At 42.5% G+C, this 72,089-nt stretch overlaps 1 protein-coding gene and 1 pseudogene across 12 annotated transcripts; both read right to left on the bottom strand.

The window, feature by feature from the left end:
- Window positions 1–18,336: 18,336 nt before the first annotated feature.
- On the bottom strand, window positions 18,337–69,569 carry CRYGS (crystallin gamma S). 11 transcript variants are annotated; one of them, XM_084802202.1, is made up of 9 exons: window positions 69,492–69,569; window positions 68,604–68,777; window positions 58,380–58,582; window positions 55,952–56,185; window positions 49,204–49,452; window positions 42,438–42,683; window positions 40,127–40,375; window positions 19,282–19,524; window positions 18,337–18,670 (listed from the first exon to the last, which is right to left on the bottom strand). In XM_084802202.1, exons 4-9 carry the CDS (start codon window positions 56,099–56,101, stop codon window positions 18,398–18,400), a joined length of 1,410 nt encoding a protein of 469 aa, XP_084658328.1. In that variant the 5' UTR covers window positions 56,102–56,185; window positions 58,380–58,582; window positions 68,604–68,777; window positions 69,492–69,569; the 3' UTR covers window positions 18,337–18,397. The 11 variants fall into 11 exon arrangements, with proteins under 11 accessions (XP_084658328.1, XP_084658329.1, XP_084658327.1 ...); XM_084802203.1 differs by lacking the exons at window positions 68,604–68,777; window positions 69,492–69,569 and adding an exon at window positions 67,355–67,486; XM_084802201.1 differs by lacking the exons at window positions 68,604–68,777; window positions 69,492–69,569 and adding an exon at window positions 59,967–60,626.
- Window positions 30,915–32,092, bottom strand: LOC311609238 (vasodilator-stimulated phosphoprotein-like; annotated as a pseudogene). Its single transcript has one exon. The product of its transcript is annotated as a vasodilator-stimulated phosphoprotein-like (transcript).
- Window positions 69,570–72,089: the final 2,520 nt, after the last annotated feature.

Here is a 72,089-nt window from a genome sequence, read left to right as displayed (position 1 = left end):
GTGGTGCAATAGTGGTACAACGGTGGTGGGAATAACCAACCATTTTCTGCTTGGGGTTGAGCCCACTTCACAGAAGAGCTTCATACCCAGCACTGTAAACCTAGTCAAAAGCCCCTGGCTGAGGAGATCATGGACCCTAACAGGGAACCTACTGGTATTGGTTTGGTAGCAGGAAATAATGTAAAACTACCTCCTGAATAGTTATGTATGTCCCCATAGACTGGTGTTGCTCTCGGTTTGATTAAAGAAGCTCCTCTTTGCAACGGCCAATGGTTAGTGCAGAGACTCACAACTGGTCAAAGTGCTGAGAATAAGTGACTGTTGAGTACTTAGCCCTAGACAGGATATCTGTCTTACCCTCCTCCATGGTCCAAGGAACACTGTGAGGACAGAGCAGAACGCAAGAGCAGAAGGATGGGGCAGAATGCTATCAAACAGCCATCTAGGCAGGACACGGCTGTCATACCCAAGAACTAACAGTAGTGATGATTACCTGAACAAGACCGGGCCTCTCAACCATCCCTCATAAATGGTGGAGGTTGGCTAAGAAGGTCTGATGAGGTTAGACAGTTAGTGATACTTGGGAGGTAGAGTCAAATTCCTTATTGGTACAGCCACTGACACGTTGATGGTGCTCAAAATAAATGCCCTCCACCAAACAAAACATGAGGGGTGGGGGTGGGGCGGGAACAATATACTACAACAACAACAAATATGTGAAAATAGAAGGAAGGCTTATTTGGTAGGAATTCAGTATGGGGGGATGGATAAGACAGGATAATGGGATATCAAAATACATTGTGTGTGTGTGTGTGTGTGTGTGTGTGTGTGTGTGTGTGCTTAGAATCCTGCACACAGCCCACCCCCCCACCTCTTGTCTGTGGATTTCGCAGGGGATGGGTTGGGGGGGGAGGATGTCTAACTTGTCTAACTCAACAGCACCTGCCAATTAGTGCTGTGCAGAACAGAACCTGAGATAACACCAGTAACGGCAGGATGGTTCTGATCTGGAGAAAAGATACATACTTTTTCTGTGCCCTGCCCCCATCAACTACCTCCATGCCCAGAAGTCCCAGGCTTTGAACCAAGACAGACAGACACACACACACACACACACACACACACACACACACACACACACACACGGAAAGCACTCTATCCCTCACTTTCCGCCGGCCCTCAGATCTACACTGATTGTACAGTTCTTTCCCAGGACCATGTGCTCTGGTCTTGCCAGGGTAGGGCTGCTCCAAGAGTGCAGCCCCCAGCCAGTAGTGATGTGTCAGGTTCCCCGGAGCCCTGGGAAACCCTCTGAGTCTTGAGCCTCCTCAAGACTCCTCAAGAGCCTGGAGGGAGGACCCTTGGATAGTGTGCCTGTTGCTGGCGGCTGCGGGCGGCGGTTGGGTAGACAGGTGGAGGCTCTTGTTGGAATGTTCCAGAGAACAGATGGGCTTTCTGTGCTGTTGCATGGTGGCAGCTTGATGTATAGTAACTGACAAACTACTCATGGTGAGGGGCGGTCCGGAAGGAGGCCTGAAGTTGAGTGGGCGACGGGGGTCACACGGAGGGAAGTTGGCAAGCTGGAAGATGCCCTGTGGGTGGAGGCAGAGGTGGATCTGCGGGGACAGTGAGGTGAGCAGTAAGGGCTGAGCCTGTCCCCCCCATCTCCCGCCCTTTTTCAGGAGAGGCACACTGGGAAACATTTGCTCACTGTCTCACAGAAACAGCTTCTCAGGAGCACAGAACGGCGTAGTGCTTTCTTTTCTTCTTCCTTTTAAAAAACGAAATTAAAGGCAGGGAAAACAAAACAAAACAAAACAAAAACTCAGACAGCAGGAAGCAACAGATAGCAAACTATTAAAATGGAGAAGCGCTGGGGTCCGGGTGAGGCAGTGCAAAGGAGGGGGCAACAGACACACTGAGAAAGAGATTTTCCACAAAGTAGAGAGGGGATTCTGAAACACCTACGAACTCAGCTGGGAGGGCCTGAGTCTTCCGAGTGTTTCTGACCTGCGGATAAGGTGGACCCCTTCCCTCATTTTGGCTTAGTTAACTTAAAGAAAGTGGCGCTGATGCGCCCATAGCTTCACAAAAGCTGAAATATGTTTAGCACGGACCTTGCACACATCTGACCGGTCTGGACTAGTCAGACCTCCCGAAGGGGAGGGCTTTTCTGCTGGTGAGAGAAAAGCCCAAAAGGCCTTTGTCTTGGGTCAGGAGGAAGAAGCAGAAGTTGGCAGCCTCCATTATTTATCTGGCTGTCCCAGGTTCTATAACCACCGGAAGCATTTCGAATTCTGGGAGGAGCATATAGCTTTGCTGAGCCCCGTTGTATGCAGTTGTCTAGAGAGGGCCAGGAAGAGAGAATTTGCAACTGCAGACAAACGGGGAGATCTGATATCCTTCTTGGACAGACCCCAGAGGTGCACTGGCCCATTGTATCCTTTTCCAGGCAGTGGCTGGGGATCCAGAGGCAGGAGAAGTTGATTTACTTGTCACTGTTGTGCCCCTACTTTGATGTCACTTGTGGGACAGGACTGTGACTACACAGGTCACTCCTACATGCTGTGGAGGATCACTATGGGAAACAAGACGCACGTGTGTGTGTGTGTGTGTGTGTGTGTGTGTGTGTGTGTGTGTGTGTGTGTGTAGCCTTGGCTGTCCTGGACTTGCTTTGTAGACCAGGCTGTCCTTGAACTCACAGCAATCTGCCTGCCTCTGCCTCCAGAGTGCTGGGATTAAAGGTGTGCACCACCACACCCTGCCTGGCTGGCAATAATATCTTGATGCAACAGAAAGGGCCGGGGCTAAGAGAGTGAGCCGAGCCTTGGCAGAGCCTGGCTCTCATTGCCGCTGGCCGGAAGCCGTGCACGGCTAATCTGCTCCGCTCCTGGCTGTAATGTTGGCAAACCTGGAGTTTCCTTTCCATCAGTAAACAAGGCCCCATAAATAGCACAGCCCATTTGCTTTGATCACTGGAGCAACTGGGTTTTAACTCTTGACAGCTCTTGACATTCTGTCTACCATGTGGGAAGTCATTCCTGCCTGCCCATGGTGCTAAGGTGTGTGCGGTTGCTGACAACCCTTGAAAATGATAGGCAGCCTTTGAAAAAGAAAGGCCTTTGACATTTAATCTGAACCAATTCCTGTTATTAGAAAACATTTTATTTTCAACGTTCAATTTTAAAGCTCCCTTGAAAAGTTTCAGGGGAAGGAGACAAAGAGCTAGAAATGTAGCTCATAGGTCAAGTACTTGAATCCTGCATGCAAGGCTCTGGCTTTTAGCACTGCAACACTGGAGGTTAAGGTAGCAGAATCTAGAATTGAGGCCGACTGGGCAGAAAGGTGACAGAAGAAACTGGTGCTCAGCTAAGCAAAATGCAAGGGAAGGGTCCCTCCGGATTTGTTTTTATAGAGCAATGGTTCTCGGCCTGCAGGTTGCGACCCCTCGGGGGGCGGGGATAGAATGATCCTTTCACAGGGGTCAGCTAAGACCATCAGAAAATATAGGTATTTGCATTACTTATAACAGCAGAAAAATTAGTTATAGAGTAGCAGTGAAAGTAATTTTATGATTGGGGGTCACCACAACATGAGGAACTGTGTTACAGGATTGCAGCCTCAGGAAGGGAGAGGCTTTAGAAGCTGTGGGGCCCTCTCCAGTCTATTGTCTTAGATGCGCACATCTGCAGTGGACAACACTTCCACACGTGATATCATCTAGTCCTCAGACCCTTGACATCCATCAATTCCACTAAGTTGCCATTTTACAGAAGTGAAAGCTCAGGCTCAGAGACGGGACACAGAGCCACCGTGGTCTAGGAAAGAAACACTTGTCCGGGAGCCGAGAGACCTGGATCTTACTCCCGCTTCTAGCCTCCCTGACCAGGCTTTGCGTCCTCTCTTCTCAGGTTTCCTTATCTGCAGGAGGAGCCGAGCAGATAGATTTATGCGCCCAGCAGCTCAAGGACCATATGATCCTAGCAAGTGGGCTGTGGTCCTCCTGGGGAGGCCAGGAGGCTAGTTACAAGTAGTTGCCAGGGGAAGGTAATACAGCAGGCCTGCTGGGACATCTGTTCATGTGATGCCCTTCACACCCCTGTCTCTACAGTCGCACAGTTACAGTTTCCTAATCACACTGGCAAGATTCCCATTAACGGTCCCATTGGACAGGACATGCCAAATTGCTAATAGCACCCTGGGGGGTCTACACCTCACACTGTCATCTGCCTTTCATGAGATTTTTTAAAAAGTTTATTGAAATATTAACTATCTGTTTAAAATCAGAGAACTCTAGGCCATGCCTATGCAAAGGTAGAAAAGGCCACTGGTCACCATTTACTGCTCTGAGCTTCCCGGGGCTAACAGGAACCACTGGGGGGGGGGGACTAGGGGCTGCCAATGAAAGCAGCAGCTGCAGACAGATGTAAGTAGACACTCACACATCTGGAGAAGGAAGCCCCAAGGGCTTGTAAGGCAAGGTGCATAGGCTGAGATTGGATACGGGCTTTGTTGAAGAGGCAGTGTGATCTGATCCGGCCTCTCTGTCTCGCTGTCTCTCTCTGTGTCTCTCTGCCTCTGGAAGCACATTCAAAGACAAGGGCTTTGAATGTAAGGAATTCCTGGGAGATGATCCTAGGGAGTCTTGGTAGGAGAGTAGGACAGGAGAAAGCTGTCACTCAGAAGGCCACCACGTCATGCTGTGGGGGCTCAGTCCTGTTGCTGTGAAGAAAGTCATGTGTCTGCTAACTTGCATCATTACTGGTCCAGGATTGCTTAGCATTCTTGGCCATCGGGTTTTTGAAAATAAGTTGTTTTCCCATTACCGCTTCAAGGCCCAGAAAGAGTAACTCGCTTAAGTTAGGCAGCCTACGGTAAGCGGTAAAAGCAGGCTTTGTATCCAGGTTGTCTGGCTGTGGATAACCACTACACTAGAATGGTTTTCTGAATAAAAATAAAAGAGAAAGAAGGAGGAGGAGAGGAAGAGGAAGAGGAAGAAGAAGAAGAAGAAGGAAGAAGAAGAAGAAGGAAGAAGAAGAAGAAAAGAAGAAGAAGAAGAAGAAGAAGAAGAAAAGAAGAAGAAGAGAAGAAGAAGAAGAAGAAGAAGAAGAAGAAGAAGAAGAAGAAGAAGAAGCAGCAGCGGCGATGGCAGCGATGGCGGCGATGGCGGCGATGGCGGCAATGGCGGTGATGGCGGTGGCAGCTCCTCTCATCTGTGGCTGATTTCCCAAAGCCTGTCTTTCCTTGTTTCGGTGACTCTGTCTTAGTCTCGGGAAGTCCAAAATCATTAAATCTGCCTAGAAACATGGACTTAGGAGGCACAGTTCCTAAGTCTCAAGCATCACCGCTGGGAGCTCCACCCCAGCCACAGGAGGCTAATGACATCTGGAGACTCTGGGGCCAGCTTTTGCTCATAGTCTCTCCTCACTCAAAATTTGGGCCTGGGACTCAGCTTTCCTCAGACCTATGGCTAGGCAAGCTGCTTCTGCTCGATGCTGTTTTTTTTTTTTTCAGAAGTAGTGCTCTGCTTTCAGCAAGGATGCAGAGATACTGGAAGGGTGAAGGGTCTTTCTGTCTCCCAACAATGACCCGGGACTAGACTGCAAGCCTTGAGGAAATTTAGGTCACCTGGAAGCTTGGTCCATCGAGACTGGCCACTTACAGCGATGACACATCACAGGTTCGAGATCAGTGTCTGTCACACTGGCATCGGCCCTGTGATGGAAGTGACACAGCCCTTGACTTCTGCCAGCTCATATTCTGAGGGGAAGAGAGAGCTGTAGCTGGGTAACTGTGCTTCTAGAAACGAAACACAGGTGTGTAAAGGTGAAATGACTAGGGGTATGGAAGAAAGTTGGGTAGTGGGCTCCTGAGGGAACATTAAAGTGGTTGCAAACAAGAAGATGCATAGCAATAAGTTAGAGGGTATTCACCACAGGCAGCAGTGTGACTCTGCTGTGGATCCTTGAGAGAAGTGAGAGCTTTCTCACCTCAGACATATATGTGACCCAGGCACTTAGGACGCTGGATTCTCAATGGCCATCAGAGATCAGCCTAAGACCACCTGTGCTGGCTAGCTTTATGTCAATTTGACACAAGCTAGTCATTTTTGGAAGACATAACCTCAATTGAGAAAATGTCCCTACCATATTGGCCTGTGGGCAAGCTGGTGATGCATTTTTTTTTCTGGACTGGTGATTATGTGGGAGAGCCCTGGCTCCCTGAGAGAGGTGCTACCCCTAGGTTGGTGATCCTAAGTGCTGAGCAAGCTATGGGGAGCAAGGTGGTAAGCGATGTTCCTCTGTGGCCTCTGTGTCAGTTCTTGCCTCTAGATTTCTGCTTTAGTTTTTGCCTTGGCTTCCATCTGTGGTGAAGTGTACACTGAAAGCTGTAAGGTGAAATAAACCCTTTCCCATTAGTTCCAATATTTTATCACAGCAATAGGAACCCCAACTAAGACATGGTGTCTCACCGATGATGATTAAAAGATGTGGACACATGGGAGTAAGCTAAGTAAAGTAGGCTTTATGCAGGAAATGAAGAAAAGGCACAATACCAGCGTCAGTGGGGTGGGCTCCCAAGAGGGTTGTCACAAGGGGGTCTTGTACAGTGCTTTTAAAAAAAACTTTTAGAATTATATTTGTTTGTGAATGCACACATGGCGGTCAGGAAGCAACTTGCAGGAGCTGGTTATCTTTTTCTACTCCGTGAGTTCTGGAGGTCAAACTCATGGTATCAGACCTCCTGGCAACTGCCTATACTCACTAAGCCATCTTGCTGCCTCTGTGGAGAATGTTTACATGGACTTTGCTTGGGATTGGGCAAAGACTGAGGTAACTCCTAGGAGATTCGTCAGGTTTCGAAACACATCATTGGTAGACTCAATCAGATGGTCCTTGACTCTGCATGCTCCTCTGGCCTGACCAGAGAGATGGTTGCAGGCCACTCACCAGGGTGGTTGAAGTGCCTCTCTGTCCACCTCTAATTCCTGCTTTGATAACTGCTGGCCTTGGCTCCCTGCTGTCCACTAACTAGCTAGTGGATGACCCTTCAGGTATTCTGGGCTCCGACTCTGGGTAGTGCCTTGCTATCTGCTCAACTGTTTTCATTGCTTTTCGTATTTGTGTGGCGAGGTAGTGGTTTTTACCGAGGCACTTTTCCCTTACCACCTAAAGAAAGCAAGAGTTAGCTCCTACCACAATTCCCTTGAAAAATGACTCACAATTCCCCGAGTGCAGGATATTGGAAGAGGGGGTGGCAGTGGTCCGTGAGATGAGTCCCTGGGCCAATTAGAGTGAAGGTGTGCCATTTGGAGCTGGGCTTCCTGAAGCCTTCTTCTTTAGTAGTGTTCCCTTTGGATGGATTATTCTGTGTACATGCTGTGAACTGTGGTGCTGGTATAATCTCTTACACTGTGGTGGCTAAAGGCACTCCATTTTGTACTGGGCATCCACTTTGGTAGCTAATAGTCATTTAAATGTCTCTGATCCAAGTTCCTGGAAGACAAGTCCCAGAAACCCTGACTCTTTGGCCCCATGCAGAAATGGACAGTCGTGACCATCCGTTTGTTATGATAGGACTAACTACTGATTCTGGCTTCTGTAACTTGCTTGTGCAGATAGTCAAGGACTATTTTGAAGTCATCTTGACCATCCAATCTTGGCAAAGCATAACAGTACTTGTGGCTTTTTTACTTTAAAAGCCCTTTCTTCACTCACCTCTGGGCACATATCTTTGATTTGGGTTGGAGACTGTGGCCCTGCTAGCAGCTTTAATAGACTTGCTTAATTATCGTCTGAACTGAGCCTAGGGGTCTTCTCCTGGTGGTCTTGAACTCCACAACAACATCATGAAGGATGTGTGCTATGGCTCTGAGAGTTGCAATTCTTTTCTGCACACACATGAACCCAAAAGATTGGAAGGGTTTACTGATGAGATGACACACCACATGTTTTAGAATGAGTGCTTGAGCCTGGCAGATTAGTGAAAGCAAAAGAGCAGGCTGAGGTGCCACATCCAAGTCTGCAGCAGATGCAAAAGTCAGGGAAATGGGGACAAAGGACAGTTTTGTGATATCCTTGCGGGCTGGAATGGACAGAGTTTTGTAACCAGTAGAGTTACAAAAAGGAGGAAAAAAAGACAAAGGCTGCATGTTAATGGTAAGAGTAGAGAGCGGGGGGGGGGGTGAGGTGAGAGAAAGATGCGGGAAGAAGGAAAGAAGGGGAGGATGGAGGAGGAAGGGGGAGGGGAACTGAGCCCTGTCACTTATATCCCTTCAAGTGCTTAGATCATCCAGAAGGGGAGGCAGAGGGGAGGTAGAAAGGAGAAGGGAGGGAAAGAGAGAAGAGGACAGGGGAGGAGAAAAGGGAGGAAAGAGAAGAGAGAGAAGAGAAAGGAAAGGAGAGGGGAAGGAAAAAGAGGAAAGGATAAGAGAGGAGAGGAGGGGGAAGGGAAGAGAGGAGGGGAGGGGAGGGGAGGGGAGGGGGATGGAAGGAAGGGAAGGGGAAGAAGGGGAGGGGAGGGGAGAGGAGAGGAGAGGAGAGGAGCTGGAATTTTCTGGAGCTATAGAATTTAGTCCAGGAAGAATGCAATATGAAGAGAACCAAGAACAAAATGGGCGAACCCTGATGCCTTAGGGAGAGGAATGGGGGGAAGCTGAACAGACAGACACTACCCTCTGTCTTTTCTGTTCAGTAGGAGGTGGCGATAGCTGTAGAGACCAGGTCATGTGATAGATAGGGTTTTAAGGAGGACATAGTTGTTTTTGGGGAGTGCATGAAGGAGTTGACTGGGGGACACAGAGAAGGACTGCCAAGCACAGATTGTTTTCTCCTGCCCTGACAGCTGTCATCAGTGAGGGGACCAGATGGAAAGATGAGGTAAGACTCCCAGAGCAGAGAATACACCCCATTAGTGACTCAGGTACCTCGAGATACAGAATAGTTCTTTGGAGCCAGCAGAGGGCCATTGGTGCTGATGGAGTGATTTGCTCATGGAAGCATGAAAAGAAACTAAGATGCCTTCCCCAGCGGCAGCCAGGGCAAGTCTCCTCTCTGTAACTATGGACCTGGGGCAGCCAGGGCAAGCCTCTTCTCTATAACTGGACCTGGGGCAGCCAGGACAAGTCTCCTCTCTATAACTATGGACCTGGGGCAGCCAGAGCAAGTCTCCTCTCTATAACTATGGACCTGGGGCAGCCAGGGCAAGTCTCCTCTCTATAACTGTGGACCTGGGGCAGCCAGGGCAAGTCTCCTTTCTATAACTGTGGACCTGGGGCAGCCAGGGCAAGTCTCCTCTCTATAACTGTGGACCTGGGGCAGCCAGGGCAAGTCTCCTTTCTATAACTGTGGACCTGGGGCAGCCAGAGCAAGTCTCCTCTCTATAACTGTGGACCTGGGGCAGCCAGGGCAAGTCTCCTCTCTATAACTATGGACCTGGGGCAGCCAGGGCAAGTCTCCTTTCTATAACTGTGGACCTGGGGCAGCCAGGGCAAGTCTCCTCTCTATAACTGTGGACTTGGGGCAGCCAGAGCAAGTCTCCTCTCTATAACTATGGACCTGGGGCAGCCAGGGCAAGTCTCCTCTCTATAACTGTGGACTTGGGGCAGCCAGAGCAAGTCTCCTTTCTATAACTGTGGACCTGGGGCAGCCAGAGCAAGTCTCCTTTCTATAACTGTGGACCTGGGGCAGCCAGGGCAAGTCTCCTCTCTATAACTATGGACCTGGGGCAGCCAGGGCAAGTCTCCTCTCTATAACTGTGGATCTGGGGCAGCCAGGGCAAGTCCTCTCTTTATAACTGTGGATCTGGGGCAGCCAGGGCAAGTCCTCTCTTTATAACTGTGGATCTGGGGCAGCCAGGGCAAGCCTCCTCTCTATTACTGTGGACCTGGGGCAGCCAGGGCAAGTCTCCTTTCTATAACTGTGGACCTGGGGCAGCCAGGGCAAGTCCTCTCTTTATAACTGTGGATGTGGGGCAGGAATAAAATTGGAGGCCCATGTAATCAGATGACTGAGCATATTTGCACACTGTGAATTAAGCCACTTTCACTGGCAGCCTATATTCCCAGCTCCTGTCTTACTGGCCACTTCCAGGATCACCTCACACCCAGGGCTCAAGGACCTGATCCCTCCTCCCCCTTTTCTCTCCTCTCTCTCAGCCTCTCTCTCTCCGCTCCCTCTCTCCCAGTCAGCTTCTCTCCCTCTCTCTGTCTCTCTGTCGGTCTCTGTCTCTGTTTCTCCCCCCTCCCTGCATCTCCCTCTCTCTCTCTCTCTCTCTCTCTCTCTCTCTCTCTCTCTCTCTCTCTCTCTCTCTCTCTCTCTCGCCTGGCCACCTGCTGGGACAAGATAGGGTGAGAGGATGGATCTTGGTGAGGACTCCCCGCTGCTGCCCTCAAGGTCTTCATAAAATATGGCAGGCCAGGCGGGTATGTGTCAGCTTGCAACTCAGGATTTCCAGGCAGGTCTAAGCATAGCACCCTAAAAGGGGGAAGGGAAACACAGTTATTTTGTGGCCTTCAGACTGGCTAGACACTGGAGACTTTAAAGACACTATAAAGAAAATCAGAGTGTCTGAAAGCAACCCCATTTCCTTAACTCTTGAATTATTAAAAATAAAAAGGGTCTATAGCAGAGATTGTTACTCAATAATAGAAAGGATCTACTGATATGTGCGACCACACAGATGTGTCCCTAAGCATTGTCTGTGAGGAAGAAGCCAGGCACAAACTGCTACACTGTCCGATCCCACTCAGGACATTGGGAGACAGTGACCCAAGGGAAAGACAGTGGCTCCAGCCCAGGAGGGGTATGTCAGGACAGACTGCAGGCAGAGTCATCTGAGGGACCAAGAGGAATTTATCTGGGAGGGGAAGGGGGAGAGTGACAGTGTTCAATCTTGATTTTGTTGATGTTTACCCAACAGCATGTTTGTAATAAGCCATCGTACTTATTGAAGGATGTCTCAGTGAACTTACCCTCCCAAGCAACTGGCCAGAACATCCTTGACTCCTAGGCAAAGCCGGCAGCTTTCTCCCTGACCCCACCCTCCCACAGTCGCTAGCTCCAGGCTGTTCCTGCACAAGCTGCCAGTGTGGGAGAGTAGAACAGCCCACCCCAGATGTTTCCCTGGCAATTTTGAGTTAGCTAGTCTGCAACTCTGTAGACCTGAGAATGACTCTGAAAGCTCTTTTTTTTTTTTCAACAAGAAAACCAATACCTTTCTTTCTTTGTTAGTAAATGACCAGGGTGTTTCTGATTCCTCCCTCTCTGCCTGAGAGAAACTTTGAACAGGAAGACGAGGTGGGCCTTGGGGTGGGGGTAAGCAGAGATTACAGCATGTGCCTGTTGCCTGGGGGACCTCATGTGACTGAGGCAACACTTACTAGGCACATCCTGCCTAACTTCCGGTCCCTATCCCTTTAAGCCAAATATTCCTATGCCTTAGGCATGCTTTGAAATGTCTGTCCTTTTCCTGGTACTTGCCTATTGTAAATTTCCTCCATAGACTATCAAATAAATCTTCAGAGGGGAAAGGCATAATCGGCTCTAATTCCTTATTTTATTTTACTCAGTTGAGTTGGGGGGTGGGGAGTGGGGCACAGTGTGGGGTGAGGGTGGGGCTGTTTTCCTGTCCTGGCTCATGATGGTACAGGACTCCTTGCGAGCAAAGGGTCCTTCTTTCCAGGACCTAAAGGACAGAGACAGACATCTGATATGACAAGCCTGAGGGGACACCAAGCTCTGGCACTCTGGAACTGTCCTCTTGATTACCATCCCCCCCTTGACCCCCCCCCCCACCCCACAACGAGGGGTTTCTCTGCGAGGCCTTGGCTGTCCTGGACTCACTTTGTAGACCAGGCTGGCCTTGAACTCACAGAGACCTGCCTGAGTGCTGGGATTACAGCCGTGTGCTATGGCACCCGGGCTCTGTTCTCTTGCTTTTATAGCTCCTTGATACAATGAGAGTTTTAGGAGTGTTGAATTTTTTGTTCAAATTTTAAGTGTTACCTTTTAAAGGGTCCCATAGGCAGTCATTTCAAAGTGAGTATTTTCTCCTACTTTTCTTGTTTTCCAATTATAAGATTTTTCATAGATTAGATTTTTTTTTTGAAAAGAGGATACACCCCAAAAGCCAGGCCATCAAGGACCGTCTTTGTTGGACATATCTGATGTGTTTCTTTATTAGAGAAGCATGCGACTAGAAACCAGAGAAGTGGAGGTCAGTGGGCAGGAGAAGCCATAACACTAGTGGGAATGGTTTGAGCTAATCAGTTTGTCTGTCCAGTACATGCTATCTCTCCTACGTCCCTCCACGCCAGCGCCCTACTTCCCACGCGCATTCACTTACGTCACAAGGGTCATGACACGGAAGCATGACTGTGCATGTAAGAAAGATGAGGCTAAACAGTTCTCTTCTTAAGAGTCTCACACACACAGAAACGTTCAGTGCCGACACTGGGAACGTCAAAGGGCTCTTCTTAACTCTAGGGCCTAAGGGGTCTGAAGAGTTGCTCCTATAGGCACACGGACTTTCTGTGACTCTGTCTATTCACACATCACATGGGGAACGTAGCTCTCTTTCTCTTCACAAAGTCACTGTGAGAGTCAAAACCCTGCCTGTCGAGAGCGTTGCTGAGACCGTGTAGATGAAGCTGTTGCCAAGGAGCCGCAAGACACTGAGTGGGCAGGAACGTGTGGCACCTTCAGTACCACAAGGGTGCCTGGCCTGTAGAGGAACCTTCCGGGGCTCATCAATGATGCTGGCAGTTCCCCTCCTGGCTCTTTTTTTGGCCAACTCCTGCTCATTGGAACGTAGTTTGAAGCTCTGTCTTTCTGTATGGGGTGGCGGGGGTGAGGGGGGGGGGGACTGCAGTACCAGCTCAGCTAGGGCCAGCAGGCTTACTGTGAGCTTGGGCAGGCCAGCCAGTGTGTATTGGGAAACCATCCTGGTCAGCACTGCCACCAGGTCCCACCATTGTTCCGGTCCCATGGTTCAGTGTGCAAGCTGATGTGGCTGTTCCCGTGAACAATGGGGACAAATCCCTGCCCGCTGCAGACTTTACTCTCAAGAGGCAAATGTTGGCAGGATTTCACCAGAAAGCTAATCATTCCACAATCATCCGACTGTGTTACGGCTGCTGGGGCACAAAGGGGCGGGGGGGGGGGGCGGGCGCAGGTACTGGGAAAACTGGTCAAAATTAGAAAGAACTGACATGGGGTCAAGGGGGTGGCTTCCGATCCTGGCAGGATAAAAATGAGGGAGATTAACTTGCCCTTTCTGTACAGGTGGCCCAAATACTCCCAACTGTCCTCTACTTCTCTGGCCCCTCCTCCTCACCAGCGCCCCCTCCTTTCCGTTCTTGACTCCTCCCCTCTCACCTACACTCCGGAAAGGATCTCATAGCATCACCACAGCATCACCAGCACGGTAGATGGTAGACGCTGAAGACCGACCTTGGGTTCTGAGTCCTTTCACTACTAAAGGGCCGCTCCTGTGACTGTCCTTCGGGGATCTCGGGTTCGGAAGGTTTCAGGTTTTAGGACAGCCCTCTTTATTCAGTCCACGCCCCTTTGAGTTATAGGCAAGGCTAAGGCTTTTTCTTTATTGTCTCCCCTAATAGCAACACAGCTGCCTGTGTTGTGTTGAGCATGAGAGTAACGTGCAGGTCTGAAAACCTCCGACCTGTGTGAATCCTAGAGACAACCTTGTTGACTTTGGACACTGTTGGGAGCTAGAACCAGGGAAGAGACTGATGGGATAGGCAGGGGAAGGCCAGACCCCGGTGACAGTTAAATGTGGCATTTTTCGAGGCTTTGGAATAAGTTAGATGATTCTGACGTTTCCTCCCAATTATGAAGCTTCTGCTAAAATTACAAACATGGACTGTGGATGTAGCTTGGTAGGTAAAGTGCTTGCCGTGCAAGTCTGAGGACCTGAGTTTGGGTCCCCAGAACCCATGTAAAAAGTCAGGTGGTTTGGCAGCCTACTTGTAATCTCAGCATAGACCATGTTCATATATAATATATGAATATGCCAGAGGCTCATGGGAACCTGATCTTTCATATCTATATCTATATCATCTATATCTATATTTATATACACATACTATACACACACACACATATATAATGTTGAAAGATAATGAAAGAGGATACTGGAACACAGTCTAGAACCCCATAAGCATGCACATACATGTATATATGCACCCCTATATATGAATACACATCTATATGTGCACCCACATCTAGTACATGTCATATGCACATTTCTGAAAAAACATTATGGGATAAATCAGAAGGGTATAAAACTGGCTAAGTACATAAGAGACTATAAAAGAAATGCATACAAGCAATAGATACTTGGTAGTAGGAAATAGCCTGAGCAGCAGCAGCCAATGCAGCCCAGTGGCTCCTCACTATGCCAGAGCCTGTATTTGCAAGTTCTAATCCCTTGTCCCTCTGTAAGCCTCAAGCCACTAATCATGGTGAGCTCGAGGCTACTTGTGAGAGTGAGCAAAGAAGAGCCAAGAGATTGGTGACCCAGGCGGAGTGGAACAAACCCATGGCCTTTTGTCTCAGCTCTCACACGTTGTTCCAGGCCCACCCAGTGCCATGCTTGCTGTGTTCTTGCTTTTTGTTGATTGTTTCGCTGCATAGAAGTGCACGCCCCTCTCTCCCACGATAGTACTAACATGTTATCAAGTGTGCAAAGCAAGAGATAGCTGTGACAGACCATCCCAGAGAAAGTATGTGCTCCATAACTGTTCATCCGTTGTGAGTCCTAGTGCCACTGGCTGTGAGTTCCATGTTACCAAATCAACAACACACTCAAAGTGTCTTGAGACAGAGGCAAACAAGGGAAGAGGGTTTGTGTTGCTCACTGACAAAAACACTGATGCCAGAGGATCACGGGAACCTGATCTTTCATCTTCTCTCAGAGCAGCAATTTAGCATTGAGTGTCCATGCATTGTCTGTGGTACCTTTGTAACTACTGAAGATGACGATTGCAAGGCGCACATATTACATGTCTTTATATATTGTCTCACTTGAATGCCCACAGAGTGGGAGCTATCCTTGTCCTGTGCAGAGAGAGTGGCAACTATCCATGTTAGAGTATGTGACTCCGAACTAATGGGTGTTGCTTGGAAGGATGTGGTCCATCCCCAGAGAGGAATAGAACCCTAGCTTTTGTACCGGACTGCTGGTTCTCAGGAAAATGTAGACGATCCCATAGTAGAACTGGTAGGCCCATAAGAGGCATCATTAAGTCTTATGGTTAGGTCAGAGTTAAGACAGCAGATTGGAAGCTGGAGGGGCAGCTGTCAGCTTAGTGTGAGGCAGAGACTGTGGCATTCGGAGCTCTCTGACAGGACAGGTGAGCTTAGTGTGCTGGTTCAAATGATAAATGTCCCTCATAGTTCAGGTGTTTGAACACCTGGTCCCCAGTTGGTGGCGCTGTTTGGGTAGGTTTAGGAGGTGTGGCCTTGCTGGAGGAGGTGTGTCACTAGTAGCAGGCTTTAAGACTTTAAAGATGCTAATATTTCTAGTTCACTCTCTCAGCTTTGTGACCGTGGTTCAAGGGGCGTATTTTCAGCTTCCCTTTTCCATCACCATGCCCTTACTATACCGTCCAGAGTCTAACCCTCTGGAACTGTAAGGGCAAGGAAACCCTTCCTTCTATAAATTGTCTTGATCGTGGTGACTTATCATAGCAACAGAAAAGTAATTGAGACACTCAGTCAAAATAAAGGATATCTAACCCTCCCACCACCACACATGCCAAACCCAAACCCAAACCCAAAACAAAGAAGCAGAGTACAGCCATCCAGATGTAGTTTGCATAGGTCAGACCACAGGGAAGACACAAACTGCAATTGGCACACACCAAGAGAATAATGGAAGCAAAGGAATTGCTGAGCGTGGAAACGATACTGTGAAGGGGTAACAGAGGCATCCGTAAGGCTTAGGGATGGAGGCCCAGATGGATCAGAGCTAAGAGCACCGACTATGGGCTAGAGGGGCAGATGCTGGCTTTGTGTAAGCAAGATTTTGTGGTTTCAGAGCTCTCTGACAGCCAACATTGAAAACTAGTGGTCCACAGGTCCATCCGTGGAGGACAAATGCTTACAATTCTTTTTTAAATGTCTTCTGTGGGGCCCCCCACTCCCCTTCCTCGTTCCCTAAGCTTGCAATGTCACATGTGCTTTTAGCTCCACGTTGTTTGTTATGACTTGCCTTACTCTTGTAATAGGGTGGCCAGATATAGCACGTGCAGATAAGAATGAGGTCACGGTATCAGACGAATGATAATTTCTAGCCGCCCCATACAGAACTTAGGTCACTTTTATATTTATATCCCAGTATTCAGTGTTTAGTAATACTGTTCTGTACTTAGTCTGGCAGTGAAGGTGGGAGGAGCCCTTGTCACTGCATGTTGAGGAAGAAGCCTCCATATTTGAGACATACCCAGAGCCTAGTCTCAGAGGAATGCTTGGGATAGAAAAAGGCTAACGTGGTTTTAGTATAGCTTGGCCTTTGCTTTCCTGTGACACTGTCTCAGAGGAAATAATTAAAAGTAGAGGGAGTAAATTCAGGACCATCACCTCGCTGTTTGGAGTATGGTTGATGGGTGGGCTGCCAGCCCTTGGTTCTAACAGCAGAGATGATGATCTCTGCCCAAAATATCTTGGATTTATGAATGGAGGACAGAGCAGTTTTTGATCTTTAAGTATCAAATGCTTGTAAAATTCCATTTAAGCAGAGTTAAGAGGTGCACCTGGGGCTTGGGATGTCACAGCAGACTCTCTGAGACAGGACATGCACTGACAGGCCTGTTGTTTTATGGGCATTGTTTTACATTTCAGCAGCCACCCTTGGCGTCTCTCAGATGGCACACAGCTGCTGTGACACTGCTGTCTTGTATTGCTGCCAGGATTGCTTTTCTGGTGGCTTGGGACACACAGCGGTGAACGGCCCAGGAACAGAGCTGTGGTTGCTAGGAGAGAAGCTGTCACTAGCTTCCTGTTACCGTAGCCTCAGTTTCCCTAGTGGAACATGACTGATGTCCTTTGCAGAAGCTGCACTTCTAAACACAAGTCAGGAATCTTGGGTAGAGGCAAAATATTGGGTATTTTTTTAGTGTCCTTTCTGGCTCCTGGGGAATTCTGGTATGTTCAATGGAGAACACTTGGTTTGGGGCTCTTATACTGCAGAGGATGTGAGTTAGTTTCTTGCCAGAGTGGCAAGGTCCAGAACTGACAGTCCAGTCAACTCAGGGGCCTTGGCCCTCTGCAGCTCACTGTCCAGTGCCCCATCCTTTCTCCTCAGTGTTGCCTCCCTTGCTTTCACTTACTTTTCTCAAAGTCCTCACTGACACCATTTTTTAAAAAAAGAAAGATAACAAAGTGTTGTCTTTGTTGAATAGTATGCACTGGCATTTGGTGTTCTCATGTGACATTTTGGGGGAAACTCCCTAGAGGACATGAGCTTTGACACCTCTTTTAAAGATGATGCCTTCAGCATTCCCCCGAATTCTTGACCCCCGGTGATGCTGTGTCTGCATCAGGGCTAAGGGAGGCCTTGGGCTGCCCAGAGCACCAAGAATCTGTTCAGCTTCCTTTCAAATAGCATAGAATAGGAGCAAGTTGCAAGGTGTCCTTTTTACTGCAAACCCAAAACATCTGGATCTTAAGTGAGGAACATCAGGCCACAAGCAGTTCGGCTATTTGCAAATAAGAGCCGTGGTTTCACTGCTTGTTCTCAGTAGGGATCCTGTCACTGGAGAGAGCCTGCAGTGGAACCCCACTCTCCCCACTTTTTACATCTTTCAGGGTCCCGTGCTCACATTGCACACAGATCTCCAGCTATTATGAGTTGAACGGATGAGCTGGAAATGAAACAGTGGCCTCAGAAACCTGCATGTTCTCAATAGAACTCTACCTTTATTTAACGCATGGTGAATGTGGTACATATAAAAATCTTTAAGTCTCAATTTTCTTATTTGTAAAGTGTAGACAGACCACTGCTCTTATGTGGTGGGTTGAGAAGAAACAAATCACTAGTACAGGCATTACATAACTGGCAGCTCTGATTATTTGTTTTTGGCTGAGTTAATGCAAAACACAAACAAAAAAAGAGCCAATACGTGAAAGCGTGATTTTTTCCTAACCACCAATGCATTCTTACTTTGTTTTGTACAAGATTAGCTGAGAGATGAACTGCTTCCCTTAACTGCCCACTGTGATGGGTTCTAGACTGCTGGTCCCTAAAAGCGATTAAGAAGAGGCACTACAGTCAGCTGTGGGATGCATTCCAATTCTTTTATTTATGATGCTTATTTGGACCACAAGCCAGCCAGCATTCAGCCTTCAGGGAGAACTCTATGGCCCCGTTCACGTCATCACTCTACAAGTCGGCGGAATGACTGGACTGAGGGGGATGCTGCACCCCAATCAATGGGCTTCCGGTACTCCCTCTTGTCCAGGAGATACTGTCTGCCACGGTAGCTGGGTAGCTCATAGAAAATCCAGGTGCCTTCTAGTACCTTACAGGAGTGGATCTCTCGCATGTGAAACTGCTCCATGATTGAAGGGCAGTCTTCCGTGGTTTCATACATCTGGCCACTAAAGTCACCCTTTTCAAAGATCTGAATCTTATACTGGCCTCCACTGGACTGAAAAACAACAACAATAACGACAAAAAGAAACGAACAGCCATTATTACAGAAATCATTTGCTCTTCCGGAACTCAGAGGATAGCTCGGTGCACAGCCTATCCTACTGAAAGGAGGGTCATCTGGGCTCCAGTCCCCACCATGAAACACTGAAAAGGCTGACTTGTATTAAGAAAAGCACAGTTTCTATAAACATCTACGAGGTCGAGAGAGTCATAGCACAATTAGCGTTCAGTCTGCCCTTGATCTCAGCCACAAGGTTGGGAAGTAACGCCATGCAGTCTAGTGATGAGGTAAACTGAAGACTTTTATTTCAGTGAACAAAACCTAGTACTTAGAATATGCATGAAGCGGTAGAGAGACTTGGGAAAGGGTGTGTGGGGAGAGGGAGCTGGAGAGAGAACTACAAAAACGACACCGGACAGCTCATATCTAATGCACCCGGTTAATTCCAGTTCTAGAGGATCCAACGCGCTTTTTTTTTTTTTGCCTCTGAGAGCACCTGCGCATGCGTGTACACACACACACACACACACACACGCACGCACGCACGCACGCACGCACGCACGCACGCACGCACGCACGCACACAGAGCCAGCTCCCAGACTCACCAGGTGAACAGCTCTGCAAGAGCCCAGGCGGTCATTGAGGCCCATCCAACGTTGGTACTCTGGGTACTCGCCCTGCGGTAAGATGTACATGTGCCCGGAGAAGTTGGGCCTTTCGTACACAGCCCAGGTGCCTCCTTCTACTCTAATGGAGTTGCAGCGGCTTAGGTAGGAGCGGAAGTCTGCGCAGTCGCAGTCGCAGTCATAGCGGCGGCCTTGAAAATTTTTGTCTTCGTAGAAACTAATCTGAAGCACAGAACAGTTAGGGAGGTGAGGGGCTGGGCAGCTTTGCACACAGATAGAAGTGGGAAAAAGGAAGCATACTGTCACATCAGAACGGCTTTCCCTTCTACTGGGAAGAAACGCACACTTCTACCTTACCTCACGTCTGTTTTCTGGGAGTTTTGTTATCAATAAGTGGATAGGAACTTTCTTAAAATGGAGCTGAATAAAAGAGTGCCCTAATAGAAGCCAGTAGTCTCTGACCAAATGATATATTTAAGTTCCCACAGCCCTCTACTTACGACATTATATTATAAATGGCCATTTATAGCTGGCAGTGGTGGCGCATGCCTTTAATCCCAGCACTCGGGAGGCAGAGGCAGGCGGATCGCTGTGCGTTCGAGGCCAGCCTGGTCTACAAAGCGAGTCCAGGACAGGCAAGACTACACAGAGAAGCCCTGGGGGGAGGGGGGCGGGGGAGGCCATTTTTATGCGGCTGACTCTCCCACTAAACTCCTCCTGGATTCTCCTGAGGGTAAAGAGCAAGCCCTCTTAGCCTACAGATCTCCTGAGCCAGCCACAGCTGACGAACCCACAATAGATGTTGGATGAAGGTGAGTTCGTCAAGGATGGGTACAGATCATAGGGACAGACGAAAACACCTCATGCTCCGACCTAGTCTGTGGCAACTGTGGCGCCAAGAGAGGGAGGCAAAAGTGTTTTTTGTCTTCAAGTCGTACCAGTTTCTACCACGGTACCTGCCGTGTCGTGTGGCACTGGCCACATGTTGTCACAGAAAGCCAGACATAAGGCTGTGCCCTCGAACTCCTGTTCAATCAGCCCTATGACCTTAGACTAGGCACCTCTCGGGGGCTTTGGCTTCCCCCTCGTCCAATGGCATGACTCAAACACACTGGAAGTGCTGACGCAAAACAGCACGGAGGTTTTTCTCGTTGAAATGGGGAAACACCTGATAGGAACTCTGGGAGTTGATGAATAGTTTCTGAATACCACTGTGAAATCCAAAAATTGGTTCACTCCCTTTCCCTCACCCCGCTGTTGCTCAGTAATGCCACAATCAGAAAAATACTGGGTGATAAGAAAACGGAGTTGTGCGTCAAGTGGCTTATTTCTCGGTACTATGCTGCCACCTTGTGTCTGATTTGATTTATTGATTTGTCCGAAAAGCACTGTCTTAAAGGAGTAGAGGCGGGTAGTCCTTGATTTTTGAGAGAGTAGAAGGGTGAATAGTTTTCCAGAAACAAAGAAAAGTGGACAAGCCTGTTCAAATGAATAAAATATGTGAGGAACACAGCCCACCATAGGAACTAGTGAATAGTGAGCGTGTGGAGTTCCCTCGGTGTCTGTACACTCCGAGAGCAAGGAGAGGACGTGGGTAGCTGCCGTGGGCTGGCGGCTCATTAGAAAGAGAGTGGACAGATTCCCAAAGGGCACAAGAGACTTTTTCTTTTGTCCTGGGCGATTCTTCCCCAGGCGACACACCCAGAGCTGTTTCATTATGCCTTAATCTTTCCTTTTCCCTTCTTGTCCCAATTCTCTCACCTCTATTTCCTGAATAATAATAATAATAATAATAATAATAATAATAATAATAATAATAATAATAATAATAATAATAATAATAATAATAACTCCTTTCCCATATGAAATCATGTATTTCATTTCCCTTCTTCAAATTTGTTTTTCTGCTCCCTTTCTCATTTTAGCATAACAAATTTAGAGGAATATAGGGCCTGTTTACAGATGAGAGGGGGGAAAAATTCCAGCACAGCTTACTAGCTATGGGTCTTTAAGCAGAGCATTGAGCCTTCTCGTAAAGGTCCTAATCTGTAAGACAAGGTAAGAGTGGCTTTCTACAGACGGGTGGTCTGAGGGTAAACGGTAACCAAGCATAAAGTTGGATACTTGACCCAAAATTGCCGGTGAAGAAAGGGCTCGTCCCTGCTTGAGGAGCTATCTGCGATTAAACGGTGGCTGGGAAAGAGAGAGTCACATTCTTGGGTTGTGCAGACCAGTAGGTTCTCAACCTTCTTAATGCTGTGACCCTTTAATACAGCTCCTCATGTTGTGATGACCCCCGGCCATAAAATTATTTTGTTGCTACCTCATAATGGTACTTTTGCCACTGTTATGGGCTGTAATGCAAATATCTGATGGCAGCATATCTAATATGTAACCACCAAAGGGCGGAGACCCACAGGTTGAGAACCATTGCTCTAAATTGTCTTGCTCAAATAAATAACCCACACCCAGGCTCAAGCAAGCAACCCTAATTAAGTGCATTGGGACACACACGCTTATACATGCTTTACACAACACTAGGGAGGGGCAGGGCTTCATGGCAGTGGAAGAGTAGCAGGAGATGAATGTGATCCAAGTACTTTATATGCATGTGCAAGACGGTAAAAACACATTTAAAACTGTTCAAAAATACGTCTGGCTCCGTCTGTGTCACTTGTGCTTTCAGGGCTGACCGTTTGGTATTCGGTAACCACTTGGTGTGATCTTCCCTGGGGAAGACTGTTTCTCCCCGCCGCAGAGCTCCTTAGTTGCCTCTAATTCTTTGTGTAGGGCTCGTAAGCATGTCTGTTATTGTTGTCCTTGTGCAGGTCACATTTGGGCAGCCAGGGATAAATATTTTAAAAGACATTAAGCTGTTTTCGTTGCTATGGACAAAGAGATGACTTCCAAAGGCCACCAGCTGTTCAAGGAGAAACCATAAACCTGTGGCCTGTGGTCCAAGCCTCTGGCTTCTCAGGTAGGCTGTTTTCTCCCTCTTCCATCTTCCTAGCCCCACGTGACTGAACATGGCAGCAGGACTGACTCTGCACCCACGAGCCTTTTTATTGTGACCGATAAAGAGATCTTCAGGAAATCCCAGTAACTTCTCTAAGAGTGGACAGGTTCTGCACACCGTCATTTATAAGCTGGAGTTGACTTACCAACAGTGACGTTGTGGGAGCTGTGCTATGGGAAATGTGGTTTGCGTATTTTAATTCATTAATTCTAACACTTGTTGCCCTCTGCACATTTGCCTTGCATCAGAGTCTGAGAAGTGAAATACACATAGGGTCACCATGTTGTTCACCGTCCTAGGTCAGCCAGTCATTCCACATCGTGGAACCAAGAGCCCATCAGTTCTTAACGGGCTCATGTCTGGGCTCCATCTCTGCACAGCTCCTACTGTACAGGAAATGTGGAATCTAGCCATTCTATTGCTAATGGAGAGATTGTGGTCTTTGACATAAAACTTGAAGAATTAAAAAAAAAAGTGTTGGTTTTCCTAGAAATTACTACAAAACTCCTGTCATGTTTATTTTTGAGAAGTAGTCTACCAATCCAAAGCAGAAAGAAAAATACCTTGATTATCCCAGAGGTTAAAGAATAAATGCTTAATAAAAATCTGTTGCGATTGCTTCTGATTAAACTGGTTATAAACCGCAGAGAAAGGAAGGGAGATGGGAAAGAATGGGTCTTATTTACATGACATTTACCTAATCTCAAGGCTCTTGAGATTTTCAGTGGGATCTGAGTGGGGGCACTTCGCAACACAGTACTGTCTCTCCCCCAGCAACGTCTGCATGGTTGTTTGTTCTATTTGTCAAATGGGGGAAAAGTGCTCAGGCGCTAGCCAACCACAGAAGAGTTAACAGCTACCTCCTGACACTGTGCACTGAAAAGCCTACGATTTCGCCTGCCTAACTTCTTGCCAGCCTCAGTTGAAAGACGAGGCAACCGAGAGACATACACTGCAGTGACTCCGCCCTTTAGATTCCTTGAGGAGGACAAAAGCACAGGGAGGGGCCGGAGCTACCATCTTCAGACAAGCAGTTGAGTCAAAAGGTGAGCACTCTGCCTGGAAACAGGAACGGCTTGAATGAAGAAGTATTGTAAGATTCACGTCACCGGCCTGGCCTACCCACTGGCTTTTAGGAACCATAATGGTTAAGGCTGAATTACGTCTGAATTATACACAACAGAGTGCCAACTACGGAAGCTTCCTATTGAAGTCTTTAGCGTGAAAAGTAACATCATCAGTTGCCGGAAGGAAGGCGCCGCGGTACTTTTAGGTTATTATTTGCCCATACAATACTTAGTGAAGCACCTTCACTCAAGGTGACTCTTTAACATAGCGTTAGATGGCTCTGTTAGACCAGAAAAGAAGCCCCTTTCTGTCTTCTCTTCCCCATCCCCTAGCTCACTCACTTCTGCACACAGAAACAAAAGCCTTTCTGCAGTCCGCGTTCGCTGTACCATGAGATGGACAACAGGTAAGCTAAACCGTCTGTATGGCGTTTACTTACCTTGGCCCCCGTTTTAGACATTGTAAGGCGCTGAGGCTGACTTCCTCGCAACTACTGAAAGAAACCCAGGCCAGCTCCGGGCCTACAGGCACAGGGACATTTATACGGGGCAGGCTTCAAATCAAACATTTGCTTAGTCATGAGAATTGGATCCAAAATTTGAGTCAGTCATTTCGAGCCTATTGATGGTTGCTAGAAAAACAACTGGGATTATGAAATAAAGGCAGGCTTCATGGCTCCGCCAATGCTCACCCAGCTGCGCTGTAGACTGCTGAATCAAGGCACCAAAACCCAGCCAAAGTTTTAAAACCTCAAAACAAGTTTTTTTTCTCTGTGTGGTTTGTTTTTTCAGCCAATGACCTCTTGGACATTCCTAGTATCTTTTTATTGATGCATAACAGCTGGCAGAAGAATCCAAAGACCACCCTCTACCCCTGGGCAAAGGGCAAACATAATCACTAGCAGCCAACAGTCACGGATGCTCATCTTTGCGGGGGTACGTAGGGGGTCACTACCAGAAAACATTCTTGGGAAAAATTGAAAGTTTTTTTTAGCATAGATCATATGCTATGTAGAGCAATGTTTGGCTCTTGAAATTGATTCCTGCCATATAAATAACTAGGTAGGAAAATGTCTTTGTTTTTGGCAGATGCATGTTAATGTGTTTAGGGATAAGATGGCATCAGCAATCATCTCCCAAGCTTTACAACTAACAAGAGGGTAGAAGTGTGAATGCGGCAAAATGTTAACACCTGGGTACTCTACTTAGAAATCACAGTGACCTCTTTCTTTCTTTCTTTCTTTCTTTCTTTCTTTCTTTCTTTCTTTCTTTCTTTCTATTAGTCTTACTATATTATGTGTCTCTGGCTGTCCTGGAATTCCCCGTGTAGTTGATGCTGCTGGCTTCAAGGTCGTGGCAATCCTCCTGTTTCCCACATTCAGGAGTTGAGGCTTGCCTCACCAAGGTCAGCTCACCTATTCTTGTCAATGCCATTCGAGTTTGATTTTTTTTTTCCACAAGGGAAGTGTCAAGTGCACATGGACAGAAAGCTGCCTTGAGATTCCAGAACTTTCTAAGCCAGATGCTCTGGCCACGTGCTCCACTGGGATCTGCTCAGAGAACACTGTCTCTAACTTTAGGAACGAGATGAAGACTTCATGCAAACTCAGTGACACACTAAGTCAGTTCTTCCTCCTTTTGACCTTTCCAGCCCAACTCCACCTTTCCACCAACGAATCTCCAACAAATCTCTTTGTAAGTGGGGTACCCACAGGAGTGTTCGGTTTGAAGAGGGCAACTGTGGGGCCTGGAGTGGCTCAGCAGTAAGGGGAGCTTGCTGCTTTTGCCAAGGGCTTGACTTCAGTCTGTAGCAGCTGTACAGAGTACCTCACAGCTATAGCTAGGGAAACCTGGCTTCCTCCAGGACCTCATTCACAAGTGCACACGCACTGCCTTTCAGATTACTGAGAAGCAGATAACAAACTACAACATATCTGCTTCCTCAATTTTACACACTGTAAAGTATCAGATTAGCCCATAGAAACCACTAATGTCATCTGTGGAGGAATGTCTTGAGTGCATGTAACAACTGTCAGTAAAGCGCTGTTTAGCTAATCAGCTAGGCAGAAGGACAGGAAATGGGAGGGGGAACTTACCAGAGAGGGAGAGGAGCTGGGAGTTGAGAGGAAAGAAGACAGTTGACAGGAAGAGGAGAGAAGCCTCTGAGGCTCAGATTGGCAAGTGCTTGGGATATATGTATGTTATGAGGTTTAGAGTAGTTTATTTTAGTTTATGAGTAGATTAGTATCAGTTTAGATTCTGCCCAGCATAGTGCTTGCAGCTTTAAAGTGCATTTCAGCCTCTGTGTCAGTTATCGGCTTCCTAGGCCAAAGAGATAAATTTATTTTAACAGTTCAGTGTCGCTAAAATGTGATTAACTCAAAAAACAGAAATACAATTTTCAATTACTTTCATTAATTTTTTCCATGACTAAATTTAATTAAGATTATCTGGATTTTCCCCTTTCTATAATTTCTCAATTTAGACCTATTAGATAATTCACATATTGTGTTCCATCTTTAAATACATGTCACTTAATGTGACTGTCTTGACATAATATGTAATTGGCTTACTGAATAATTTTTAAAAAGTTAATGGATTTTGGTTTTTGTAGGTAATACTAGAGATTAAACACTGCCTTTATGAGCATTGTTGGCAAGCACTTTCTCATTTGCTACATAGCTAGCTCCTTTTTCCTTTACTTTTATTATTTAGCATATGTTATGTCATATGGTTTATATGTTAAAAGAAATAATTAGTGGAAATAAAATTGCCATAGGAGGAGAAACCTGAGAAGACAGCATTATCTAGTAGGCAGCACTGACTCTAGGATCCTGGCTCCTTGTGTCTGGATAAGAGTGGAAGAGAGAAAGGAACACGACAGAGTTTGCGCTTTCAGCAGCTCCAATCACAGCATCTTTCAGACCTGCTTTGCCTTTGGAAAGCACATCAGGGAGTAAATAGTGTAGATGAATCTGAAAGACCCTCTTTACATCAGAGGTGAAGTAAAAAGAGTCAGGAGTACTGTAATATGGTGACTTTCTTTCATACTATTTCAGCATATTATTAGATTTTTCTATGTGCTCATGAGGATAGACTTGAGGCCTCCTACATGCTGAGAGTAGGCTGTACCTTTGAGACACATTCTCAGTCCATTCACTGGTAGGACAAACGATCTGACATGGTCATAAGCAAGGGAAATGAGGTTACACTGTAGTTTTATATACCACAAACGAAATAAAGGAGATTTGCTTTTCTTCCTTTGTGGAGAGCAGGCTGTTAACAGTCAGTGATAGTTTGACTCAGTCAATAAAAGTTTCTATGTAGAAAGAAGTAAAAATGTTTTCTGAGAGGTACTACTCCTTGGAATTGTTCTTCCATCCCCATCTTGGTTCCGTGCTTCTCTCCCTGAAGATAGAGTTCAGGTGCATAACTCCTAAGGGACAGTCGTCCAGTCTTCTTACCATGGGAGGCAGTGGAAGTGAGTGTAAATGGCCATTACATTGTTTCTTATCCTGTTTTTATTAATTCAAATTAAGACATTAAAGAGGTTATTCTCAAGAAATTTCAAATTGAAAGCCATATTTAAAGAAAATGATTTCCATTTAAATTAAATTAAACATCCAGCTGCCAGGCAGTATGTGCCCTCTGGTGTAGTAGAGGCAAGACTCTCTTTGGGGTAGGCAAATATTCTTTTGATTATACTGGAGGTCACTTCCAGTTAGAATTAAGTTTTTCAAATAAATTTGAATCGATTTGCACTTTTCTACATGCAGACAGTGTGCCTGTTACTTTTTAGAATATGCTGTCTTTTTTTCCAGTGTATGTTTCTGGCATCTGTGTAAATAAATCATATATTCCCATTTGTTTGCATTGGTATCTAGTGTTCAATTCAATTTCATTTATCAACGTGTCTGCTTTTATTACAATGCCATGTGTTTTTTTTATTACTGTAGCTCTGTACTAGCTTGAAAATCAGGTATAGTTATACTTATAGAAGTTTTGTTTATTTTTTTATTGCACAGGATTATTTCAGCTATCCTAGCTGTCCATGTTTCCTTATTTTTTCATATGTAGTTGAGTATTATCATTTCAATAGTTGGAAAGAATTGTATTGGTATTTTGATGGGAATTGCACTGAATCTTTAGATTTTTTAAAAACTTATGTTAATTCTACTGAGTCAAGAGCATGGGGGAATCTTTCCTCATTCTGATGTTTTCTTCAATTTCTTTCTTCAAAGACTTGAAGTTATTATCATAGTAAGTCTTTGAACTTGCTTCGTTAGAGTTGCATCAAATATTTTATATTATTTGTGGCTCTTGTGAAGAGTGCGATTTTCCTGATTTCCTTCTTGGTTCATTTGTCATTTGAATATAGCAGGGCTAATGATATTTTTAGTTAATTTTATAACTAGTCATTTCCCTGAGAGTGTTTATCAGGTGTAAGAGTTACATTGTGGAATTTATATTGGGCCACTAATATATATTCTATCATATCATCTGCAGATAACAATATGTTAACTTTTCCTTTCTGATTTTTGCCCCTGTGGTATCCTTCAGTTGTCTTTTTGCTCTAGCTAGAACTTCAAGTACTAATAAAATAGATATGGAGAGAGTTAACAACCTTATTCTGTTTTATATTTTAGTGGATGTGTTTTGAGTTTCCCTCCATTTAATTTGATGGTGGCTATAGGCTTGCTGTAAAATGACTTTATTATGTTTAGATATGTTCCCTGTAGCCCTACATTCTCCAGGACTTTTACCATGATGGTGTGTTGGATTTTAGGCAATTGAGATGTTTATGTGGGTTTTTTTTTCTGTCAGTTTGTCTATACAGTGAATTGTATTTACTGATATTCATGTGTGCAAACATACCTGCAACTCTGAGTTGAAGTCTACTTAATTTCACAGTATGACTTTTTTTGATGTGTTCTTGCATTTGGTCTTCAAGTATTTTATTGAGTTTTTTTTTTCATCTATGTTCATCTGTGTTCTGTACTGCTCTTTCTTTGTTGAGTCTTTATTTGGTTTGGGTAGCAGGGTTATTGGAGAATGTTCCTTCCATTTCTACTTTGTAGAATAGTTTGAGGAATATTAGAATTAATTCTTCTTTTGGAATTTTAAATTCACTGGAGGACTGGTCCTAAAAGTACGTCCTCATGCTTCTCTGGATTTCCTCGGTGCCTGATGTTACAGCCCCTATTTCCTTTGTTTTTATTCATTTGAATTTCTCACCATGTTTTAGTTACTTTAGACAAGGGTTTGTCTTTCATGTTGCTTTTCTCAGAGAACCAATTCTTTGTTTTCTTGATTGTTTGTATTGTTCTATTTGTTTCTATATCATTAATTTCAGTCCACAGTTTGATTGTTCCTTGTGGTCTACTCCTATAGGTGTATTTACTTCTCTTTATGCTAGAGTTTTGAGGTATGCTGTTAAGTTACTAGTATTACATTTTTCCAACTTTACTGTAGGTTCTTTGTGGTGTGAACTTTCAGGTAGCAACAATTTCTTTTCTTTTTAAATGAAATGTATTTATTTATTCAGTCATTTTACATTCCCATCTGAGCATGAGATTCTCTATTTCGTCTCTTGTATCCTGTTGGTTGCTGAAGCTTGCCTCTGTAATCTGCCATTGGAATTCCTAACATCTTCCTTTTCAGAATTCTCTCGTTTTGTGTTTTCTTTGTTGCTTCTATTTGGATTTGAGATCTTGAAAAGTTTTGTTTCCTCAACCAAACTGTTGACTCAATTGGAACAAAACTTGCTAAGTCTATTAAAAGTGTTTTCTTTAAAAGCCAAGTTATCTTACCATATGCAGCAGTGTAAAAAGCATGATTTTAGTGTTATATGTTACTCCAAGCAGGTTTAATTGAAGGAGGAATTATATCTGTTTAGGTAAGTTTTTATGACTTAATTTGGTTATGAAGTGGAATCATCCACAGATTTCTCATTTGGATATACAAATGGTTATTTTTTTTTATTATTGTTAATATGGACCATCTATTATCAGTTGCACTGTTCCCAAGGTTGTTATGAAATAGAATAGATACTGAAGTAGATTGGAGACAGGTAGGGATGAGAACAGGAGGAATTGGTTGGTGGAGGATGAAAACACTGGGAGCAATGACCAGAACTGGGGGGCAATGTGGAATCCTAACACAGTAGAAACTAAGAGAGAGCCCCCTAACATCAAGCAGTCATCTTCTGTTAGTGGACAAAGCTTCCAGTGGTGGGACTGGGACACCAACTCAGCCACAAAAACTTTGACCTACAATTTGCCCTGCCTCCAAGATGTGCTGGAGTAATGGTGGTGCAGAGCCGGTGGGAATGGCCAACCTATGACTAGTCCAACATGATTCCCACTCCTGACACTGCCTGTATGACCAGGAATAAGAAACGGAATGGCCCAGAAACCCAGAGTAAAGCCAAATAGAAACGGCGAGAGAAAAAGTCAATGAAATGATTTCTAATGATATTCTGCTATACTCGTAGATTGGTGCCTAGATCAGTCATCAGCAGGGAGGCTTCATCCATCAACGGATGAGAACAGATACAGAGACCCACAGTCACTAGCAGAAGTTCATGGGAATCTGTGGAAGGGGAGGAGGAAGAATTTTAGGGGGAGGAGTATGGGGGAAGAGTACAGTAGCAATACACGGCAGGCATCATAGGGAGTAGCAGAGACTGAAGAGACAATTATAAAGCCTACTGTATGGGTCAGAACTGTGTTCTCTGCATATATGTTATGGTTGTGTACTTTGGTGGTCTTGTGGGACTCCCATCAGTGGGAGTTGGAGGTATTTCTGACACTTTTTTAAAAAATAAAAGCGCAGACTTATTCAGCGATGGCTCGTGTCCAAGAAACTAAGGTGTGGAAGTCGGAGGACCTATTTTTTTTCCCTCTTCTCTCCATTACTTCATCTTCCCTGAGAGAAAAAAAAATGGTCTGGACCAGAAATTCTAACCCAACTTTTGAAAACCCACAAAACACAGTTCTCAAAAGAGTAAAATAATCTTACTTCCTCATAGAAAAGAGGGAGGAGCCAATGGAAAGGGGGAGGTGTCTCGGGGTGGGGGAAGTACCCACCCGCCGACCACCGGGTGGGATACTTCGCTCTGACATAGCTGCCTCCAATAGGGCAAGCCTGGGGTATAGTATTTAAAAACTCCTACACCCCTTTTTATCAAAATAAAAGAAAAAAAATTCCCTTCCCCAAACAAATAACACACACACGTACATCTTTCTTTTTAAAAAACTTCCAAGGCATTAAAGCTTTAAAGTGAATCCAGAACAAGTGCAGGTGGGATTCCCTCCTTCCTTCCTTTTTGTGGGGTTACTCAGTATATCCCCCAGTAGAGGAACTAGCCCCAAGGGGATGGCAAGGGCAAGGACAAAAGGGAACACAGAGGTGGGACCTCCTTATTCAATCAGCAACCAGCATAGGTGTGGCCACAGCACTAGGAAGCCTCACCCCCTATGGAATCTTCCATGAGGGAGCCCATGGGGGAGAATGTATTCTTGTGTACTCTAGCTCAAGTTGAAACAGGGAAAGAAGGCGGGAAGTACAGAGAAGAGAAATGGGTCTTCTGGGTCCCTGTGGTCAAGGAGAACCCGCTTTCTCAGCTCCTGGACAAAGGCTTCAATTATTTCCTCTTTCATTTTCTGCAGCTCCTTCCGCACCTCTCCCAGAAGCTCTTGCTTCACCCTCTCCAAGTCAGCATCATCCCTGGAGCTGGGTGCAGAGGGGTGGGGCTCAGAGGTAGTCACAGAAGAGGATGACATCATCCTTGGCAAGGCTGTGCTGTTCTTCTCCCAGGGTTTCCACACAGGTTCACTCTGGGTGGGGACTCAGGCCTCTGGCTCCTCCTGACTGGCAGACTCGTCTTTGGGGGGGCTTCTCCTCAACCTGTGTGGCTTTCCTTCTCTGGGCCAGCATGACATTCATCTCTTTCAGAAGGCCCTTGCCAATGCTTCGACTACTCTCAACTTTGGGGGCCAAGGGTTCCCCAGACCCTCCTCCTGCTTGCTAAGTTTCCTGAGTTTGATTACAGCCATGGCAGCAGCCAGGTCTGGGGCCCAGAAACTTCCACCGCTATGGCCCTGAGCTGTAGTGAGAGGGGGTGCAGGAGGTGAGGCACCTCCCGATTCATGACCTGCAGCAGATAACCCTGAAGGAGGCAAACCTGAGGGGGGGGGACCCAGAGGACGAGGAGGTCCCTGAGGGAGAGGTGGTGCCTCCAAGCTGGAGGAGCAGGTGGGCCTCATGTATTGGAGGTCAGGCCTTCCATGTTCTCAGGCCGCCTTTTCTGTTGTCCCAGCTCATTCTGGGCAGACCAGGCAGGTGCTGCAGGGGCCAGGGGAGGCCCACCTCCTTCCACGGCTTCTAGGGCGCTGGCCATGCTGGTTGCAAATTGTGCTGGGTCCTTTTTGCTGCCAAAGTTGAGGTCCCAGACCTTGCGGTCATCACACCACTGATGGAAGATGGGAGTGGCCTGATTGTACTTGACACACCAGATGATGGCACAGTTGGTGACCACCTGCTGGTCAGGCTGCAGCTTGCTGCCCACAACTCGGAGCGAGTTGGCAGTGGGGTTGTGATAGTTCTGGATGCAGCTGAAGGCCTGGGTACCAGTGCCAGCAGTGAGCCATCGCTTGTTGCTGTCATCATAAAGTATCATAGTAGCCATGCTGTAACAGATAACCATCTAGTTCATGGCTGTGCTGAGGGCAGGTGTCGCACCCAAGGGGAATGCTCCTGGGGTGCCCTGATTGGAAGTGCCAGGGTCAGGGGCTGGCTCCAGGTTCTGCTCAGTCTCTCTTGGGTTTCCATTCCATAGAGTCCAGCTTCCTGGGGAGAACGTGGACGGGCTTGGGTGGGTCCTCTGGTGACTCCTCTCTCTGGTGCTCTGATAGACTAGGATCCTGTGCAATGGAAAGCCGGGTGTGGCATCTGGATCTTGTTGGCACACCTCCATGGTTACTCTTACTACTGCCTATTTCTGACTCTTTTGCCCACTCTTGGGACACTTTTTCTCCTACTAGGGGAGAGATGAGGGGAAGACTGGAAGGGGTGAAGGGAAGGTATACTGCAATGAGAATGTAATGTATGAAAGAATTAAAAACAAACAACTTTGACAAAAATCAAAAGGAAAGTACATGGTGTTTTACTTCATGTACACCTATACTGATATCTGGTCTTTAAGTTTTACCATCTTTATAATCAGGAGGAAGGGCCTTCATTCTTTCTAAGTTTCCATAGCATCATTTGGAAGCTGAGCAGGGTAATGTCTACATATCTGGTGTTGTTGTAAAAACTGAAGAGTTAATGTGCACAAGTACCATTTAAGTGATGTGTTTATGGAAGCCCTTACTGAACATTTATTGACAATAAAAAAGCTCTAGGTAGAGGGAAGTTTTTTTCTCATATTATTAGACATTCAATTTTTTTTATATATGTGTCTATTATTAGACATATATACAATAACCTGCCTATAGCAGGAAGAACCATGACACAATTAGGGATTATAAATATTACTCTCTTAATGTTTTGGCTATTTGTATTTGACAGCCTTGAAGAAAATATCTTTTCTATCTTGGTGCCTCTAAAATTCTTGAAGACTAAATTAAATAGTTTAGTTTCACAATTAAGCTTAGTTGTTTAGGGGCTAAGATTTTTTTAGGTCAAGGAAGATGTTTTAAGCTGATAATGATGAGAATCTGTGTGGAATTCTGTACAGTGCTCATGTCCTCAGATGGAGACAGCAGGAATCACAGAATCCAGATCGGTGTCATTAACATGAAGAGTGGTGAACCCTGTGCCACCAACTGGAGGAAGGGTGGTGCTGGTGCCCATGCTTTTTCTGGAGAGGTCAGTTGAATGTGCAGCATCAACAGCTAGGTCAGTATCACTAGCAGGGTCCTCAGTGGCTTGGGGACCACAAAGAGCAGCAGATTCAGCACAAGTGCTGAGCCTGTTACTATTGCCTTGAGTAAGAAGACAAGAGTCATGAGCCAGGTCAGCATTGTGAGCAGGATCCATGGTGACAGCTGTGAGGTGACCAGCAGCAGACTCACAGTCAGTGTGTGGTCAGCCCCTTTCATGCTCAGTGCAAAGATCTAAAGCAACTGGGCAAACCAATTCAGCCTTTGGAGTCTTGTCCATGGCACCTGTGTCACCTGCATCACCAGTAGAGGCAGCAGGAGCTGGCTTCCTGTGTCCAGTAGCCCTCAAGGCAGGCAGTCTACGCTGAAAGGATCTAAAATGGGGTTCTACAGATAAGTCGACTTTTTTTCAACCTTTAAAGAAATAAAGAGATGTTATTTTTCATTAAAATTATGACTTTCGTTCATTTTAGCATGTTTTTGTTAATGTCAGTCTTGAATTTAGTCCAAAATACTTGTTGCTCGGTGTAATTTAGTTATTACAACCACTGATACCCTATAACCTCCTCTTCCTTTCTGCTTAAGTACATGGTCCAGAGTTTTCAGAATCCTCAAAAGGGGACCTGCTCAGGATTATGCCTCACTTTCCTTTGCTCTTTGCTACATAAAATCATCATCCTCTGTGTATTGGCAATAGATCAAAAGAAAAGGACAAACGTGTTCTTTCCTGACTTCGTGACCTGGATTTAACATTCTAACCAGATTAAGAGGATGTGATAATGAGGAGCTTCAGGAAGGAGAGAAACCTTTTTCTTCTGTACTGCATCAGTCCTTTTCCCATGGCCTTTAAAATTGCCCACTGGGATCCGGAGATAGCAAAATAATGAAGGTGAACTCTTCAAGTCCTGATATTCGTTCTTCCATTTCTTACAATCTGTTAGATAAGGCCACCTCTGAGGTGCTTGCTTTCTTTTCTGATGCTTCTCGATCATGCTTTTCTTCCGTGTGTTCCTTTATGATAGCTTCCATTTTTATTATCAGGTCTTGAACTGTTTTAATGATTTCCTTCATCTGGTTATTTGTATTTTACTGAAATTCTTCAAATGCCTCTTTATATGACTCTTTTAAGTCTTCAGCCCTCTTGTTTGCCTCCTCCTGCATTTGTTTACAGATTTTGTTTCTTCTATTATCATCTTACTTACTAAGGACTTGAGGTCATTTTCCTGTATATCAATTGTTCTTGGGTTCTACAGGTTGTTTTAATTGGGAATGCTGGGATCTAGAGGTGCCATCCTGTTTTGGTTTTTGTTAGTGTTCTTTCATTGTCCTCTTGTCATTTTGATGACTCTGATGTTGGGAGGTGGTTTGTAGTGACCTTCTCTGTTTGGGAGTGGATAGTTGATGCCTGATTATAGGTAGGGTGCCCTTGCCTGTGGGGAACAGGGTGTATTTCCCTGGACCAGGCAGGTGATTCAGATTCTACTCCTTGAGATTTTTCTCAACACCTTAGGCTCCAGGCTGAGTCATGCAAAGCAGGTTTCTGTTTGGGCCTTTTCACCTTACTGCTGTAATTCAGATCAGCAGTTTTGGTATCTAGAGTAAGGACAGCACACAAGCTCTCTGGTTGTGTAGGTTGATTCCGGTTGCCTGTCCTTCCTATTGCTTTGTATCCAAGACCCCAGGTGGATCAGATCTTCTGGGTTGTAACTGGCGTTTAGCTCTGCCTCTATACTCTGTAGGAGCATCCAGCCTCTCCCATGAATTTGGGAGTTCTTGCTGGGTTTGCAGGAGCTGACCCAGCTAGGGTCTGCCTGTTGGAGATTACAGGATCAGTGCCTGTTGGGCCTGAGACAGTATGGTTTCAGGCCACTGGCAGTATCCAAGGAGGCAGCGATTTCCAGGCCCCTGTATGCCAGGACACTCCCAGATTGCTTTAGATCAGCAGTTAGGCCCTGCAAGTACGACCCATGGCTCCCTATATTGTGGGAGGTCCTGTCACACCCGCAGGAATGGATCCAGCTAGGTTCTGTTGTTTGGGGAGTGCCGGGTCAGTGCCGGCAGCCCGGGCAGGCAGCTGGCGACAGTAGCGATTCAGACCACTGGCGGGAATCCCCTGTATCTCCTCTTTCTGCCAGTGAAAGCCAGGATGCTCCCAGGTCGCTTTAGGTCAGCAGTTAGGCCCTGCAAGCACAACCCATGGCTCCCTATATCGTGGGAGGTCCTGTCACGCCTGCAAGATTGGACCCAGCTAGGTTCTGTTGTTTGGGGAGTGCCGGGTCAGTGCCGGCAGCCCGGGCCCGCAGCTGGCGACAGTGGCGATTCAGACCACTGGCAGGAATCCCCTGTATCTTCTCTTTCTGCCAGTGAAAGCCAGAATGCTCCCAGGTCGATTTAGGTCAGCAGTTAGACCCTGCAAGCACGACCCACGTGGGCAGTCCCACTGGGCTGTGGGAGCAGTCCACGCTGGTTTCTAACTGCCCCTGTTTGCAGGGTCATTCCTTTGTGTCTGGCTTCAAATTGGGCCCAGGACGAGGTCCACGAGCTACTCGCCAGCTCTAGCTGTTTTTGGTGAGACCCGCCACCTGTGTTTCCACCCGGGCTAGGCAGGTGACCTCCGCAGTTTGGCGTGGTATGGATGTAGAGGTTCAATGGCAGTTTCACCCTATTCGCTGAGAATCCTCAGGCTGGGGGCTCCAGAAAATTCCCTCCCCAAATGGCGAATTTGGGTTTTATGTGCCGGCTGAAGCTTGGTTGTGGATTCCGTTTCAGAGTTTGGGGAGTGCATTTAGCACTTCCGGGCTGTTGCTTGTCCCGGTGTTAGACCCACTGGTGGTCTGCAGAGTTTGGGGCCCCCTCACCTACAGTTCTCAAAATCCAGCAGTCTGTGGCTCCATTCACGTCCCTGTTCTCCTCAGAGTAGATCAGCTATGGTGCCTACTGGTCGACGCCATCTTGGAATCCCGGGCACATTTTCTTATGGCACATGTTTTCTCAGTCACATCTTCTCCTCATTAAGTATTTTAAAACCATTTATTAAATGTATGCAGTTTTTGTTTCAGGACACATGCCACATGTAAAACAAAAACACTGAAGATGACGGAAAAGACTCTGAAGATATTTTCCTGAACCATGATTTACACACAGGAGTGGTAATGAATATCTAGACAGTACTTATTCATCAGAATAAACAATTTTATATGAAATATTCTAAAATGTATTATTGGGGTGTGCAAATATGGTTGTATATTCATATTCATGTGCATTCTGTGCTATTCTGTGTGGGAAGGCCAGAGGACAAATTTCAGGAGCTGGCTCTCTCCCTCCCTGGTGAAGCAGGGTCTCCTGATGTTTTCCTGATTTGTGTGTTCCAGTCTGGGTGAATTTTGAACTTCAGGGCTGTTCTACTTTGTCACCTTCCAACCTGAGTTGGAAGGCTACATGTGTGAGACACTTGCTGCTTGTTGTGGTCTCCAGGATGGAGTTCAGAATGTTAGGCTTGCAAGGCAAGTGCTCTGACTCACTGAATAATCTCCCTGGCCCACCCATGAACATGAGTTTGTTTGTTAGCAGCTCAAGAGAAAACATGAGTAGTTGCTCCTACTTTGGATGTGAGCTTTCTCTTTTTCTGAAAGCCATACATAATCCTTGCATCATCCCTGTGCCATTGTAAGCCTAGTCTGACTATGCCTCTTTATGGAGTCCTCTGTTGGGTAATCTGTTAGCATGTGATGGAAAACTGACATCATCTTGCTCAGGGCTGTGACGTTGTACTTTTTACTGCAATGAACATGCAATGGCTTCTGGGAAAGCCTTGCTATCGGTTTTCATTGCTTTCAACAGCAGAAAAGCGATGCCCTTTGTATTTCAGACCCACAATTTATTTCTCTGCAGTATGGAAACTACAACCCTTTTGGTTTGGTAGACTCAGGAATGTCTAATATCTTATTGTAATTAGTGACATTGAAGTCTACATGCTAATAATTTGCATATCAAAATGTTGGTTCCTTTCCTGAGCACTCTAACTACTCCATGGTCATCATATTCAATCCATTATCATTTACTTTCTGTATCATCATAACATTTTAATATAATAAAATATTCTCCTTTGTGTATTAAGCATGTTGTTATTCTTACATTCTAATACATTTTCATTTAACTCTTAGAAGATTACTGGCAAAGGAACTTCTGTGATGAGGAATGTAAGAAAAATGCAGGAATCTTTATAAGGCTGGGTTCCTTTTGTGTTGAACTATATACAGCATTGCAGAGGCAGGCCCTCCAGAAATATATCTTACACTAAAAAACCCTTACTTTTCAACATAGTGCGATTACATTTACGTTTATTGTTCTTCTACAGCCATCAAATGGGGGTTCTTTCTCAGAATAAATCATATTTTCTGAGTTTTCAAGTTGTTCGTGAACAATCTCCTTTGAGTCTTTTCTGATGTGCTCTTTACGAAGTTCATGCTGCAGTTCACTATGCTCGCCCAGTGTTGCCTCATCTCATTTCATAGAAGTCTGAGGCTGTAAAGATGTGCATTCAACATTGCGTTTCTTCTTTATTTTTTCTCCTTGAGTGATTTTCTGTAGGTGGGGGAGTGAACGGTTACTCTGACTGATTCAACCTCATGAGTCTTATGCTTAGTTGTACCTATCTACATTTTTTTTTTTTTTGATTCTCACACTTTACAGGATATTAGTGAAAAATCCTGTATAGAGTGCAGGTCTTCCATGGTCTAGTCCTATTGACCATATTGCATACAACTTTCATAACAATGTCTATTTGCTATGTGTAAATATCAACAGAAGTGTGAATGACTGGGACCTATAGGCTCAAATTTTTGAATGCTTGGTCCATGCAGGGTCAGTCTTTTTTGCTAACTATTCAGAGGTGTGGCCCTGTTCAAGGAGGTGTGTCACTGACCATCCTCCCAAATCCAACTCTGCCTCATGCTACTGGATCAGATGCATCTCTTAGCTGATGCTTAGTACCATGCCTGCCTACTTGCTGCTGAGGTCCCAGGCACGAGCCATGGAAACTGTATGCAATCCGCAATTCAAATGCTTTCCCTGACAAGTTGGCCCTGGTGTCCTCTCACAGCAACAGAAAATTCTGAGTCTATAAAGTATATTAAGAATCATTGTGTTGAATTTCTGCTCCTTTTACATCTCTCAGTATAGACACTGAAGACACCTGGAGACCATGTGGCAGAAGGAATTCTCTAAAATTGGCCTGAATGACTGGAAAGAGGAAACTACATCTCTAACCCCAGTGACTGATCTTTTTACTTCCACTTAACTTGATGGCTGTTACTGACACCTTGCTCACAACAATTTTTAGAGATTCACCACACCAGTGTGTCAGTATACATAGGTTAAGTTTCTATGGAGTACTCACCTCTCCATGACACAGGTCTCTATATCACAGTCTGAAATCTATGGGTCTATAGAGCATATTAGAATAAAGGGAAGAAAATAGTGTAAGAGCCACTGGCAGCAGCTGTCCAGAAAGAGCAACAACAACAAAAAAGAGTTTTTGACGCCTATGACAGGGCTGTTGCACAGAGGAACTCACAGTAACTATGAACACATGCCTAAGACATTGACACCATCAGGTCAATAAACATTACAACAATATTGAAGGCTATGCTCATGAAGTCCCACACTTAGGTGAGGATCTTTATGTTACTTATAGCTGCTGAGGGAAGAGGAGTCAGTTTCCTTCAGGAATAAAGCCCTATGAAGTTGCACATGACCCAGTCATTTTCCTACTCCCTGCACACTAAGTGTCCTGATGTTTTTTTGTAAAGAAAACATGCTTTTGGGAAAAAAATAGATTTGTTGGCAAACAAGGAAAATTTGGAGGGGATACTAAAGTGTGGTTAGATCTGATCAAATTTTATTATTTGCATATATAACATTCTCAAACATTAAATTAAATAAATTTTAGAAATATGTATTCCTCATCAATAAAGACAGGATACAAGCACCGAACCTGGTGGCTGGGTTATGCAGAATAGTTGGAGCTATTGATGACTAGCTATGGTTCAGTATTTCAAAATAATTTGTATGATGTTATTTGATGATATATGATGCTATTGAAAAGATGGAGACAAGAGCTGACGGGATTGAGTAAGAGCCAGACAAAAGTAAGAGCATTGTCTTTACTTTGATATGTGAAATTTGTGGGACTCAGAGGACTTGGAATAAAGAGCCAAATCACTAGAGTAGAGGGAGATGGCCTTACGTAGAAAAATGACATCAATACAAGGATCTATGTATATGTAAATGTATACTAAAATGCACATCTACGTAGAACTGTGAACTACAGCATGTGAAATTGCAGAGGCAGAAGAGCCACGGATTCAGTTATGAAGTGTTGCAGGGCTTTCCAGTAGAATCACACGCTGCTTCCCAGTCTTTGAGTTATGGAAACCATTGCTTCTATGGTTTACTATACCTTGGACATAGCCAATATGGAATTTCTAGCTAGGTGATTATTTTGTGGTTTCTAATGTACTCACCTTCATGTCAGGCATGTTAGTTCCTTTCATTTCCAGTGTAACTACTCTCTAAATCTTTTCTCATCATGGCCATTGTCATTGTTGATGTTTATTTTATAAGAATTTCCCTCAATTGTATAAACAGCTTGTAAACTTTTGTTTTTTACATTCATAGTCTATTTTCACTTACCGTTTTTAGCATAAGTAAGAAGAATGCAGCTGTGGATGTGGGTGTGAATGAGATGCAGGCCATGTACAAAGCTGTGTCCTGGGCAGTCTCTAGCACTACACACAAGGGCGAGCAGATGCATTTTGCCCTCAAATAAGATGTACTGTTTTTTTTATTAGAATTACCTTTGATCTTGTTTTTCCCTTAGCGATATGAAATTGACTTTCTTCCTTGGGACAAACAGTATTTTCATGTTTTCCAATCACATCACAAATTTTCTCCTTGAAATCCTTTTTAATGGTTTCCTTGAGATTCGCACACTGCGATTCTCTGTCTTCCTGCTCTACTTCCTGTGCTGTCTTGGCAGCAGGCTTCTCTGACTGTTTGGACTTGTCCTCACGTGTCTTCTTTAATTTATGTTTTTCATGTATTTTCTGGAAATGAGAAGATACATTATTTCATATTTGGGGTACATTTTAAAAAATGATTCTGTCCCTACATATTATAGTGTATGTATGAAGGAAAAGGAACCACTACTTAATATTTATCAGTTGAAGACCTTCATAAGTGCTCTGCTCCCCACACCATCACTAGCTATTAATAAGAAGTGAAAACAATTTATTTTCATCTACAGTAGTAAAAAAACATGAACCAGCATTTTAAACTTAGTATTGATTACAGTGTTTAAAATAAAAATACTTTGTTGTTAAATATTCCAAAATCTAAGTTACTTGATTTTCACATCACAAAGGACACCTCATGTGAAAGAGATTGCCTTACTTTACCTAAAAATGCTGATCCCTTACAGTACAGTCAATCCCTTTTTCTGTTTATAAATAAGTAGGTAGTAGGCAAGTCTAAGTTATTCAGGACCCAAATCACCAAATCAACATTGAAAAGCAAAACAATTTTGCTTTATATTATATACTATATAGTATACAGTTAATAGATATACTGTATAGTTTACATTCACCAATCATATATTACAAAATGAATTTGCTTCTTCTAAGAGAAGAGGCAGGGAGTAGTGAATGTTTGGGGAAATGCATGAAGGAAATGGCCACAGAAAACTGTTTCATAGAAAGCTGTAAGTAAATTAGAGACCCATGGAGTCAGAAATGGAAAGAAAGAGCAAAACTAAACTAAGAAAAAGCTCAGGGCAGAAGCAAATCGCTTTGATGAGTTTAAAGAGAGGAGAGAAACAAACAAGACTGTCCTCCCAAGGGAGACTGACTGGTAGCAGAACACAGACTAAAGTATACTTTAGATTAGACAGCATGACAGTGTCCTGCATGCATGTAGGGTATCTGCACTGTGTCACCTTCTAACATGACCTAACATGCACATGAGATAATGAGCACGGTATCTGATGACCTTTACCAGGTTCCCTCAGTATAATCAAATATGTAAAATACTATAGTGTGATTCCTGACATCATTCAATGAATCTGTTTTCTCCAGAAGGAGAGACATGTTAAAACTACAACAGGGTGATTGTAGATGCTTTGGAGGAGGGCTGGAGTCCAGGTTGTCCCCTCCTTCTGTGTTTCAATGCAGTTGACCAGCTGATCTATATTAACATGGAGACAACATCTGACAGAGGCCTTGAAGAAACAACTGCATGTGTATGAAAGGAGGACATGGCCTGTGCAAGAGCATGTGGATTCCAACAGAAAAACATTTGTAACTATAATTTACCCTTAAAATGCAAGCTTATGCTGAATTATGAATGTATTTGTTGTGAAATGAGCCTTTATTGGAAAGAGGCAAGGGTGTTTCTGCAGAGGACGGTGGTCTGCAGAACAAGGGTTCAAATGATAGTCCCTAACTGTGTGATGTCAACGGAAGCCAGGGCTGGGTTAGGGAAAGGATGCTGACCAATCATGGCAGACATGTAGCAAGGCTGTAAACACACAGCTGCTTCTCCCTTTCACCATGGAACCAATTGTTGAAGAGTAGAGAGAGGAGGAAACAAACAAAAAAAAGTGAAGGGAAATATTTTAAATAAGAACACCAGAGGCAGTAAAGTCCAGAGATCTAGTCACCTGGTTACATAGGGGTTTCCATTATAATCAAATGCTTTTTTAAAAGTCACAGAATTCCCATCTTTGAATGATGGAAATCATGATCTTTTTGGTGAAGATGCCTAAGATCCAGTATCTAAGGTTATGGTGTTATTTGTCTGGAACGCATAATAGTTTCTTTTATTAAACTGTAAATCTTGTACTGGTCTTTATTATTATTTCTCTGTATTACTACTATGAAAGAAGTCACTGCGTTTATCTTATCGTGACATTTGTCCTATTCATTACAGCCTAACATTTTTCACTGAAGCTCTACAAGGTGAGTGGGAAAGGTCCTTGGACCAGGGAAATGCAGACCATGTGCACAGCTACAGTTCTGTTGTCTAGATGTTCTCTGCAGCTCTGTAGACAGACGCTCAAGAGCATCTTCCTATGCACAAGAAATCCATTGCTTTTAAATTAGAAGTAATTACCTTTAGCTGTTTTTTTCCTTTAGCGATATGAGGCAGTTCTTTCTTCCAATTTGTATCACATTCATTGTTTTCAAAAGACTCACAAAGTGCTTCTTTGATGCCTTCCTTTATAGGCTCACAGTAAGAGTCTCTCTGCCTGCCCACAGTTTCTGCCTCAGTTTGCATGAGGGACTCTTGTGAACATGGAGGGGCACTGTCATGGCCCCCTTCATAGTCTTTCTTCATTTCTTCTTCTAGGGATGTTCTCTGCAGGATAGAAGATGGAGGGTCAATTTGCTTGGTTTCCCAGCAGAAGTTCATTTTTTGATATGATTGTTTTTTAAAATTACTCTCTTCAGAAGGCACAGGGTATAAACACAGAGAAGGGAAAATGCACTTAACATTGAACAGTAAAACTCTTTATATATGTTCATTCTGTCTTAAATCACTAGGCTATGATCATGAACCAAAAATGCCTTATCTTCTTCAATGAACTAAAACTCACGAACATGACCTTCATTGTGTCAGTGTTGTTTGGAAGAAACTATGTCATAATGTGTCACATATCCCAAAACACAAATTAGATGGGTTCTAACATGAAAGAGCAATTCTCACATGTAAAGATCTCACCTCACCTTCCTCTTTCATCAAAGAGCTTGTAAAATGCTCTTTAGGATTATTTATTAAACAATAATTCTCCTTTTCAAGTTAATAAATTTTATGTCTCAATGTGATGACTCTCTTTACTATACACATAACAGCATAAATGACTTTTAAGTACTACAAGGATTATTACTTCATTTAAAATTTAGCTTACTATTTAAAAAAGATTAGCAAGTTTAAAAATTTTTTCTTCTCATGAATATGGTTTTCTGGGGAAAGTTATACATTATTCTTAATAGTACATATAAACAGGGTGTGAGATCGCACACCAGATATTAAGATCACAGAGTTCTATTTAGTGTGTTCAACAGCTAGAGATACTTAATTATATGATTTCAGATGCTTCAAAAAGGGAAGAAGGTGTCTATTTTAAAAGCTTTGTGTACAATAATTGTTAATTATAGCCATATATGCCTATTATTTAGTGAGATATAGGTAAAATAAAAAACAATAGGAACAGAAACTGTCAGACCGATCAAGTCTGTTAAAGAGAAATAGCTCTGCATCAGTGTAAAGTGTTTTTTAAAAGACCAGCGAGGAGAGATAAACAAGTACAACTCTCTGTCCAAAGGACTCGAGCAGCAGGCAACACACACGCACAAGTTTCACTCAGACTACACGCTGTCACAGTGTTGTGCATATCTTTGGGCTGCCTGTGCTACTTCAAGTCCTAATGCAGTCTACTGTCTACTTGTGCCCATGTAGTGAGTAAACAGACTGACACACTAACTCCAAAGGTACCGTTGATGAAAGTGAGGTTCTCTTTCTAAGGATTGGCACTTATTCAGGAGCCTGCTATGCCTGTCAGCAGAGTAAGTTAAAATCATAGAACTAAGTTACCAGTTGTTCCACTTTGCAGGAGGCTTGGCGCCCAGACTTTGCCAGCTTCAGTATTTCTGTGCTATTGACTGCAGACTCAGGCACAAGGATGCATCTTTCCCCTGCCAATGAAGCACAGGTGTTTCCAATGAGGGGGACCTACCTGTAAGTCTGAGGTTCCTTTGGAAGTGTTAGGTCGTGGTGTTTCTTTAGGACAAATGGTATCCTGGTAATGTTTAATCTGTTCGTGAACCATCTCTTTCAATTTGTTTCTGAGAAGTTCCTTCAGCTGTAAGTGTTGCTGATTCCTCGGCTCCTGCCGTGTCTCCTTCACTGGCTCTAGCAGTAGAGCCACCTGCTCCATAAAGATTTGCCTTAATTCATTCCTGAGTGGTCCCAGGATTTCCTTTATAACCTTGCTGAGGAGTTCCCTCATCCTTGCATCCTCATGTATGGCCAACAGCTCCTTCAGGATTTCCTTTGCTTCCTTTCTGAAGAGGACCCTCTTCCTTGAGTGCTCTATGGCCGATTCCTCCTTCAGGATTTCCTTTATATCGTCTCTGAGGAGTTCCCTCATCCTTGCATTCTCTATGGCCAGCTGCTCCTTCAGGATTTCCTTTATGTCATTTCTGAGGAGTTCCTTCTGTTCTGCATGGTGCCTATCAGCTCTTTTTGCAGAGCCACCAAGGTAAATATATCTGTGTTGATTTTATTTCTTGTACACACACTGGAGACAATTAGAAACTAAGAAAGAACTAATTTTATAAACCTAGCGTGTGTGTGTGACTAGAGTGAGACTACAAAGTTTAGTCCCAAGGAATGAACGCTTTTTAACTTACTTTTATGTGCTAGCTATTACAGACACGCTGTTCACAATGTCAGTCAATCAAGAGGCTTAATCTTACCATACATATAGCATCAAGGGACACTGTAAAATTGAGAAAGTATAAAATATTCAGAATATAATTTACCTCAATTGTAGCTAGTCTGAAGATAATTTTTATCAGGAAATTACTAGATTCTAAGAGTTTGTTGTCATCCTCACCTTGATGAGGAGGCCTGGTGGTACTTAGAGGAGGATAGCAGGCTACCAAGACGAGACTTGATACAAAGGATCCGATGCAGGGGGAGGAGGTCCCCCTCAGTCGCAGTCATAGGGCAAGGGAATAGGGTGAGAGCAGACAGAAGGAGGAATGGGAGGATACGAGGGATAGGATAACAATTGAGATGTAATATGAATATTATCAATAAAAATAGGAAAGAAGAAAAGAGAGTTTGTAGCTTTGTACATGTATGCCTGGTTGTCTTCATGCGCACCATGTATGTGTTGGAACACTTAGAGTCAATAAGGAGGCATCATATCCCTTGCAATTTCAAGTACAGTTGGCTGGTCATCACTATGTGGGGGCTGGAAACCAAAGCAAGGTTCTTTGGAAAGAACAGTAATGGGTTTAAATTCTGAGCTAACTCTCCATTACTATAAAAGAGAATTTTTATATTTCACAAGTGGGTATATCTGCCTCATAAACTATTTCTAGATACATTATATGCAAATTATTAGTCAGAAATAAATATACAAAGGCTTATGATGGGAATTCAGATAGGACTGATATGGATTGCATACAGAATCATAGAATCATAAATATACCATGTCATGGAGACATTTCCGACATGAGAATAAAGAGACAGATATAATATGATTGACACTCATGTATGACCTACCTAAACACAACCACTATATGCTCTATGGAAATATGTTTATAGTACAAGTGAAGTCCAAGGATGTTTTAGTGTTGGACATAAACCCAATGTTTTATTCTAGGAAAGGATTGTAACACTGAGGTCTTGGGAGGAAAGAAGGGAAGTGAATTAATGATGCAATTATATCATTATTTTAACAATATTAATTAGAAGATAAAGCAAAAATTAAATCTTCAGCAAACAGATACACACATGTGCCTCATATAGATGGAGACATTTGTATAAGAACATGAATAGACCCTATTCAGTGACATAGCTTGAAACACACTTGGGTCTATTCCATATAAAACATTGGAAATCTACTTGTTGAAAATATCTATGGAATCTTGATGACAAATTCAGTTTGTGTAAGCAACTATTTCTTCTTTGGTGATTTGGTGTTGAGTTAGTGTGTACAAAAGAAATATGTGAGGGTGAAATCTTTTCTAGTTCTAATCTCCAAAGAGCTCTAATTTCTCAAAGAGCTGAAAGATAACGTTGGAATGACAACTCAAAAGACTTCTCAGTTTGCTTTCTGATGCTGTGATTAAGAACACCCGTTCATGTTTAAAGTCTTGGAGAGATCAGATCAGGGATACAAGGCACGTTCCTTTTTTAAAATCCCTTTAAAAAATTTATTAACTTATTCTTGTTACATCTCAATGGGTATCCCATCCCTTGTATCCTCCCATTTATCCCTCCGTCCCATTTTCCCCTTATTTCCCTCCCCTATGACTGTTCCTGAGGGGGATTACCTCCCCCTGTATATGCTCATAGAGTATCAAGTCTTTTCTTGGTAACCTGCTATCCTTCCTCTGAGTGCCACCAGGTCTCCCCCTCTAGGGGACATGGTCAAATATGAGGCACCAGAGTTCGTGTGAAAGTCATACCCCACTCTCCACTCAACTGTGGAGAATCTTCTGTCCATTGGCGAGATCTGGGTAGGGGTTTAAATTTTACCTCCTGTATTGTCCTTGGTTGGACAAGGCACATTCCTAAAGGTAATAATGGCTATATAAAGAAAGCCAATAGCCAACATCAAACTAAGTGGAGAGAAATTCAAGAAATATCACTAAAATCAGGGACTAGACACGGCTGCCCACTCTCTCCATATCTCTTCAATATAGTTCTTGTAGTTCTAGCTAGAGCAGTAAGACAACTAAAGGAGATCAAATGATCCACATCAGAGAGGAGGAAGTCAAATTATCCGTATTCACAGGTGGTATAATGATGCACTGAGTGACCCCCCAAATCCCACCAGAGAACTCCTGCAGCTGATAAACAATATCAGCAAAGTGGCTGGCTAAAAATCAACTAGAGTATATGTACAAAAATAAAATAGTTAAATAATAATCTATTACAGTGAGGACATAAGTTATCTTCATTTTATAGCTGATGAGTTGAGGTCCAGAAGTGTAAACTAGTTAGCTTATGTTTGATTCTTCACTGCTATAAGTCTAAGCAATACAGACCCAAAGCACACTTCTAAGGAAAACTTAATGTATCAAAGAATAGTTTGGGAAGAAGAGATATAAGCAATGACATAGGCCAGGCATGATGGGACATGCCTTTAATCCCAGCACTCAGGAGGCAGAGGCAGTGAGATCAATGTGAGTTTGAGGCCAGCCTGTTCTACAAAGAGTGTATCAGGACAGCCAGGCCTATGTCACTGAGGAAGCCAAAACCAAAACAGATTTTTATTGTTGTTGAATTCCATTCCCCACTCTTAATTGATATATTTATTTTGAAGATGTCTGCTTTTTTAAAAGTTCTTTATACGTTCTGTATTCTATTCTTTTGTTGAATATATTGCTATAAAAGGCAGGAATGACTTATAAAAAACAACAAGAAAAAACACAAAAAATAACTCAAAAAAAAAAAAAAGGCAGTAGCCATCTTGTACACAAATGGCAAATGTGCTAAGAAAGCAATTAGGGAAACTACTCACTTTGGAATACACATAAGTAAAAAAGAGTATCTAGGAGTAACTCTAACCAAGCAAGTAAGAGACTTGTACGAAAAGAACTTCAAGTCTCTGAAGAAGGAAAGTACAGGTAATATCAGAAGATGGAAAGATCTCCCTTGTTTGTGGATCAGAATTAGCAAAGTAAAAGTGGCCATTTTACCAAAAACAATTTACAGATTCAATGCCATCCTTATCAAAATATCTACATCAATTTTAAAGATGTTGAAAATTCAATTCTCAACTTAGTATGGAAAATCAAAAAACCTAGAGTAGCTAAAACAAGCCTGCACAACAAAAGTTCCTCCAGAGGAATCTCCATCCCTGATCTCAAGCTGTACTCTAGAGTACAGTAATTAAAACAGCATGGTATTGGCATTGCAATAGGATGGTTGATCAATGGGATCCTTCTAAAGACTCAGAAATAAATCCATCCACTTATGGGCACTTGACTTTTGACGTAGAAGCCAAAGCCACACAATGGAAAAGAGATAGCATCTTCAACAAATGGTGTTGGTCTAACTGGATGTTGAAATGTAGAAAAAAGCAAGTAGATCCATATTTATCACCATGCACAAAATGCAAGTCCACGTAGATTAAATACCTCAACATAAAACAGGAGACACTAAATCTGTTAGAGGAAAAAGTGGGGAATGGTCTTGACTCCTTGGCACAGGAAACAACTTCCTAAGCAGAACAGCAACAGCCCAGGCTCTATGGTCAACAAACAATATATGGGACCTCATGAGGCTGAGAAGCTTCTGTAAGGCAGAAGAGACTGTCAACAGAACAAAGTGACAGCCCAAAGACTGGGAAAAGATCTTTACCAACTCTACTTCTGACAAAGGGCTAATATCCAAAATATAAAGAACTCAAGTAATTTAACACCACCAAACCAAGTAACCCTATTAAGAAATGGGGTTCAGTGATATACAAAATTGAGCCAGTTCAGAAGGAGATGTAATCTTCAAGACATGTGGGATGAGTGTGATCAAAGGACATTGTATGAAATCCTCAATGAAATAGAAATAAGTAAGCCTAGACAGATTTTTGAAACATTTAAAGTAAATCATGATAAAGGGGGAAAGACCAACATTTTTCACTTATTTTCATACTTAGCTCTTTAACTACAGAAATTTGGTATCTTTTTGTTTCCATTACCTGATTCATTGCTTTAGAGCAAATAAACCACTGCTCTTTGGAATGACTATATTTAACCGAATGCCTAATATCAAATTTCCAGTTCCTTTTTCTTTGGTTTACATACATCAAATATTAATGCAACTGTAACAAAGCCCAGTTCCCTCACTGTTGTCATTATTGTCATTCCTTTTTGGGTCAGTACTGCAATTCTCATTTGTGCTTAAACCATGAGAGGTTTAGTGTTTGTCATTTTCATAGTTTAAGTTATTTGCATATATAGCCTGGAAGATCACTCACAAGAGCATCCCTGAGACTAAGAGAACAAGTTGGTACATGGACTGGTTCTAGGCTGGGCTCTTTGGGTTTAAAACTCTCCACAGTACCTCACAGTGATCCTCTACATCCGTATTTCCCACATTCTGAAACAGAGCACTTTTCACATTAGTGGGAACTACTTACCCTTAAGTGTGTTCTTCCTCCAGAGGTACTAGGTAGTGGGTCTTCTTCAGAAGCATCAGATTTAGAATTTCCAATACCTTCTTTCATCCTCTCCTCTAATCTTTCCTTCAGGTACTGGTTAAGATCTGCACACCATGTGGCAACTAGCTGGGCCCACTTTTCTTCAGTTGATTCCTCAGATGGAAGCTGGAAATGGACAGCTGTATATTTCCTGTCACATTCAGTTTTGTCTTGGCCTTGATGTGTTTTCTGCATATAGGAAAGATAGAATATATGTTCACTTGTTTATACACCCAATTTATCTGATTTGTGGTAGGTGTCTTCAAATGACTCTTTGCTTATAATAGCCACCAGGTATTAATATGAAAAAAAGATACTACTAATCATTTAATAGTAACATGTCATTATGAATGCTTAGCTACTCACATAATAATGGCTTGTTATTAAGAAGTGAAAATATGAACATCGTTGAGCAAATTTTCTTGTTGTGTGCTGGAGCATCTTCTAGGTATATTCCAAGGAGTGGAATAGCTGGGTCTTGAGGAAGCCCTATTCCCATTTTTCTGAGATAGCACCAGATAGATTTCCAAAGTGGTTGTACTAGTTTGCATTCCCACCAGCAATGAAGGAGTGTTCCTCTCTCCCCACATCCTCGCCAGCATGTGATGTCGCTTGAATTTTTGATCTTAGCCATTCTGATGGGTGTAAGATGGAATCTCAGAGTTGTTTTGATTTGCATTTCCCTGATGATTAAGGAGGTTGAGCATTTCTTTAAGTGTTTCTCAGCCATTTGCTATTCCTCTGTTGAGAATTCTCTGTTTAGTTCCATGCCCCATTTCTCAATTGGGTTATTTGTTTGGTGGTGTTTAATTTCTTGAGTTCTTTATATATTTTGGATACGCTCAACCATGTTCATAGCAGCCTTATTCATAATAGCCAGAACATGGAAACAGCCTAAGTGTCCCTCAATAGAAGAATGGATAAAGAAACTGTGGTACATATACACTATGGAATACTATTCAGCTATTAAAAACAAGGAATTCCCAAAATTTGTGGATAAATGGATTGAGCTAGAAATGATCATAATGAGTGAGTTAACCCAGAAGCAGAAAGACTCAGATGGTATATACTCACTTATATCTGCATATTAGCCCAAGGGGCATGTCCCACGAAAGCCTTCACTTACCAGGAAACTGAGACAGAGGGGAGGACATTCTAGTGGGACTCTAGATGAGAGAATCATGGGAGAATGGCAAAGTAGAAGGATCCAGAGGGTCCTAGAAGCCTACAAGTAGAACATTATGATAGGCAAATTTGGGTACAGGGGTCCCACTCAAACTGAGACACCAGCCAAGGACAATACAGATGGGAAACCTTAAATCCCTACCCAGGTCTAGCCAATGGACAGAACACTCTCCATAGTAGAGTGGAGAGTGGGATATTACTTTCTCACGTACTCTGGTGCCTCACCTTTGACCATGTCCCCTGGAGAGGGAGACCTGGTGGCACTCAGAGGAAGGACAGCAGGTTACTAAGAAGAGACTTGATACCCTATGAGCATATACAGGGGGAGGTAACCCCCCTCAGGAACAGTCATAGGGGAGGGGAATAAGGGGAAAAGAGGAGGGAGGGAAGAATGGGAGGATACAAGGGATGGGATAACCATTGAGATGTAACAAGAATAAATTGATAAAGGAGGAAAAAAATGAAAAAAAAAAGAAGTGATAATAGTCACCATACCATCTCAACACAACAAGATATACTCTAGACCCCCAGTCTCCAACTTTAGCAGCTGAGTCCCTCCTCTACTCCCACTATCCATCTCTGTCATAGCCACACCCAGAAGGCCTAGTTTCAAATCAGGGTTCATATTGGTTTTACCTGGTGAAGGTCCAGCCAAGCAGTTCATGCCCCAGCTTTACCTGGTTAGCTCTAGTCTATAGCTCTGGTATTGGCCTGACTAAGGTAGGCCGGCTACAGTCTCACATCAGACATACAAACAAACAGAAAAAGGTCAGACAACTATCTGACATCAGACACAAAACAAAAGAAGGAGATTCTTGAATTAGAAACAAGTAAAAGAGTAGAAAGAAAGAATGGATACAAGATTTGGTTCTTTTTTCTTTTTTCTTTTTTGGGATATGAAGACAGTGTTTGTTTATGTAGCCTTGGCTGTTCTGGAATTCACTCTGTAGACCAGGCTGCCTTCAAACTCTGAGATCCTCCTGCCTCTGTCTCCTCAGTGCTGGATTAAAGGCATGTACCACCACCAAGTGGCCGGAGATGGTATTTGAAAAGAGAAGTCAACATACCTTTGCCCTACAAACTAAAAGGACAGAGGGACACTTAGGCTGTTTCCATGTTCTGTCTATTGTGAATAAGGCTGCTATGAACATGGTTGAGCAAATTTTCTTGTTGTGTGCTGGAGCATCTTCTAGGTATATTCCAAGGAGTGGAATAGCTGGGTCTTGAGGAAGCCCTATTCCCATTTTTCTGAGATAGCACCAGATAGATTTCCAAAGTGGTTGTACTAGTTTGCATTCCCACCAGCAATGAAGGAGTGTTCCTCTCTCCCCACATCCTCGCCAGCATGTGATGTCGCTTGAATTTTTGATCTTAGCCATTCTGATGGGTGTAAGATGGAATCTCAGAGTTGTTTTGATTTGCATTTCCCTGATGATTAAGGAGGTTGAGCATTTCTTTAAGTGTTTCTCAGCCATTTGCTATTCCTCTGTTGAGAATTCTCTGTTTAGTTCCATGCCCCATTTCTCAATTGGGTTATTTGTTTGGTGGTGTTTAATTTCTTGAGTTCTTTATATATTTTGGATACGCTCAACCATGTTCATAGCAGCCTTATTCATAATAGCCAGAACATGGAAACAGCCTAAGTGTCCCTCAATAGAAGAATGGATAAAGAAACTGTGGTACATATACACTATGGAATACTATTCAGCTATTAAAAACAAGGAATTCCCAAAATTTGTGGATAAATGGATTGAGCTAGAAATGATCATAATGAGTGAGTTAACCCAGAAGCAGAAAGACTCAGATGGTATATACTCACTTATATCTGCATATTAGCCCAAGGGGCATGTCCCACGAAAGCCTTCACTTACCAGGAAACTGAGACAGAGGGGAGGACATTCTAGTGGGACTCTAGATGAGAGAATCATGGGAGAATGGCAAAGTAGAAGGATCCAGAGGGTCCTAGAAGCCTACAAGTAGAACATTATGATAGGCAAATTTGGGTACAGGGGTCCCGCTCAAACTGAGACACCAGCCAAGGACAATACAGATGGGAAACCTTAAATCCCTACCCAGGTCTAGCCAATGGGCAGAACACTCTCCATAGTAGAGTGGAGAGTGGGATATTACTTTCTCACGTACTCTGGTGCCTCACCTTTGACCATGTCCCCTGGAGAGGGAGACCTGGTGGCACTCAGAGGAAGGACAGCAGGTTACTAAGAAGAGACTTGATACCCTATGAGCATATACAGGGGGAGGTAACCCCCCTCAGGAACAGTCATAGGGGAGGGGAATAAGGGGAAAAGAGGAGGGAGGGAAGAATGGGAGGATACAAGGGATGGGATAACCATTGAGATGTAACAAGAATAAATTGATAAAGGAGGAAAAAAATGAAAAAAAAAAAAGAAGTGATAATAGTCTCCATACCATCTCAACACAACAAGATATACTCTAGACCCCCAGTCTCCAACTTTAGCAGCTGAGTCCCTCCTCTACTCCCACTATCCATCTCTGTCATAGCCACACCCAGAAGGCCTAGTTTCAAATCAGGGTTCATATTGGTTTTACCTGGTGAAGGTCCAGCCAAGCAGTTCATGCCCCAGCTTTACCTGGTTAGCTCTAGTCTATAGCTCTGGTATTGGCCTGACTAAGGTAGGCCGGCTACAGTCTCACATCAGACATACAAACAAACAGAAAAAGGTCAGACAACTATCTGACATCAGACACAAAACAAAAGAAGGAGATTCTTGAATTAGAAACAAGTAAAAGAGTAGAAAGAAAGAATGGATACAAGATTTGGTTCTTTTTTCTTTTTTCTTTTTTGGGATATGAAGACAGTGTTTGTTTATGTAGCCTTGGCTGTTCTGGAATTCACTCTGTAGACCAGGCTGCCTTCAAACTCTGAGATCCTCCTGCCTCTGTCTCCTCAGTGCTGGATTAAAGGCATGTACCACCACCAAGTGGCCGGAGATGGTATTTGAAAAGAGAAGTCAACATACCTTTGCCCTACAAACTAAAAGGACAGAGGGACACTTAGGCTGTTTCCATGTTCTGTCTATTGTGAATAAGGCTGCTATGAACATGGTTGAGCAAATTTTCTTGTTGTGTGCTGGAGCATCTTCTAGGTATATTCCAAGGAGTGGAATAGCTGGGTCTTGAGGAAGCCCTATTCCCATTTTTCTGAGATAGCACCAGATAGATTTCCAAAGTGGTTGTACTAGTTTGCATTCCCACCAGCAATGAAGGAGTGTTCCTCTCTCCCCACATCCTCGCCAGCATGTGATGTCGCTTGAATTTTTGATCTTAGCCATTCTGATGGGTGTAAGATGAAATCTCAGAGTTGTTTTGATTTGCATTTCCCTGATGATTAAGGAGGTTGAGCATTTCTTTAAGTGTTTCTCAGCCATTTGCTATTCCTCTGTTGAGAATTCTCTGTTTAGTTCCATGCCCCATTTCTCAATTGGGTTATTTGGTTTGGTGGTGTTTAATTTCTTGAGTTCTTTCCAGATCTAGCCAATGGACAGAACATTCTCCACAGTAGAGTGGAGAGTGGGATATTACTTTCTCACATACTCTGGTGCCTCACCTTTGACCATGTCCCCTGGAGGGGGACACCTGGTGGCACTCAGAGGATGGACAGCAGGTTACCAAGAAGAGACTTGATACCCTATGAACATATACAGGGGGAGGTAATCCCCCTCAGGAACAGTCATAGGGGAGGGGAATTAGGGGAAAATGGGAGGGAGGGAAGAATGGGAGGACACAAGAGATGGGATAACCATTGAGATGTAACAAGAATAAATTAATAAAGTAAAAAAAAAAAGAAGGACAGAGGTGAATAGGGAAAACATTACATGGGATATCAAATTCAGAATATAACCAAGGAATGCTTTCAGTTCATGTGCTCTGGGCATGGAGAAGTAGCCCAGGAGTCAAGAGCACTGACTGCTCCTGCAGGAGATCTGGGCTTTGATTCTATTCACAGCACCCACATGGTGGCTTGCACAGTCTATAATCCCAGTCCCAGGTGTTCAGTACCATCTTCTGGCCTCCATGTGTAATATATGACATGGTATATAAACACATGCAGGCAAAAGACCAATACACATAAGGATAACTAAGAATTTAGGTGGTTAAAGTTATTTTAAAAACATGTACTGGAGGATGGGGAGATGGCTCAGCAGTTAAGAGCACTGACTGCTCTTCCAGAGGTCCTGAGTTCAAATCCCACCAACCACATGATATCTCACAACCATCTATAATGTGTTGTGATCATACTGTATACATAATGAATAAACTTTTAAAAATTATGTGTTAAGCTGGATAATCGAAATAATTGCACCAATTTCCAGATTCACCAAATCACCAAAAATTAAACCAAACTAAGATCAACAGGCTAAATTTTGCTGTAACAAATGGGAAGATTAAAGACTATCAAAAAGGCTTCTGCCTGGAGAAAAAAACCCAGCCATGCTCAGATGGTTTTACAGCCGATTTCTCCTTGACATGTAAAGACTTATTCAGTCCTTTTTACATTACTGAAATACCGAAAAAAAGAAGTAACAGACGAAGCCTTTCTAAATTCCTTCTGTGAATCCAAATATACACTAATACAAAAAAGCAAAAGACACAAAAAAATAATATTACAGAAAGGGCAAAGATAATGCAAATACAATAACTAATAATCTTAGAAAATGAATAGCGTATTTATATACCAATTACAAGTGTGCTGAGAGAGATATTGTGGAAACATCTCCATTATAAATAGTTTCAAAAAACATATCTAGAAATAAAATTACCATCCTTGTCGATGAGGCCTCATCAATGAAAGAATTGAGATACAAGGAAAAAATATGAGAACAATATTAGAAGATGCAAATATCTTACATGGTCATGGATTGGCAGATTTCAACATTATGAAAAATGGCACTCTACCAGAAGTCATCTAGAGAGTCAATGCAATTTTAGTTGAAATTCCAGTGGCATCCTCAGAGAGACTGGTGAAAGAATTTTAATATTCATATAGAGGCACAAAAAAGCCTGGATACCCAACATAATACCAAGGAAAAAGAACAATACTGAGGGTGTCACCATACAGGATCCCAAGTTTTCCTATACAGCCATAGTAATAAAAGCAGCATGGTACTGACACAGAAGCAAACTCAGCGATCACTAGATTAGAATAGAGATCCTGATCATAAGGCCTACAATAAAAGCCACATGGTTTTTAACCAAGACACCAAAAATTACACATTGTTGTAAAAGTGGCACAAAGGTTAAGGGACTAATCAACCTGTCTTGAATTGTATCTGAGACCTGTTCCCCAGGCAAGACTTCATTCTTAGCACTGAAAACCACAACAAAAGCAATGGCTTGGGAAGTGACAGGCTCGAGGGAGGAAGCTAATGGTGTAGTCTTGCTAAAGGCAGATGTTGTTAAATGGCTTTCTAAATATGTGTGGTTATTACCATAGAACAGTAGTTTTCTAATTTGTGAGGATTACCGTGGAGTGTGTTTCCTCTTCAGCTGTGCTAGGTAGGTGCTCTTCCGCAAGAACATTATCTTCAGTATTCTTAGAGAAACCACAAACCATCTTTGTTGCTTCTTCTTTGATGGGTCGTTCTTCCCGAGTGTTCTTTTGCTCCATCACCATATCCCTACGAGTGTCCTCAGGAGGAAGTTTCGGAGGCACAGATTCTCTGTCAAGTATCTTTATTGCTGAGTCTGAAGATGCATTCTGCTGATGAGAAGATGGATGGTTAGTGTTCTTGATATCATTGCCAAGTATTCTGCTGGTGTTTTCATTTAGGAGTATTTGTTTTCAAAATGACTTAGTTCTTCAGCGTCATGTGGTATGGGCACAGCAAAAATATTAACAAGTTAGTGTTTAAGAATAAAATGTCTCTGTATATACTTAGCTACTCACAAAAGGCTCTCTTGGAGAAATGATAATAAATTATACCAGCCTAGAATAGAAGCAAAACCCAAGCCAAAAAAATAACAGTATGGGTTGGAATAAATAAACATAGGTATACATTAAGTTTGTAAAACAATGAATTCTATAGTTTTTAGCATGTCAAAGAGATCCTTCCATTAGAAGATTTTACACAACTCTATCTGAAATGTTGAAAACTGACTTAAGACAATTGAAAACACAAGGCAGATATAGCTCTAAGAACTTGGCAGGAGTCCATCACAACATCAAACTACAGATTTCAGGCCCCAGTCCTTTTCCTCAGATCTAGCCTCCTGGCCATCAGTGTCACATTGCTCATAAGTGCAACCATTGAAGTTGTCTCAAAGTTGAGCACATCTGCTTCTTATCAGGAAATTATACATATGAAGGCAGAAAGGGAACTCAAACCAACAAAAGTGCCTTGAGTATAAAAGCTGTTTCTGAAAATAAAATTTACCTTCAAGTTACGATAGAATACATTAGTTTATGTTTATCAATATTTCTATGCTATAGTTCTTTTTTAACCTAAAGTAAGTAAAATCCTTAAGTCTATTAGAAATTTGAGATAATGTCAAATTTGGTATGAGAGGGGAAACAGAACCTATACTGTATCCTTGATATTCATTTCCACTCTTTGCACACTAGAGCATATCAGGAAGCAGATAACTTAGAAAGGTGCCAGAAGTGGTGATGAGCATAAGACTGATCACAAGAAATTTTATTCTGCTAGGTAGGACACATCCCAAAGACTAAAAAATCACCAAAGACAGGAACCAAATATTTAAACACACAGATCTCTGTTTGTCTGTGTGTATTTGTGTGTGTGTGTGTGTGTGTGTGTTAATGTTAAATGTTTTTAGAGAGTGTAAATTAGAGGTCCATGAGATGGATAAGTGGATAAAGGCACTTGTCAACAAGATTGACAACCCATATTTGGCTGATGCCAGAGATTGACATGGTGTGAGGAGAGAACTGACTCTCATATGTCATCTTTTTTACCTCCACATTTCAGCAATGACGCCCACATACACTGCCTTCTCCTATTCTACCAAATAAGTTGAGACTTATTGGTACACAAAGAGACCTGCTTACCTACTTTTCTTGAGTGCTGGGATTAAAGGCATGACCCACAAGCCCAGCCTATTATTTCTCTTCTTACTGCCTATATGTTCCCTGGATTCCAATGTGTAAAACTAGCAAGCTGATGATGGCTTGGTTCCAGGAAGGTAGCAAAATCCTGAGACTGTTACTTATTTCCATATTTATAGCTCACCTTATATTGTAATCATTTGCATATCAATCATATTTGGACTAGGAGCTGAAGACCTGGCTCAACATTGTAAAACATCTTGCAGAGGACCTGGGTTCAATTCAAAGCACGCACATAGTTGCTGACAACCATTTATATAAATCCAATTCCTGGGTATCCAATGCCCTCTTCTGAAATCTGTTGTCAGCCAGGAAATACATAGTGCACAGACAGAATTCAAACAAAGCATTCATACACACACACACACACACACACACACACACACACACACGCACACACAAAGACACACTCATGTATCTATGTGTGTCTGTGTATTTATGTAGGTGTGTATGTATGTATATATAACATAAACATATTTATTTCCATGAAACTACTCTAGGAATCTCTATTATGTATTCCCTGTATTTTCATGACACCTGGCTTAATTTAAAAGTATGTCTACTTTAAACATTTCTATTCTGATAGTTTAACTTGTATCCATTTACATGTTAGAAGGTAACTGACAAGATGTTTCCAGGAGTGAGGGTGGGAATGAGGTGCAGAGCAGGTTTGAGGTTGGGCTATGCATTTCTGAGACCATCACACACACACACACACACACACACACACACACACACACACACACACGCGCACACACACACACACACACACAGACACACACACACACAGACACAAATATGTATTTTTCAAATAAGTGGTAATTACCTTTATGGGTGTTTGTCTTTCAGAGGGAATAGGTAGTGGTTCTATTTGGGGACAAACATTAGCTGAATATGCTCCAAATGTTTTTAGAACCTTTTCTTTATACTTCTTCTGGATAGCTTGCTGTGATGTGAAAACACTGGTGGAGGTTTCACAGACACACACTCAGTGCTGTTTGTCTTCATTTCTGGGTCTTCAGATATTTTCTGTAGTGGAAAAATAGAGAATTATCTTTTTTCTTTTGTTCTGAAATTAACTTATTTTTGACAGGTAGGGGGCGTGATTTCAAAGCTACTTTATTTTTTAGTAGTCATGGGGTATGGACCATAGAATAGTAAAGAAAAAGTTAACAGTGAAGTCTTCAAATATGCTTATCTATTCACATATTACTAGAACATCAATCATTACAAAGTAAAAATATTTACACTAGCCTCGAATTGAAGAAAATGATGAACTTAGAATCTTGGCCTTGTCATTGTGGTTTGGACTAAACTTATGCTTTAACATTTCTAGACCATCTATAAGATAGATTATTAATATTAGTAGCCACACTTTCATCAATCTTTGTCTCCTTTCATGTGAAAGTGAACATTATTTTCCATTTCTTTTTTCCTTTAAATAATAAACACTGAACTAATTACTAGTGACATCCTTATCATAGCACCTGGGAAACTGCTTTAGAAACCTATTTGTCCCCTAGTCACACTCAAACATCATGACAACAGAACTTACAGTTTATACACACACTCACTTTCAGGATCCAGGAACACACCCCTAGCAGTTCATGGTTATGAAGTAGTTTTGAAATGAATATGTACTTTCTAAACAAAATTCTTCTAATATTTCTAATCCTAGGATGAGGCACAAGTGGTATCAGTGTATGCTATTTAATGGAAATCATATTAAAAATTAAAATGTTACTCTGTAGTATGAATCATCCCTTCCAAAATAGTTGACTAATTGGAGAAAACCCACATAGTGTTTAAATGGATGAGGAATTTTAAATGTAATCTTAGTGGAATCAAATAGAAAACATAGTGCAAGCTCTTCATAATGCAAATGTTGATGGACAGATTACAAATGGCTGAAGATCCACAGTTTCTTTTTAGCGTAAATACAGAGGCCAAGAAGGAAACAGAGGACATGCTCTTGTCATGTAATCCTTAAATAGGAGTGCCCAAGGCAAGATACAACCTACCTGTGTTTATGCTGGTTGTAGAAGCACCTGAGAAATTCTTGACTCACTAAAAGAACTGGACCCATAAAATATATTCAGGTCTATTATCAAGTCATGTTTCAATATCATAGTAATGTGAATTTATTCAGGCAAAGCATCCTCAGCCAGACATCAAATATTTTCAATGAAAAAAGAGCTATGCTCAATCTTCCACTCAATATGTGTTTTCACTCCATTCTCTTATTTGGCTACACTACCTTCAAGGATTTACTGCTCACTTGGAATTTACCCAAAGTTCCACATCTATAAAACAGTTTCCTCTGAACAACTTTCCACACAAAATTGAGAGAGGTAGACTTCTTTGTATTCTAACAAATTTATAAGAAAAAATATTTCACAAATGAGTATTTTACCTCGAGAGCAGAAATACTGTCACTGTCCTCTCTTGTAGGCCCAGGAACATCAGGGTTAGGTTTGTCAGTGATCCTTTAGAATAAAAATGTTCAATAATGGGTGGGTTTGTTTATTTCAGAAACTCTGGTGAAATATCCATTCCCTATATATTAAGTGACATGTCTGCCTTTATGCAATTCAAAGCCACCAGATCCTTTTAAAGATTTTGGTTGTCTTTGTGAGCTTAACATTTCTCAATCTATAAAACATTCAAGAAAGACTACTTAACAGTTCTATTTTCTTAAAAAGTCAGCAGCTTCAGAAGTGGCTAAGACAATAAGAGTGCATGCTGGCCACACTCAATGACCTAAGCTTGAATTCTCACCCTACACGGAAAAAACCTGGCCATGCATTTGTAACCTAAGTACTGTGGGTGGCAGAGACAGGGCAAGATGGTGGCTTGTTGAATTCAAGTCTAACTCCATGTTCAGTGAGACACCTTACATCAACTGGACAGTGTAGAGAGGGATAGAATAAGACCCCAACATTCTCCTCTTCCCTTCAAACTTGCACACAGGAACAGGCAGAGCGCACCCGCACACTCACACAGACACACACACAAACACACACACACATGCACACCCACACACACACACACACACACACACACACACACACACACACAGAGAGAGAGAGAGAGAGAGAGAGAGAGAGAGAGAGAGGGCAGAGAGATAGAGAGAGAGAGAGAGAGAGAGAGAGAGAGAGAGAGAAGGAGAGATCAGTAGCAAGTACATTCTTTTGCTGTCTGAATTTAAATAAATCCACTGCCTGAAACAAGTAGAAAATTGGGTATATCTTTCTCCAATGGCTGACTGAAGTTAAAGACAAAGCGTTGTATGTCCTTTCTAGTATCTACACCTGTGTAAAGATTGATTTATTTAAGTACCGCAAGTATATTTGCTACAGACCCCTTTAATGGATCTCTCTCTCTCTCTCTCTCTCTCTCTCTCTCTCTCTCTCTCTCTCTGTGTGTGTGTGTGTGTTTGTGTGTGTGTGTTTGTGTGTGTGTGTTTGTAGAACAGTGGATATCAGTGTTCTTCCTCCTTGGATGCCGTCCACTTCACAAGAGTGTCTCTCTGAAATAGGAGACAAATATGTCCTTCAAGGTTGTTTTTTCAGCAAGCCTTAAAGTGACAATGAAAATTCTGCCTCCTCACTCATGTGCATGTACAATCATGCCTAGATTTTATGTGTGTTGTGGCATCAAACTCAGTAGCTCCTCTTTACAGACACTGCACTTCATTAACAGCTCTCTCCTCAACCCAAAACTGCTACTTTTCAATGGATACCTTGACATTTTCAGTGCCTTTCTATTAGGCAGTCAAACAGAAGCAGCACTTTCAGGACTGTGTTCAATTAATGATCTTAATGTCTTGTGATTATTTAGAATCTCTATCTGAATTTTAATATGATCACTGTCAAGCCTGTCAATGCCCCATTTTGACTCTCCTAAAACCCTCACTACTAACCACCCTAACATTCTTCAATCCCCACTATCTGCTGTAAACTCATTCCCATCTTCTTTTGCCAGGTTAATTCATTCACTCCTCACTCATCCTCTTCCATGGGCCTTGCTACTATGGTCTTCCATTTTATTACTAAACTCTCACTACCACTGTTACAACAAATTCCATTTCTGACACTTGGTGTATTGACATGTTTTTTTCATGTGTTTGAAATTCAGTGCCCCTCAACAGAACAATTATTTTGGCAGGAAGCTAAACGTAATAAGGACTAACAGTTGCTTTGCTGCATTTCTAAGTGTCCTTAAAATCTTGACATTGTGGATGTTTGTAATATGTCTACAAAAGAAGATGAACACTTATGCTTTTACAAATGAAAATAAAATGAAGAAAAAATGTTAAGAATGAGATATAGTCCTAGAAAAAGAATTTGACTAGGATATAAATAATTATCAATTACAAACATTCTTTAAGACAGGAGTTAGTACTGGAAGCCTTTAATACAAGCACTAGAAGGAAAATCAAGTATATCCGAGTGACTTTGAAGGCATCCTGGGTGGCAAAACAAATACTAGGCCATCCAAGGATATTTAGGGTATCCTCCCCATCTCTTCCTCTCTCCATTCCCCTCCATATCTCAGGATAATAGGCATTGAAGAAAGAGAAGATATCAGACTCCAAGGCCCAGAAACTATTCTCAACAAAATCATAGAAGAATATTTCCCCAATCTAAAGAAAGAGATGCCTATAAACATACAAGGGGCCTACAGAACACCAAATAGAATTGACCAGAAATGAAAAACTGCCTGCCACATAATAATCAAAACAAAAACATACAGAACAAAGAAAAAATATTAAAAGCTGCAAGGGAAAAGGGCCAAATAACATTTAATGGCAAACCTTTCAGAATTACACCCGACTTCTCAGCAGAGACCATCAAAGCCAGAAGGGCCTGGACAGAGATCCTGCAATCCTTAAGAGACCACAGATGCCTGGCCAGACTACTTTATCCAGCAATTCTATCAATGACCATTAATGGAGAAAACAAAATATTCCATGACAAAAACAAAATCAAACAGTACCTATCCACAAATCCAGCTTTACAGAAGTTACTAGAAAGAAAACTCCATCCCAAAGGTTCAAGCTACAGCCAAAACTACTCAGGAAATAGATAACTATACCATGGCAAAAACACAACTACACAAAGGCTCGACTGGAACCAACAGCAAAATTAAGACTCTTAACAGTCACTGGTCATTAATATCTCTCAACATCAATGGCCTCAATTCTACAATAAAAAGGCACAGACTAACTGAATGGGTGCATAAACAAGATCCAACATTCTTCTGCATTCAAGAAACACATCTCACCCATAATGATAGGCATTACCTCAGGGTAAAAGGTTGGAAAAAATATTCCAAGCAAATGGTCACAAGAAGCAAGCAGGCATAGCCATTTTAATATCGAACAAAATAGACTTTCAACCAAAATTAGTCAAAAGGGATGAGGACGGACACTTCATACTCATCAAAGGTAAAGTCAACCAAGATGACATCACAATTCTGAATATCTATGCTCCCAATACAAGGGCACCCACATTTGTAAAAGATCTGCTAAAATGGCTTACACCACACATCGATCCCCATACAATAATAGTGGGAGACATCAACACCCCACTCTCACTGAAGGATAAGTCATTGAAACAGAAACTAAGCCGAGAAATAACAACGTTAACCAAATCCATGGGTCAAATGGATCTAACAGATATCTATAGAACCTTTTACCCAAACAAGAAAGAATATACCTTCTTCTCTGCAACCCATGGAACCTTCTCCAAAATTGATCACATCGTAGGACACAAAGCAAGCCTTAACAGATACAAGAGGATTGAAATAATACCTTGTGTCCTATCAGATCACCATGGGCTTAGGCTGCAATTCAACAACAACAGAAATAACAAAAAGCCTACAAGTAGGTGGAAACTAAACAACTCTCTGCTAAATGACACCTGGGTCAGGGAAGAAATAAAGAAATCAAGAAGTTTCTGAAACTCAATGAAAATGAAGGAACAACGTACCCAAATTTGTGGGATACATTGAAAGCAGTGCTAAGAGGAAAATTCATAGCACTAAGTGCCTTTAAAAAGAAATTGGAAACACCGCACATAAGCATCTTAATGACACAACTGGAAGCCCTAGGGAAAAAAAAGGAGCAGAAACATCCAAAAGGAGTAGATGTCTGGAAATAACCAAACTCAGAGGTGAAATTAACAAAATAGAAACTAAGAAAACATTCCAAGGAATCAACAAAACCAAGAGCTGGTTCTTTGAGAAAATCAACAAGATAGACAGACCGTTAGCCAAACTAACTAAAAGGCAGAGAGACAGTATTGAAATCAACAAAATCAGAAATGAAAAGGGAGACATAACAACAGACACTGGGGAAATATAAAAAATCATAAGATCCTACTTTGAAGGCATATATACCATAAAATTTGAAAATCTAAGGGAAATGGACGATTTTCTTGATCAATTTCACTTGCCAAAGTTGAGTGAAGAACAGATAAACAAGCTAAATAGTCCCATTTCCCCTACAGAAATTGAAGTAATCATTGATAATCTTCCAACCAAAAAAAGCCCAGGGCCAGATGGTTTCAGTGCAGAATTCTACCAGACCTTCAAGGGCAAGCTAATACCAATACTCTTCAAGCTACTCCAAAAGATAGAAAGGGATGGAACATTACCAAATTCATTCTATGAGGCCATAGTCTCATTGATACCTAAACCTCACGAAGACTCAACAAAGAAAGAGAATTTCAGACCAGTTTCTCTAATGAACATCGATGCAAAAATACTAAATAAAATACTTGCAAAACGAATACAAGAACACATCAAAGATATCATTCATCATGACCAAGTAGGTTTCATTCCAGGAATGCAGGGATGGTTTAATATATGGAAATCCATCAATGTAATCCACCATATGAACAAACTGAAAATAAAAAACCACATGATCATCTCTTTAGATGCAGAGAAAGCATTTGATAAAATCCAACACCCATTCATGTTTAAAGTTTTAGAGAGATCGGGAATACAAGGCACTTTCCTCAACATAATAAAGGCTATATATAGGAAGCCAATAGCCAAAATCAAAGTAAATGGTGAGATACTCAAGGAAATTCCTCTAAAATCGGGAACAGGGCAAGGCTGCCCACTCTCTCCATATCTCTTCAATATAGTACTCGAAGTTCTAGCCAGAGCAACAAGACAACAAAAGGAGATCAAGGGTATCCAAATGGGAAAGGAGGAAGTCAAATTATCCCTATTTGCAGATGATATGATAGTGTACATAAGTGACCCTCAAAATTCCACCAGAGAACTCCTACAGCTGATAAACACCTTCAGCAAATTGGCTGGATACAAAATTAACTCAAAAAAGTCTGTAGCCTTCCTATACACAAATGCAAGCTTGCAGAGGAAGAAATTAGGAAAGCCACACCCTTCACATTAGCCACAAGCAATATAAAATATTTAGGAGTTACTCTAACGAAGCAAGTGAAGGACTTGTTTGAAAAAAATTTCAAAACTCTGAAGAAAGAGATTGAAGGCGACATGAGAAGATGGAATGATCTTCCGTGCTCATGGATCGGGAGAATTAACATAGTAAAAATGCCCATCCTACCAAAAGCAATCTACGGATTCAATGCAATCCCTATCAAAATACCTACACAATATTTTAAAGACATTGAAAGTTCAATTCTGAACTTCATATGGAAAAACAAAAAACCCAGAATAGCTAAAACAATCTTGTACAATAAAAGGTGCTCCAGAGGAATCTCCATACCTGATCTCAAACTGTACTATAAAGCAATAGTAATTAAAACAGCATGGTAATGGCACAGCAACAGGCTAGTAGATCAGTGGAATTGAATCGAAGACCCAGATATGAATCCACACACATATGGTCACTTGATTTTCGACAAAGAAGCCAAATCCATTCGATGGAAAAAGGATAGCATCTTCAACAAATGGTGCTGGTCTAACTGGATGTCTATGTGTAAAATAATGCAACTGGACCCATATTTGTCACCTTGCACAAAACTCAAATCCAAGTGGATTAAAGACCTCAACATAAAACCAGAGACCCTAAGTCACTTAGAAGAAAAAGTGGGGAAGAGCCTGGAACACATTGGCACAAAAGACAACTTCCTGAACAGAACATCAACGGCACAGGCATTAATGTAAACAATTAATAAATGGGACCTCATGAAGCTAAGAAGATCTGTAAGACAGGAGACACTGTCAAGAGAACAAAGCGACAGCCTACAGACTGGGAAAAGATCTTCACCAACCCTACATCTGACAAAGGTTTAATATCCAAAATATATAAAGAACTCAAGAAATTAAACACCACCAAACCAAATAACCCAATTGAGAAATGGGGCTTGGGACTAAACAGAATTCTCAACAGAGGAATACCAAATGACTGAGAAACACTTAAAGAAATGCTCAACCTCCTTAATCATCAGGGAAATGCAAATCAAAACAACTCTGATATTCCATTTTACATCCATCAGAATGTCTAAGATAAAAAAATTCAAGTGAAACCACATGCTGGCGAGGATGTGGGGAGAGAGGAACACTCCTTCATTGCTGGTGGGAATGCAAACTAGTACAGCCACTTTGGAAATCTATCTGGTGCTATCTCAGAAAAATGGGAATAGGGCTTCCTCAAGACCCAGCTATTCCACTCCTTGGAATATACCCAGAAGATGCTCCAGCACACAACAAGAAAATTTGCTCAACCATGTTCATAGCAGCCTTATTCATAATAGCCACAACATGGAAACAGCCTAAGTGTCCATCAAAAGAGGAATGGATAAAGAAACTGAGGTACATATACACTATGGAATACTATTCAGCTATTAAAACAAGGAATTCCCGAAATTTGTGGATAAATGGATTGATCTAGAAATGATCATAATGAGTGAGTTAACCCAGAAGCAGAAAGACTCAAATGGTACATACTCACTTATATCTGCATATTAGCCCAAGGAGCATGTCACATGAAAGCCTTCAATTACCAGGAAACTGGGACAGTGGGGAGGACATACTATTGGGACTCTAGATGAGACAAGCATGGGAGAATGGCAAAGTAGAAGGATCCAGAGGATCCTAGAAACCTACAAGTAGAACATTATGATAGTCAGATTTGGGCCCAGGGGTCCCGCTCAAATTAAGGCACCAGCCAAGGACAATACAGGCTGTAACCTTTCAACGCCTACCCAGATCTAGCCAATGGTCAGAACACTCTCCACAGTAGAGTGGAGAGTTGGATATGACTTTCTCATGTACTCTGGTGCCTCATATTTGACCATTTTCCCTGGAGGGGGACCCCTGGTGGCACTCAGAGGAAGGACAGCAGGTTACCAAGAAGAGACTTAATACCCTATGAGCATATACAGGGGGAGGAAATCCCCCTCAGGAACTGTCATAGGGGAGGTGAATAAGGGGAAAATGGGAGGGAGGGTAGAATGGGAGGATACAAGGGATGGGATAACCATTGAGATGTAACAAGAACAAATAGATAAAATAATATATATCTTGGAAAAAAAATAAAGTTGAAAAAAAGAAAGAAAAAACCCTTAAAGCAATGAGTGTTCAAAAATACAGCACGATTTTGAAAACCTGTTAACATAGAATGTGGCGTTTTAAGAGCAAATTATAAAAAACAGAATAGAAATACTAAAATTGATTATAAATTTCATTTTCAAAAAAATTAACTAACGAACTAATGGGAAGTTGATGTAGTAACATAAAATCACCAACAAGGCTGATTAAAATAACAAAGTCAGTATTAAAGAGGCGCTGACCGCTGGTGCATACTATTTTCTTGTGGTCAGAACAGTCCTTTGTCCACGTGACATTTTCTGGGTGTTCCTCACCATGTACATCCAAGTTTAAGACAATCTTCCTCCTATCAGTTTATTGTTTCTGACTTAAGCCACTGTCACCCTATAGAACAGCACTGAGACTGTGAAAAAGAAGAGACTGTACCTATTTGACTCAATGTCTTCAGGTATGTTTGCACCTCTCTCTTTTAAGAACGCTGGCATGAGATGTTTCTTTCTATATACAGCAAGGGAAAATGGTGTGAAGCCATTCTGTAAAAGAAAAAAAATATGTTATAAATCATGGTGTGTTTCTCAAGTGAAAATTCATCACAGATCCTGTGTACATAAATATGTACTTTAGAGAGTCACAAAGGATAGATTTTCCTTCACCGCTGCTGCACTTTCCACACACAGGTGCTTCCTCTCATTGACAGACCTTTCCCCTGCCCCACAGCCTCCTACTACCACTGCTCTCCAATATTCTCCCTAGAATGCTCATTGCTTCAAAGCATCTACCTCCATGAAGTTATCCATCCATTGCCCTCAAACCGGAACCTATAGTAAAGGTTTACATGGCCCTGTTGAATGAGGGAGCTCAAGGGAAGTCTCTGAAGCAAGGTTTCTCAATCTGTATTTCAAAAAATATTTCTTTCCTAGAGTAAGAATGGTTATCTCCAACACTTAACACCTCTTCTTATGGATATATGGATTCAAAAGTATTTATAAACCTTGAGATTTTTTAATGATTACATTTCCAAATTTTCCTACATGACTTTGATCATATATTTTCTCATTTTCGTCCTATCTTGTCTCTGAGAGATAAACCAATCCTGTATCCTCTCAACTGCAACAGATTCACATTGATTTCTTAAAATGTTTATTAAGAATTTATTTATTTTTCTGCTTGTATGTATGTGATGTGTATAGGACAAACTTAATCCTTATTATTATTATTATTATTATTATTATTATTATTATTATTATTATTATTATTATTATTATTGAGTTTTAAAACAAAGCCCAATTCAGAGGAAAAAATGTGCTGCATTGTGTTCTTTTTGACTAACTACCACAAATATTAATAGCCTATTAGGCAAAGAATGTTTTGTGCTTTTTAAAAGAGTTTAAAAATGTTTTACAGTTAACAGAATTAGTGAGAATCATTGCGCTTTGGCATGTGTGAAAGGGATCCCAGTGTCAGTGCTAGAACATGTTGGGAATGAAGGTGAATAGATCTTTACCTTTGTTTTTCCATTTATATCGACGTGGTGCTCCAGAAGTTCTCTCGCAATTGCTTGGTTTCCACTATACACAGCACAGTGGAGGGCCGTATTTCCAAAGAAATCTGTCATGTGTGGATTGGCACCATGCTGCAGCAATAGGGAAATACATTTTGTGTTGTCCATCTCTGCGGCCTGTGGGATTGATACAAAGTCATAGATGTTCAATTCAAAGAAGACAAGATAACTATTGCTGCAATTGCATTGGACAGTTTCCTGTATTTGAGACACGTGGCTTAGGTGGTGTCCATTAGCCTTCTCTTTTTGAGACAGGTCCTTGTGAAGTACCCCAGGCTTGCCTAAATCCAAAGTCCTCTTCCCTCAGTTTTCCTAGTGTGTGAATGTCAGGGGTGTGCCACAATACCTAGATCCATGCTAGTTACTTGTTTTGGGGAATGGGATGTTTGGCTGGTTCATTGGTTGCTTCTTAGTGCTTTTTTTCCAATTTGATATAGGCTCCAGCCATCTGAAGAGAGGGAGCATTACTGAAGAATTGATTCTATCAGACTGGCCTGTGGGCAGGTCTGTGGAGCAGTTTCTTGATTGAGATGGATGTGGGAAGGACCAGATTCCTGGGATTGATGGCATGACTGTGCAGTGGTCCTGAGTTGTACAAGGAAGCAAGGTGACCACCCCATGAATCAGCAGTCTTCCCCTATGGTGTCTGCTTCAATTCCTCCCTCTGACTTCTTGACTGAAGCTTTTGCTCTGGTTTCCCTCAGTGATGGACTGTGATGGGGGAATGCAAGCCTAATAAACATTTGCTTCCCTGAATTGGTTTTGTCAAGAGAAGGCAAACAAGGACAAGATCTAATCCATTTCATACTGAAACTCCTGTCCAATCACTACCTTAATCAAGGGTGTGCAGCCTTCATAATCCTGGACATTAATATTGCAGTTGCTCTTGATCAGCACCTTTACTGTATATGTCTGGTTTAGCAGCACACACATAGTGCAGGGGAGTCCTACAAATCAAAAGGACATTTTAGGATATCATGGAGTACGAAGGCAAAGTATAGTCAACTGTAAATACTATATAGCAAGTAATTCATTTCCTTCTGAAGTGAGAGTTTCAACTGCAATGTCCTTATTTATTTATGTCTCCACTCCAGTGTTTGTCTTCTGTACTAGGGAAACAGTGCATGGCTGCCCAGTTCAAGGCAATCAATATATCATAAGCTTCATCACTGCTCAGAGAAGCCTGTCTAGAAAACAGGAGAGCACCTAGTGACTTAAAGAGGCTTAGATTTGAATTCTTCTCTGATCTAACACCTACTAGCTACTTCTTGGCTCTCTATTATCTCCACAACTCAAATTCTTCATCCACTGCTCGGGGATTAAACAGTAGCTGTCTTAAATGGCTCTACCCTGATGCCTCAGTTCAAGCCTGCACAAAGCATGCACAAGTGTTTCCAGCACCTAACAGCTCAGCATTTGGTGGATAAAGATAAGGATTCCTCTTCCTGCTGCTATCTAACACAACATCTCAATGAAGGTGAATTACAGAATTCTACCTAATGTACAGATCCAGGTTGTTATTCAAATATGGTCAGTATTTTTTAAAATTCTATTGCTCAGGCTGGCCTTGAACTTGGTAGTCCCCCTAACTCATCCTCCTGGCAGTTAGGGTAGCTGACCAGTACCAAGGTGACTACATTACTCTTACATTTTAGCACCTCTGGCATAGGAACGCCACTTGTAACTCATGATATTCTATAACTATAAATAGTAATAGTTTTCACTTTGTCACTATACAAAATATAAGGCTGTCATTCAGTCCACCGTACGTTACATTAAACGATATATGACACAATCCACAGGTTCATGGAAAATCATGTAACTACGGACATTTTAACCAATGAAATTCAATAAGCAAGGAGGTTTAGAATAGCAATAACAAAAACAGAACTCTAAGCATTGTCATCCATACTTTGATTATTTATAAATTTATTAATGGCCAGGAAGAATCTTTCCATCTTGCTGCCAACAGCAAACCACCTTCCATTAGCCAATAGATTCAGTGTTCATGGTAGTCCAGAGTAAAATATGTGGTAAAACCTACCATCTTTGATTGCATTTCAGTCATTTATGCATCCATGGATTCATAACAAAGTCAGTCAAATGTCTGTATAAGGACTTAACCCATGGCGTTGCAGCTCTCTCGCTTTGATTTTCAAGTAGTTTTAAGCCAAAAAACCTAGTTCAATGAGCATTGTCAATTTTATTCAACATGAAAAGCTACAGAATGCAAACACTTAATATTTCTAAAACTTAATATCACCCTTCAAAGGTGAACATACATGAAATGAAATGTGGCATATTTTAAGTTATATGATCATTTTTATAGCATGAGATATAATTTTCCTAAAAAACAACTCTATGATTAATTACTTTTTATAATATTCTGTCTTCAGAACACCTTTTTGGTTTTGTTTTTGGTCTTTTGTTTAAAGGGGAGAAAATGTTCTGTTAAAAATTAGGGCAAGTTTTAATTTTCTTAACTTCTTGAATATGCAAGGAATTTAAAGGTTTAAAAGTGGAAGAATCTTAGAAGACATTGAATGTGTATATGTATATTAAATATATAAGTAACAAATAAGGAATAAATAGATTACCAGAATGGATAAACATAGTTGGAAAATCAAGTTTTTAAAAGAAACACTTATAAGGGCAGAGAGCTATTAAACAATAAATATTTCTTCTGTATTTGTATGCAGATTCAATTTGAAGACTAAAGAAAGTCGCAGACTGAGACTAACGAGTAAAGAACCACAGGAAGTGTTGAAAGTGTCCACTGAGTGACACTGGTGCCCTTGATAATCTAGTGTGAAATTAGAAGAGGAGAGGAGCTGAGGCAATGACTAAGTTGGTAAAGTGCTTGTTCTCTAATTCTGAGCTGCTGAGTTCAGAACCCCAGCCATTGGAAAACTAGTTATGGGGAGTAGAGACAGAATGATCCAACAGCTTGCTTTGCTGCAGGTCTGGGTTAATCAGTAAGCTCCCACACAGCAAGTCAAAGACTGTGGAGATGTTGGTGAGTGAAAGAACCTGTCCTAAAAACTGAGGTCCAGGGACCACAGGGAAGATCAGCAAGGAACCACAAGCACACGTGAATTTTGGACTTTGATCTGCAGAAACCACAACAAGGCAGAACAGACCTGCCATGTGGAGTTGCCCACCAACCTCCAGGCCCTTACCTGTACATATGTGGAGCACACACTCACACAGTTGTGCATGGGAGCACATACACGCCCACTCACAAGCACACAAAGATTTTTTAATGAGGTGAAAATCAATAAAGACTTCAACGCCTAGTGTTCACATCTGTACCTTAACACAGGGACAAACATCATACACACTTAGGGGTGTGTGGTAAACAGAGTCATCTTCCCTGTTAAAAATGTCCTCATAAGAGGCCTCAGCACACATTGGTCACACTGATGTAAA

Source organism: Acomys minous (assembly GCF_964271855.1).
Source record: "Acomys minous genome assembly, chromosome: 11".
NCBI classification, from domain to species: domain Eukaryota; kingdom Metazoa; phylum Chordata; class Mammalia; order Rodentia; family Muridae; genus Acomys; species Acomys minous.
The sequence above is the reverse complement of the archived record's forward strand: the minus strand, read 5'-3'. Positions and strand labels throughout refer to the sequence as shown.

Bases quoted from the DNA above. Each gene is read 5' to 3' on its own strand.
- CRYGS (XM_084802198.1), bottom strand. From the start codon at position 44,475: ATGAGGGAACTCCTCAGAGACGATATAAAGGAAATCCTGAAGGAGGAA. The intron at 40,376-42,437 runs GTAATTACTTCT...TCTCATTTCCAG, and splicing joins AAGGAAAAAAACAGCTAAAG to AAAATACATGAAAAACATAA. The intron at 19,525-40,126 runs GTAATTCTAATA...TCTGTGCTTCAG, and splicing joins AGGGAAAAACAAGATCAAAG to ATTAGTTTCTACGAAGACAA.